Below are 60,803 nucleotides of genomic sequence, written 5' to 3' on the forward strand. Positions count from 1 at the left end.
TCTCTGGATGGCATGCGACAGGGCCTCCCGTTTGCTGTTCAGTGAGGTAGTCACCAACTACTACAAGGATACCACACCAGACAATGACACTGGCTGTTCAAGAGCCGATAAATCCAGTAAAAATAACAAGACTATAAAAGGTGTGATCGACAAGGACCATAAATGGTTAAAATACAAGGAAACAGGGTAAAGGTTACAGTTGTCGGGCAAAAATAGGAGTGTTATGATGTCGGGTGTCGGCTTATTGAGTCACGATATTCTGTTTGTCAAAATGCATTAATCGAAGCCTACGGTATAAAAAGAAATAATTGGATCTTATAAGATTAACACCAACAAATGAATAAATAAGAATGTCCTAAGATGTTCGTTTTTACAACCGGTACAGAAGTTGGTAGGTAGATTTCCGGTCGGTATTAATTTACGAACTTAATAATTATTAATCATTGTCCTTGTACCTTGTATTACTAGCTCGTTAAGTACTGGACATACGTACATTCTCGCACACACCATTGTGTCGCGGGTTGTATAGTTTCTATAACTTGTGGTATAGTAATACACAATATAACAGCAGCCAGTTATTGTTTCAATCGACCATGATTACACTGCCGGAGATGTATCTTTAATCTTGAGAATACGGTCTAGGGAGTCCTGATAAATGTTGGGGGAGTGCTGTGGCTCTTCTTCATAGTGTATAGTTAAATTAATTCGCTGTGCTGTTACACTTGTGGAAATATTTGTTTATGTTTGTTTATTTATTTTCCTAATGAATCTATCGACCCTTATGCTGTGCGTTTCTGTAAACTAACTACACTGCCGTCCATGAAAAACTATATGCTTTGTAGAAAATGTTTTAAAATTTAGTAAATATGAAAACATTGTGTATTGTATATTTTGTCTGTTAGTTTCTGGTAATACTTTCAAAGTCTATCAATAGTCGATACATGCAGTTATTGATGATCAAGAAATCATGTTAAATTGAGAGCGTACTTTCACAGAACAACATACTTTTTGAAGGGATGATTTATAGAGTAACGTTACAGCACATCTCATAAAAAAAACTTAATTGTGCATTTTTGGAATATCTTGGAAAATAGGTCCCTCCCTTGGCTCTACTGGACTTCATCGCTATGGGTTATTTCATGAAAAATTGCCATTGTCGCTGACAAATGAATTATCTTCAAGGAATTGCAAAGTTATAGTTTCTGATTCACTTATAATAATTCAAAATGTCAAAAGGGAGTGTATAGATTTTTTTTATAGTGGCAGTGTAGTAGATTATGCTTAACTTTCGATAGATGTGTTGTAAACTTCTTTCTAGTTGCCCGAAAAGTCTGAATGTCATTTTTATAAGCCCGTCCAAATTTGACGGATGTGTAATGCTTTGGCCTTGTCCGTCAGTCCGACGTGAATATTTGTTTGTTCAGAGATCTCATTTGTCAACCGATCTCGTTGAAACTTGATATATTTTATAATCATGATACAGTTGTGTTTTCCTGGGCTGTAATTTAGATCAACTAGTATTTGCTTTTCAAAATTAATTATTCTTTGTGTTTCAGGATTTGTTTTTAACGGACCTCTGGGAGTAAGAGGACTTTATGTATTTGTAATTATGGTACAGTAATGTTTTCCTGGACCGCATTCTGTTTTGTCGACGTTTTGTAAAAGCTATTGCTCTTTGCTTATTTCAGTGTTAAATCTTACACAGGGATCTAAACCGATCTCGGTGAAATTCTACCTGGATTAGTTACTATCACGTGGAAATCATGGTTTCTCAAACAGTCTTTCATATTATATACATCCATATCACTTTGCCATATGACGGACGTATATTGTTCCGCCCCGTGGTCCTTTTTGATAAAGAGAATACGCCGATTTGTTGACGTTTTGATATCGACCAAATAGTTGATGTCACTAGTGTCGAGAGTATCGTGTGACTCGTCTTTATAATCACAGGTGCCGGACTCGTTTTATAAAATAATAACATATGTTATTATTTTATAAAACGAGTCAGGAACCTGTGTTATAATTGATAATGAGGTTCTTTGTAGTAATCCTTCCTCCCTCTTGTAAAGATTGTCACGGAGTAGTCGTGTCCCCGCCGTTGTTTTATGAGAATATGTTTAAATGCAACACGTTTATCTTTGTTGGATTAAGTTCAAACTGACTAAAGGGCAGTAACTCTCACAAAAAATATCCGCGATTAACAAAAATTATGTCACTCGCGAAACGCGTTTCAGCAGGAAATAAGTACATCAGATATTATTTTTCTTCTTTCATAGATAACACCTTACACGTGATGAACACATTATCCTTTAACATACCTCGTTATATACCTAACACAATATCTGGATGTCGTCCGATATATCTACCACCAGGCCAGTTGGATAACCTGATCGAGAAAATTAAGGTTATCTTGACCTGACATTTTACTTCCCTTTAAAGAATTAAACTCTGTTTCCCAAAAATACATGAATACCGATAGATAGCGAACAACTGTCATAACTTAAGATCAATGGATAATGCGAAACGAATTATGTAAGGGGTCTCGGAAACGTTATAGCGATTTCTGTAGCGGTGCTAAGCTAATCTAGGTTACTTATACGTTGAAGGTTAAATCAAGTTTACCCCCTATGTATCAGTTGCTTTTGGTGACATGCGACAGGGCTTCCATATATTGTTCAGTGAGGTAGTCACCAACTACTACAAGGAAACCCCGACTCACACAAATTACTCTGGCTATTCACGGGTCAATAAACACAGCAAACAACCACTAAACAGACTATCGTTGAATAATCACGGGCCCCCTAAATGTTCTCTCAACATTTACCGCCAAAAAAATAAAAACAAAATGCGGTTAACGTTTTAAAACGGATCACCTAGCTTTCATGGATATATCGCTTATGTATGTCATACATTTTGTAAACACGCGGCCTGTCTTTGTATCTTCAGCAAAATGCATTGTCCTTTTGTTGTTATGTCGGCGAATTCTGATATATGATATATATATTCCTGTTGTCAAAGATATTCTCTTAGCGGAAACTCGGATGAGTCTTATTTATAGACCTTTGTATTTGACGCACAATGCCAATTTGTTTGAAATTTGACGAGTGTTTTTTTCCGAATGGACTTTGAACCTGTATACAAATTGTTTATAAACACGCGATGTGGTCTATATAGAGGAATATTATATTTGAAGTATTTATGTTTAAGATCTTATGGCATGCTGCTAAATATGGACTGGTTTCTGATGCAATCACTATATGGACTATATTTTAATTTCCAGTTATAATCACAAAGTTATACATTTTGTTGTCAGGGTTATGTATATTTCAGAAATATTAAAAGCAGAAACATAAAAGCATTGCGTACACGTCGCTATAGCGAAATATATAAAACGGAAATGCAAAGAGGAAGCACGCTACCACCGAGTTTAAATTTAGGCAGTATAGTTACGGTACAATTAAATGTATACAGTTTTAAAACAGTTATCCACACTACGAACCCTGACTGATTTAAATGGTTTTGAGTGGTAGACTAAAACGGTTATTATAAAGTATGGCATTATGGTGTTATAAGACTTTTATATCATTGTGTCATATGTTTATAGATTATAATGATATAGTGTTTGCTTTCATACAAATAACATTCAATCCGTTTTAGTATATAAGATTGCTACACTCTAAATAATGTTTCATCATGACCATCACGACAATCCGTAGGTTATTACCTCGGCCGACACGAGTTCGAAACCTACGTGGGGCAGTTGCCTGGTACTGACCGTAGGCCGGTGGTTTTTCTCCGGGTACTCCGGCTTTCCCCCACCTCCAAACCTGGCACGTCCTTAAATGACCCTGGCTGTTAATAGGACGTTAAGCAAAAACAAACAAACCAAAGTGTGCTTTGAGTTAAAATTAGATTTCATTTATTCATAAGCTTAGACAGTCATTGTGACAATAACCTCTGAGGACCGAGAAAAGCGAGCCCCATGTATTTGGCAATGTATATACAGCGATGTTTTAGTCTACAGACGATGCCTTCCTTTTATACTAGGATGACATTCTCATATGGACTTTGGACTTTACATGTAAGATGTTCACGCGTTCATGGCTCATTAACACATATACACAGTACACATACGATGTTTCCCGTATAGCCGGTATTATTGTAACACACTAGTAAATATGGAGCATTTCAGTGAAGTGTTCCGGAATGTTAAATCCGTCACCTGGTCCGACATACTATTTTCATAGTACAAAGTATCAGTAAATTGTTGTAAGTTCATTCAAATGAGATCGATATGCTATTTCTAGGTGGCATTATAACAGCCGAATAAAGCGTGATATTACATTGTATAAACTAAATATTACATCGTATAAACTTAATACATTTGTATTACATTGTATAAACTTAATATTACATTGTATAAACTAAATATTACATTGTATAAACTTAATATTATATTGTATAAACTTAATATTACATTGTATAAACTTAATATTACATCGTACAAACTTAATATTACATCTATCAACTTACTATTACATTGTATAAACTTAATATTATATTGTATCAACTTAATATCACGTCATAGATACTTAATATTACATCGTATAAACTTAATATTACATCGTATAAACTTAATATTACATTGTATAAACTTAATATTACATTGTATAAACTGAATATTATATTGTATAAACTTAATATTACATTGTATAAACTTAATATTACATCGTACAAACTTAATATTACATCTATCAACTTACTATTACATTGTATAAACTTAATAACACAACGTAAATATGTAATATAACATTGCATGTACTTATTATTACATTATATAAACTTAATATTGCATTGTTTAAACTTAATATTGCGTCATATTAACTTGATATCACATTGTATCAACTTAATATCATATTGTATAAACTTAATATTGCATTGTATAAATTAAATATTATATTGTATCAACTTAATATTACATCGTGTAAACTTAATATTACATTGCATCCACTTAATATTGTTATATTGTATCAACTTAATATATAGAGGATATCTAACAGTGTCTTCAGTAATACCAAATATATTTCACGAGTGGGGCTAATATTTTGATATTTTTCACGAGTGCTGCGCACTCGTGAAAAATATCAAAATATTAGCCACACGAGTGAAATATATTTGGTATTACTGAAGACACTGTTAGATATTCTGTTTATTACATTTTTTATCAACGAAAAACCTACCCCGTATGCTAACTAGGCCTAATATAAACAAAAAAAGTAGTTCCCCCTGTCCAGGTGCTGACATATATGTCGGGCTTTCTGATTGGTCAATTATTTTGATATTTTCTAATCATTAATTTGATTGGTGAAATCAGCAAAAGTGATATTTTCACTAGTGAAAAATATGATATTTTTATATCACTTTTATAGAATGAATAATTTTTGATATTTCACTGGTAAAAATGTAATAATATATTGTATCAACTTAATATTACAATGTATAATATTACATCGTATAAACTTAATATAACATTGTATAAACTTAATATTACATCTATCAACTTACTATTACATTGTATAAACTTAATAACACAACGTAAATATGTAATATAACATTGCATGTACTTATTATTACATTATATAAACTTAATATTGCATTGTTTAAACTTAATATTGCGTCATATTAACTTGATATCACATTGTATCAACTTAATATCATATTGTATAAACTTAATATTGCATTGTATAAATTAAATATTATATTGTATCAACTTAATATTACATCGTGTAAACTTAATATTACATTGCATCCACTTAATATTGTTATATTGTATCAACTTAATATATAGAGGATATCTAACAGTGTCTTCAGTAATACCAAATATATTTCACGAGTGGGGCTAATATTTTGATATTTTTCACGAGTGCTGCGCACTCGTGAAAAATATCAAAATATTAGCCACACGAGTGAAATATATTTGGTATTACTGAAGACACTGTTAGATATTCTGTTTATTACATTTTTTATCAACGAAAAACCTACCCCGTATGCTAACTAGGCCTAATATAAACAAAAAAAGTAGTTCCCCCTGTCCAGGTGCTGACATATATGTCGGGCTTTCTGATTGGTCAATTATTTTGATATTTTCTAATCATTAATTTGATTGGTGAAATCAGCAAAAGTGATATTTTCACTAGTGAAAAATATGATATTTTTATATCACTTTTATAGAATGAATAATTTTTGATATTTCACTGGTAAAAATGTAATAATATATTGTATCAACTTAATATTACAATGTATAATATTACATCGTATAAACTTAATATAACATTGTATAAACTTAATATTAAATTGTATAAAATTATCATTCTATTGTATAAACTTAATATTACATCGTCTTTTGTATAATGATAAGAGGTACATTGGGGTTTGTCACGGTCCGTTGGTTCCTCTACCAGTTTGTACTCTCGTACATCAATGTGTTTTAATATCGTTGGTTCACTCTGTAAACCCAACGCGTAACATTTAGATACAAAAAATTACAAACCTTTACCTGTTTTACATCCATTGTTCAAACCTATGAAAGCCTGTCGAGTTATCATCCTCTAGTTTATATTACCAGTAAGATGTCTAGCAAGGTTTTAAAACACCACCACGAGACAACACACACCTTATACTTAGTCAGTTATTCCATATAGTTTTCCTTTAGAGATGTGTGCGTTTTTCTTTTATATATTACACATATGACGAACATTGCTTTTATGGCGAAAATTGCTTTTAGGAGAATATTGCTATCATTTCACATGTACATATAACGAATATGTCTCTATGACAAATATTGCTTTTATGACGAATGTAATTTTAATGATTAAATTTTGCTTTTTAGACGACATAATTTCAGTATATGTGCTGTGACATCATTTCGGTATAATATGTGTTGTGACATAATGTCAGTATAATATGTGTTGTGACGTCATTTCAGTATAATGTGTTGTGACGTCATTTCAGTATAATATGTGTTGTGACGTCATATAGTATCATATGTGTTGTGACGTCATTTCAGTATATTATGTGTTGTGACGTCATTTCAGTATAATGTGTTGTGGCGTCATTCCAGTATAATATGTGTTGTGACGTCATTTCAATATAATATATGTTGTGACGTCATTCCAGTATAATATGTGTTGTGACGTCATTTCAGTATAATATATGTTGTGACGTCGTTTCAATATAATATATGTTGTGACGTCATTTCAATATAATATATGTTGTGACGTCATTTCAGTATAATATATGTTGTGACGTCGTTTCAATATAATATATGTTGTGACATCATTTCAGTATAATATATGGTGTGACGTCATTTCAGTTTAATGTGTGTTGTGGCATCTGGAGGGAGAGGTGCAAAAGACCAATAACATAAATAATTTCCTATTTAGCTCACTCTGCCATATAAGTATTGTCTACCATGTTCATATTCGCCACCTTGGTCACGCTAGACAGATCCTGATACCATACAGACATCGGGGTCCGGCTAAGCGTGGATCGCAGACACCTGTGGGGTAATATATCGCTATGTTAAAGTGTACTTTGCCCCGATGTGGTCCGTGTTCAACACAGTGGTGTAATTTCCGGATGGACTTTAACCTGCGTTCTCTGACTGTCATGAATACACGCACTGTAGTATGTCCCATTGATGAATAATGTTTATTAGTCAGTTTGAAAATTCTGAATGGGATGATTATAGCCATGGCGTGTTGAGTGAACTGACCGAGATCTTATAATGATCTATGTATGGCTCCGATCACACTCTGACACGAGGAAGATTAATTACTGATCATACGAGTAGAATTAAACGTTACTATGAATTGCACGTGCTGAATTATAGACTGACGCAATAATGGTTTACCGTGACTCTACAAAATGAATATATTTCATGAATAGAAATAGACATTAAAGTACATATATATTGCACAGTCTCGTGATGTTTGTAAAATAATGAGCGAAAGGTATCCTGTGTTGGCAGGTAATAATAAAACTTTTTTTTCGTTTTCAATAATAAAACATAAAGTGCTTTTAGCCTTCACTTTATAAAATTATTGAAAAGCAGAACCACCGATGTTATTTATTTGAGTCATGCTGAAGTCTATCATCTAGCCAACAGAGGACGCCTCATCGGGTCAATGGATAAATATCAATTATATTGAGAATTAAAAGTGTTTCTGATGACTTTTTTAAACTTTTATATACATGTTGTGATTCTCCTATTTATCAAGTGCTTTTGTCAAAAAATCTATATTGAGTGGCAACACAGAAAATATAGAAAGTCAAAAATATTCCTAGCTCTCTCCTAATCGACAAGAGCTTTTATCTCTGAGGTCCGCTATTCGCTCACTCTTTCAGTAGTTGATAAGATGTTTCCACTTTCTGACGATTTGATGTGTTGTAACGAAAATGAGGTCATGCGATGCGAAGAAGGAAACTAAATTCAAGATGGATAATCACTTCTTAAAACAAAATTTCTGTTTACCGGCATTCATTGAAATATTAGTCGATGAGCAGAAGCTTTCTCCTCGGGAACATGTGGTCCTCTTCCCAATGTTTTTATTTATTTATTTATTTATCTTTTGGGAAACATCTTACCTAACTTGAACATGACTGAGTTCGTCATGGGAACTTCATCGCTGAAAGAGAAGAAGGAACATTTTGGTAACGTTATGACATCTAATATCATTCTTGTTGTACGTGTACAGAGGTATGCATGTAATGCATTCGTTCCCATTTCACTAGCTAATAATACCTGAACGGTGTGTACTGTCATGTAAAGACACTCTACCCACATTGCTCTGGATGACATGCGACGGGCCTCCCGTATGTTGTTCAGTGAGGTAGTCACCAACTACTACAAGGAGACTCCGCCTCAAAATGATCCTGGCTGTTCGTGGGGCGATATACCCAGTAATTAAACAAAACAAAGGCTGATAAGAACAGCCAGAGAAGGAAGGCAAGTAGAAGACATGGATGTACGGTTCGCTGTGGTCTGATCCACAGCAAAATTCAGAATGTATTTGGCGCAATAATTCCTATCACTTCTTTGGCATATACAGAAAAAGAACTTTTTTAAGACGAAAAGGTTTGATATGAATAACTGTTTATTACGAAGTAAATTTAAATTTCCAACTCTAGCTCATCCGTATATATTTAAAAACTTTATAACGAATTTCGGGTGTAACAAATCTTGTGGAATTCGTTATATGTTTTACAGTATTACCTTTATGTTGATTGTCAGAGCTGTAGTTATAGGACCTCAAAACCTGGTGGACTAATCCAGGCAACATCCATACATCTTTCTTGAAGGCTTTAATATTTTATTCAGAAACGTAAACACCCAACATCAGGTATACATATAATTAATCAAACTTATCAGTACTTATCTGATATTTTTTATCAATTTAGATAGAAAATTCCAGCGATACCGTAAAACTGGGTTAAAATGACGATATTGTCCTACCATTTGACAAGCGTGTCCCGGATAATGCGTTATTTGTCCTAATTTAAAGATGCGCTGATAACAGAATTTTTCTAATAACATCAAAATGATTCTGCTTTACAAATTACCTTTATAACCATATTCACAAAGATACTAGATGGTTTGTGGTATATGTTTATTGTAATTTTTGTATTGATACCTTCAAAGTAAGATAGCTTTCTTAAGAGGATTTTTTGTCTTCAAAAAGACAGTACACATATTTTCATACTCTAATTTTCATTTTATCAACGACTAGTTCATTTATGCTTTTTACACTCTGGTTTCAGAGCTATCATCTATGTATGTAAGCTGTTTGTGGTGGTTATATATGCAGGATGGAGCCAGGGGACGAAAGGCGATAAATAGCGATATAGATCCAGGACAAACGTGATATAGACTCGGGACCAACGCGATATGGATCAAGGACAACCGCGATATGGATCAAGGACAACCGCGATATGGATCAAGGACAAACGCGATATGGTTTTGGTTTGTTTTGTTTAACGTCCTATTAACAGCCAGGGTCATTTAAGGACGTGCCATTTTTTGGAGGTGGAGGAAAGCCGGAGTACCTGGAGAAAAACCACCGGCCTACGGTCAATACCTGGAAACTGCCCCACGTAGGTATCGAACTCGCAACCCAGTAGTGGAGGGCTAGTGATAAAGTGTCGGGACACCTTAACCACTCGGCCACCGCGGCCCCAATATGTATCAAGGACAATCACAATATGGATCTAAGACAAACGCGATATGGATCCAGCACAAACGCGATACAGACTCAGGTCAAACGCGATATTGATCCAGGAGAAGAAACGCGATATTGACACAGGACGAAAGCGATATGGAATATTGAGGTGAGTTTGGCTGCTTCTAATGATATTTGATTAATCTGCACAATTTATATTCTTTAATTTAAGTTTTATCTTCAAACACATAACATTCACATCCGGTTGGGGAATCGAACCCTGACCTCCTAAGTGAGAGACATGTGTGTTACGCTGTGCTACCCGACCACACTTAACATATATGACTTCACAAGACAAGATCAAGATTAAATCGCGAAGACTAGTCCTTGTTGTAAGGCATGCCATTTAAACAGGGTTTGTGTAGGTAACCATAAATAGGATGATATCGCGTTCTGTATGTTAATCTACCTGATGTACTAATAGTCAGTACATCGGTATCGGGGACAACACACGTACAGTGACATGCAACATGTGTAACACGAGTGTATCTACATATGTGTTTACTGACATTGTGTATCGGACGGATTTAAGATGAGGGCGCTAGTTTTGTTGATAGCCGAGTTTTACTGTTTCCGTGAGTATTGAACATTCGTTACCTCTCGTTATAGGTCTATTAGAAATATGATATACACTAGTCATAATGTAGATATTATATTTGTTTGTATGTTTTAACTTAGTTATATACAGGATGGTCAGTATAACTGATTCATCATACATACTGACCAGTATTATATGATTGACCACTGTGTGGCTGTGAACGTCACGGATCAAGTACTCCCAACATTGCTGGAACATTGTAACTCTCTCCACCCTTATTAGTTTTCTCCTGGGATAAAAAGAAAAGATTTTTATTTCAAAAATGTTTCAACAATAGATAATTTGACAAGAAAAGAAACAAAGTATTATGTGCTTCCAATTTTAACCCTCTCCACCCTTAATATATTAGTTTTCTACTGAAATTTAATTAGTTGATTTTCATTTCAAAAATGTTTCAACAATAGATAATTTGACAAGAAAAGAAACAAAAGTATTATGTGCTGCCAATTTTAACCCTCTCCACCCTTAATATATTAGTTTTCTACTGAAATTTAATTAGTTGATTTTCATTTCAAAAATGTTTCAACAATAGATAATTTGACAAGAAAAGAAACAAAATTATTATGTGCTTCCAATTTTAACCCTCTCCACCCTTATTAGTTTTCTTCTGAGATTTAATTAGTTGATTTTTATTTAAAAAATGTTTCAACAATAGCTAATTTGACAAGAAAAGAAACAAAAGTATTATGCGATTCCAATTTTAACTGAAGTGAAAACAAAACTGTCTATTTCTGTCCGAATGTATGTATGGCACACGAAACTGGAGTAGGGAGACTACGTTCGTGACCTGCTGTAATAGGATGGGATCTTAATTAGATGTTTATCAAGATGAATCATTGAATTTGTTACTAGGTATGAATCAAGACAACAAACAATGGACCGATCGATCGGTCAATGAATGAATGAATGAATGATATTCAATATTTCTAAAATGTATATTAAAGAATGGTAATTTAATTTCGTTGAGGATGTTCATGATTAAGCGGGATTATGCCATTTTTATAAAGTAATTGAGTCTCGAGCCATGTCATCGCTGATATGATTGTCATATCAATTATGTAGTATTATCAATGGAACACCAATATTTATAATTTTGTAAGTATGTTTAGTGGATGATATTTAAAGGTTTGTACAAACACACAACAACACAACAATATATAATACATTTAAATATGACTGGTAATGGTTAAGAATGTAGACAATAACGTGTAATGCTTTAGATTGATATCAGTACGTTTCACGGTAAATTATTCTCTTTCGCCGTTCATATGCTCAATGACCGATTAGTCACTGAAGTGGAGTTTTTCTGGTACCAGTCAAACATCCAGTACATCGCTCGAACGTAAATAGAAATGTAGGGTGTTTATTTTGGCACGGATTTAGACGGACAAACAACATAATTATACCATGTTCTAGGTGAATGCCATATCATGTCCCTTCATAATCTAACATGTTTTATACATCATATTAACAAGGCTGACCGGTCACTCCTGAACGATAAGTGAAAAAAAAGTATAAGCCTTTAAAAATGGACAGAAATTAAAATCTTTACTTTGCGGTGTTGATATAACAAATTATTTCAATCAAATATATGACGAAGGTCAAGGCCACGGGTTTGAAGTGTGAATTCGCTGATAACTTATAGAACAATGATGGGCAAATGAGTGGCGAAAAACATGTGATACCTTACACCGATTCTTATATTAAATTTTACATTTAATGGAATATAAAACTTTTGTACGTAAAGTTTCTAAGCTAAGATAGGATTCTCCCTACAACCACTAAACACTTACAGAGAACTGTGATATTTTGTAATCCTTTTTTGGAATAAGTACTTTATTGAAAAAGAGTATGTTTTCTCCGAAAAGTCCACATATCGAGAAAATGAACACGGAAAGACATAGTCATTTTTGCAAAAAAAAAATACCCGGACTCTGGCGCAGAGATCCCTCATGTCAATTTTCATGACAATCGTGTCGTTATTTCTTGAGCGTTCGTATCAACTTACATACGTTTTTTACACGTTTTGTTTATTGGTGGGATATGATATAATCGGTCAAGTGGGACAACTGACCACACGTGATATTGGTGTGTGAGATTAGTGGTGTCATTGGTTTTTTACCTTGGCCTAAATGCGGTAGATATCGTTTACGTAAAGGATTCAGAAGCACTTTTAAATGATTTAGCTGGATATATCAAATTACACAGATAGCAATTTAATCTACATGACATTCATATCCTTGGAAGGGAGGAGAGTAAAATGTATTACCCAAATCCGTGTACTTTACGCCTCCGTTACAAATATGTATCCATGGAAACGTAGCAAGATTATATGCTTAATAAAACAGGTGCCACATTTCGTTTTTTTTTCTGTCAGCCACCCGAATTACGTTGAGATCATGGAGGAATAGTCTTTATTTTAGACTCCAGGTTCTCTTAATAGGAAATCCGTCTTTCATTTAATATTTGGAGTTAACGATACACATACGTTTGTCATCTTCGTCTAGAATATCAAACATCCATGTCTTGTCAAATTGATTAGATTATTATCGCATTTCTACTTAGTTAGTCCCATTTTAATTTCCTCGACATGCCTTCGGGATTTCTACACATTTGGTCTTAAGCTCCACTGAAGAGTTCCAGAAGGACGACCCAGCTGTATGATGTCCCTAGAATCACTGACGAGTCCTAGAAGAACGAAACAGCTGTATGATGTCCCTGACATCACTGACGAGTCATAGAAAGACGAAACAGCTGTATGATGTCCCTAATATCGCTGACGAGTCATAGAAGGACGAAACAGATGTATGATGTCCCTGACATCACTGACGAGTCATAGAAAGACGAAACAGATGTATGATGTCCCTATCGTCACTGACGAGTCCTAGAAGGACGAAACAGCTGTGTGACTTCCCTGATGTCACCGAAGAGTTCTAGAAGGACAGAACAACTGTGTGATGTCCCTAGCATTACTGAAGAGTTCTAGAAGGACGGAACAGCTGTGTGTTGCAGATTTATACTCGTCATTTTGCATGCAGTGTACAGGTCACCAATTACACAGATAAAGCTTGTATGGCTCATGTAATCATTTCAGTTGAAAATTCCATATAACTAATGTATTAGCCAACAGGCAATATCTTTCAGTGCTGAGTAGCGTGTTTGCGCCAAGTAAGAGAAAGTTCAGGATATATCAAGGTCTTCATTCTAGATAACATGTTTATTTTGGCTAGACGGACAGTATACACTCACCTCATATCCAAGGTTAATACTAGAACCTTCTACTGATAGGTGGGAATAGATTTGGTAGGGAATCCATTTAGTATGATCACCTTACAGATATAACGCGGTAAATTAAGGGTCAATATTTTACTGAGCCTTGAGCCGAAGGTCAAGGGCAAGGAAGTCAAGTTGATGTCAAAAAATGCAATACCTTTAGTATGCTTAATTTACTGATAAAATACAGGTGTTCACTAAAACACGAATATCCTGCCGGAAGTTTGGTTCGGTTTTATTGTTTAACGTCCAATCGACGTCAACAGTGATATTAGGACGGCCTCCGCTGTGTGCGAGCTGCATGCCAGGGGTGTGTGTTTTGGGAGGCTGCGGTATGTTTGTATTTGCCTCCTCGTGATAGCGAGGGACTGGTGTCGATTTTATAGTGATATCTCACTGAAGCATACTGCCGATGACACCCAGCAGGACACCCCACCCGGTCACATTATACTGACATTGGACAAATCAATTGGCCCACTCCCTTAAATAATGAGCGTTAAGTAGGAGCTGTAGTTACCAGTTTTAGAGATCTGGTACGCCTCGTTCAGGGGATAGAACCCAAAGGCTTCTCACTGTTGCGAACGCTCAACTTATGCCGATGGAGACATTACGAAGAACATACACTTTGGACAGCGATACAATCAATACGCCCAGAATCCTTCCAGAAGCTTTGAAACATTAATTGCACAAACAAATACCTTTTTATGGCATTGAGTATGCCCTCTGTGGGTCAATGTTGTCGGGGAAACAAAAGGACATTTACGACAAAGAATGAAGTGTCACCAATCTCCAGCGAACCGTGGAGAGTATGTTTGTATCAACGTTTCAACCTCCCAGATTATTCATTACTGACGACGATTATCATATGAAGTAACCACAAGCTGAGCACACCTTGCAACAGGCAGCGAGATGACCACTATTTTCAGACTTGCTGACATTGTTGCGCCATATGGTTGCCACGACGATAACGATCATATAAAAAATAGCAGGACACAGTTAACTTTGATGATCTAATAATGCTGCCTACAGCGAACCCATTAGGTTTCACCTTGTATAATTTGTTTTCTTTGAGACCAATTGCTGAGACACTGAACTGAGCATTGCATGAGCTTGGAACGTTTACCTGTGATTCTAAAAGTACTTTTCTGCAGTTTCTTTAATTTGACTTACATCAATTCATTTTAGTTGATGTAAACTATTTTAGCGCATTTCCAGATTTTAAGATTAGCGTAATGATGATTTAGCACACCCAAATTATTTTCCATTGAAATGATATAATAGAAAGTACAATTAGTTTAATCAGAATTTAGCGCAAGACGTCCAACGCGACAAGCGCGAAAACAATACTACCGCCAAAACGTTTACTGTAATCGGCCGAGCGTGACACGACTGACCACCCGTAATGTTCATCTCGAGTATTTTGTGCCTTTACCTTGACCCATTTAGGCATATATCAGGTTCTCCATTACGTAGCTGAGTTTAGTAGCACTATTAAATATATAGGTTCAAGATCAAGTATCCCATGTCAAGCATATATCAATACAATTGTGCAAATAAACGATAAGATTAAAACCATAAAATGCATTGATGTCCAGCCAGAAACTGGATTGTTTGACACGTTCAGGCTAATATATATGTCTAAATGATATTTGCAGTTGTATACTTCATACCAATTTATAGATAATTCAACAAGATAAAACAAACTTATAAGTCAACAAGATGAAAGGATGAATAGCAGCAAGCTAAAGTCCCACCTTTTTGAAATGTCTTCATACACTGTAAATTCTGCAGACTTTTAAAAAGAAACAGTCTAATGCGTTGTATATGAATCATCAAATATTATTCATTCTCTATATAATCAGTTAGCAATGCTTCAAATTACACAAATGCGATTTAGTTTTATGTTTCAAGTAAGAATAATTTCAGCTAACATCCGTTCCATGTCAGTAGTATTTTTTCTTTTTAGCAATTTGATTCTAATTTTTATTGCACAGCTTACATTCTTAATATCATAATAATTTATAAATTGTGCTATGTATATAATATACTATATAACTATTAACTATTCATCAATACTAGTCGTGACCGAATCGTCTAAGGATTTCAAGGATTTATTTGACAGGCTATTGTCCTTTAAGCCAATCAACTGTCTTTGTTTACGTTTCCAAACAAACGCACGCGATAGTGTTATCAGTTTACAATACATTAAAGGTGCGTCTGTGATTATGGCAAGGGAGGGATATATCAGAAATCTGTCAAGGTCTTCTTTTAAGATAGCTATTTATTTTAGCGAGACGGCCAGTGTACACCACATGTTTGCAATATAAAATAGGTGCGTCTGAACCATTTACAGGTGTGATGATGGCAAGGAAGGGATAGCTCAGAAAATCTCAAGGTCTTCATTTATGATAGCTATTTTAGTGTGAAGGCCAATGCACACCTTGTGCTCAAGGTTTGAACCAGGACTGGTTTCCGCTTTATTTCAGGATTTATTTAGGACATGCTAATCACATGTTATCAGTCATGATGTGACTCGGTATTAGTTATTATGATAGACTTATTTTGTTGGTTTAAAAAATGTGCATTGAGCGTATTTCAGGCCATTAAGGATGTACGGCTCGCAGATACTTACAAGACTGAATAGCATATTTATTCATTACTTAATCATATATACAGGAAGTAGGTTTTAAGTTTTATGTGTTAAAAAGAAATAAAAACTGGCTTGATGTCATTTAGACACATTGTACGCCATAACCAAAAAGGAGAGAAAGACTTTTTGCGGGCCTTGGCTAGTTTCATAAAATCTCATATGAAATGAAAAGGAAAAGAAACTTTTATCACATAATTAAGAAAACTCCGTTTTGACAGGTTTTATAGTCAAAATATGCAAGGCTTAGTCAAACGGTGACATCCATTTCTGTTGCGCCATTCACAATTCATGACAACAATGGCAATGCGCTGGTCTTACACAAAATGGAGGATGTATCAAAATAGGAGACACACTCGAATATTTCAAAATACGAGACACACTCGAATATATCAAAATAAGAGACACGCTCGAATATATCAAAATAGGAGACATACTCGAATATATCAAAATAGGAGACAATACTCGAATATATCAAAATAAGAGATACACTCGAATATATCAAAATAAGAGACACACTCGAATATATCAAAATAAGAGACAATCTCGGATTTATCGAAATAAGAGACACGCTCCAATATATCAAAATGATTGATACACTCGAATATGTCAAAAAGGAGAGGGTAAAATTATTTCTACCAAAGGGTTACGTGCACATACAAGTACATACCGTGAACGAAATAAGTGAAATATAGTATGAATCAACGGTAGAAATGGTAAAAAGATAGAAGAAGAAAAATGAAAGTGTTCAATAAGTCGGTGACAAGTTAAGTTGTCAAATCCAAAGAAACAGGAAAGACAAAAGATATACATAAACTATATTATATCAAAATGGTCAGACAAGGACAGGCGAAAACCCGGCAACTTATGCAAAGTGCTGCTTTATATCTAACTATAAAATTCACTTGAAAATAACTGTAAAACAAGTTATCTTCTAATTAGTCCTCTTGTTGGCTTGGATGGAAGGCTTGTTTGAATTATTGATTGATTGGTTGATTTTGTTAAACGGCCCATCTATAACAATGATCATTTTAGGCCAAACAGTATTTGGATGCAAGGCTGCAAAGAAAAAAGCGAGTGCATTATCACTTCACCACCCGACTTCTGTCGTAGGAGCAGGTATCGCTTATCCAGGAATAATGGGAGAACATGCCTAAAACCACAGATAAAGATGTGGTCACCTTGTGGTTCCAACACAGATCTAGCTCTACCTTGTACATACCATCACTACCATTGTAACAGGCGACAGACATCTTTCCAAATCAGAAAATCATTTATGTGATAAGCAACATTTAAGTAAAAGGTTCGCAATTTCCGAAGCAAATGTAAACGTATATTATCAAACCACTTCTAAGTCATTTACGTTATTGTTACCTTGTCTTTGTCTTGTGTATTGGTGCTATGGACCCAGGTTTGGACTCCGGTCTGAATATTGTACCAACATAATTTTTACCATTGCTTTCTCATTGCATATCTTGACCTGTCACGATCACAGGTAATCTTTAACTAATCATTATTTCATATTTTGACAGAGTTATGTCTGTGTCAGATGACACACCATGTTCTGGAGGAAGGGGACATATTTCGTTTTTCCTGTGACGTCAGCGTTAACCCTCTACATTTAATATTTGACCCCGTGTTCTTCGCGGTGACGAAAGGTGACGTCATGACAGGAATTGCTATTAATACAGACGTGGAACCTGAAAGTGGCTTCCAACTCCATCACTTCACAACAGGACCAGAAAATCAAACTACTGTAGTAGAAATTTCAAAACGTGAGTACCGTCTTTTTTCAAATTATCTGAATTAAAGTAACATGATGATAGTATACATTGCAGAATTTTCTGAATACCTATATATATCCTTCTTGATAACGAGTATTCTTCATACATTATGGATATTGTAACACTACACAACTCATGCATCAACCCATTTAGTTACATAAATAAAAAGACCACGTATGGTATTGTATATAATATATATATGAAATTTTGTGAATGGACTAAGAATTGTATAAAATCAGTGAAGTGAGAGATATTTATTTAATAGTTTCGCACCTGTACGGTAACCACAAGATATCCTTCTACTGATCGATCTTCTACAGTAAACAATGATGCAACATGTACAAAGTTCATATAAGTCCAGTGTTAAAAGAACAAACAGTTCTGAAGGGCGGACTATCTGATTTTTACATAGAAACACGTGTAAACTTTCACACATTGCCGTTTACTCTTCCGGAACACCTGGTCTTTACCGATGGTCGCCATGTAAATGATCGATGTTAATTAGGACTATCCTTATCCCAGTTTGTCATACAATGGCGACTACAGGTACCATTCTCACGTACAAAGGAGGACAGAACGGTTATCTAGGAGAAAATAAACACAAACCACTTGATGATAGGTATGTTATAGAATATAAACACAAAGCAATTGATAGGTATATTATAATTAATTTGTTATTTGTTATTATGTTAAGGTATATTGTAATTACAGGTGTTACGGTGGCGGACTCGGGAAACTATACATGTGGCTCAAAGGTTGCATACCACAAAACAGAAACTCTCAAGGTTACGAAAGGTGAGTATGGTAGCTCCTCGGCAGACTGTAATGGGCAGGTAGGGGTCACCTTCAGCTAAGGGTCACCTTCAGCTAGGGGTCACCTTCAGCTAAGGGTCACCTTCAGAATCAAAGCTGGTAATAGCAGCGTAAAAAGGCACGTAGAATATGTGTGTCGTTACAGACAGAGCGAGAAAGCAAGGCTAAAACTACGGAATAATGTACTTCTCAAGTCAAAGGTTTCGAGAGAGTCAGATTGATGAAGACTAGAAGTTTTATGGTCTCATTTAAAAATAATCTATTTCTATATGCGATATAAAGTCAGACGTGATTTTGCTGATTTTTGATATTCTCCATCGTTCCGTTCTTACCACCCTCTCATTTGAGATTGTGGCGTAGCCATGGTTTGTCCTAGATATATATGGCGGATATCGCCGATAAAGCAGAGGACGCTCACTCTTTAGGAGCATTTGGTCCTATTCTCATTGAACTAATTTAGAAATCTCTATGCAAATCTGTATTTTCGTTCAAATATCTTTCACTCGTTCAAATGATGATGATTTTGAATTATTGTTTGATTATTACGTCAGCATTACTTACAGTTTCAATCATTTGTTGTCATCAATATTTTTCGACGATACCAATTAATTAAGCTCTATTTTGTATGCGTTCTATAAACGTAATAAAACTATAAAACATTATGATTGAAGTGATTATTTTAATATCACTTATTCTAGGAGAAATTTGTTAACCTTTTATCGTTTAAGCTGTTAGAGGTTCCATTTTCCGTGTTATCTCGGACACACCCCCTTTGAGCTACCTTTACTCGTGTAACTATACACTGATGATGACGTCAGATAAACACACGTGCATGTAGAAAACGTTTGTGGTCACTTATAACTGTTTACACTACACCGTATCATAATCTGATTACAGGGACTGTTAAGATAACCAATTTAGCTCACGAATCCTTTTTAATGATCCAAATAATTTTGCACGTATTTGGTATTGTCTGAACACAATGAATTTGTTTTATATTCATCTTATTAATTCATATATGTTTTATTAAACTTCAATGGGTAGTGCAATTACGCATTTTCTTATTTAGGTGAAAGTTTATTTCATTGAGCAGATTTTAGCACAATGGGAAATGACAACATGTTTCCCAAATGTGTTGTATTATGAATATGCAAATTTGAATATGATGTTAGTTGGGTGGGTTTATTTCGGAGTTGCCTGTTCTCCACTCCTAACAGGGAGTTTATTGCCACTACGTTGCTAAACGGTATACACAGGATGACATGGTAAATACGCATTGTACTCATTTATAAACATCTCGATATGGTCTGATATCAGGCCAGATAATCACCACATTATCATAGATAACTAACAGATACATGAAAAAGGATCAAGGTTGGGTGAGAAAACAGGAGCCAGATTACCAAAGATAAAACTGTTATCACAAGTTCACCCTGACACATTCAATAACATACGACACACTGTTGATAAAAATACAACTCCATGGAATACACACGGATACCTATCATATAACCGAATTTTAATTAGTTACCGTTTCACGTTTGACTTCTCTATTGTTATGGTAGCGTCAAAATAAATTTCTCACGGAGATGTGATTTTCATTGCACGCAAACTTTCTCACGGGTGAAATGCTATATATATTTCGTAACTCTAAACACGCGATTATTACGATGAGTTTGATGGCGGAATTGATATCGGTTTTAGCGTAGACCTGTTTTTAGGTTAAACTTCAATTAACATGACACATATTTTTACTTTACAGGTGATATCGGTCATGTGTCTTTCACTTTAAGAAACCTCGATAAAGATGTAACAGGATCGGAAGTCACCATTAACAGAGAATCAAGGACGCCCGACCTCTCGTTACAGGAAGTGAACATAACTTCCGGTACATATAGACTTGTTTGTGCCACACGAAGACAAGATATAACCGTATCTTACGTTATATTTATAAATGGTCTTAAAGTTGCTCGTACTTCAACTGTGGACCTGGATCTGAGCTCTGAGGATAGAAATGTCGCCTGTCGCGTTAGCACGACAGAGAAATTTACTGATACCCACACTCTCGGGTTTTCTACCAATGTCCGTAAGTTTTCTGTAATATTTATTTATTTAACTGGTGTAAGATTGTTTTAGGTATCGATTTTCAATGACGAAGTGACCGGCTATACACATGTATAATTATAATAAATGAAAGTAAATGAAATAATCTTTACATAATATTTTCGAAATCCTTTGTGTTACCTCAACGATTGCAACATTGGTATTCCCGTATTAAGAATAACTATCGAGCGGAAAACTGAAAACATTAAAAAAATTAAGATAATTCCCCTTCAATGAAAAGCGAGCATATAATTGCATGTCACCGACAAGCCAATGTCTTCTTTTTTTTTCAAACTTTCTGTTGCCCTTAATTCGTATACACTTGTATATCCGAATTCTTTGACCGAATTTCTATACAATATCTGTTTTCGTAACGATATTGTCAATAACTATAATTATGACTACCAAACCTGGTATATGATTTAATTATTCAGATGAAGGCGTTGCACCAATTGTTTCCTGTCAGCCAAAGGTATGGGTGAAAGGTAAACGGGATCAAGTGGAGTGCCGTGTGGCAGGTGCTGTTTGTGACGACATATCATTGGATACCGAGGAATTGTCGTCAAGACAGAATAACAACGCCATGGTTTTGTCATGTCAGGTATAGTCCATAGAACACGATCCTTGTCGATGTCTGAAAAAAAGACAGACAAGCACTACGTTGCTAACAAGCTAGCTATAAATATTGTCAAACTTTTAAAAGATATTATTCATAACTAGCATTCGTCATGCACACATGACATTAAATCAGACAATTGCGGTGTCAGTTAGACTCTCTGTGTAGCGGCCGGATAGCTCAGTCGGTTGGGGCGCCAGCCACGTATTCTCAAATGAAGATTCGAGGTGTGTGGTTCGAAGCCCCCTACCCGTGCCGGTTTGTGTTTCTCGGGAAGCTGAGAATCGGGCCGGTCTTTGCTGCAGTGGTTGTGTCCTTGGGCAAGACAATTTACCCTAATGATCTGGATGGCATGTGACGGGCCTCCCGTATGTTATTCAGTGAGTTAGTCACCAACTGCTGCAAGGAAATCCCGTCTCAAAATAAACCTTGCTGATCACGGAGCGATAAACCCAGGAAACAGACTAACAAAACAAACTCTTGGTGTAACGCAATGAAGCATATGTCGTTTGGTGATACCTGAACTACTGTGACCTTCTAGAAAGGTCACATCAGTAGCGAGGTATACATCCTTCCTAGTCAGTCTCGGCCACTCGTCCTGGTCCTATCCAATCACCCAGTGAAACAAACTGTAAGGGATGAAAACAATCCCATCCTGCTCGCTTAGGCGATCAAGAAGCATGACAGGGAAGTAAAATGTAATTGTATCAGGCAAGCTACCACAACAAAGCCCTCGATAGTGTCCGGCGACCATTCAGTGTCAATATACCTACACAATAGGAGTCGCTAGACAGAAGTGTCAAGATTCTTTGGTATCTCTTACATTGAGGACAATATTGAGAATGTCAAGCGGTTGTTTAAGGCTCGCAAGATACGTTTCTATTGTACATACTGTAGGTCTGAACTAACTTGGACAGAATGTTGTAAGACAACATTACAACGTCATAACAGACCCAGGCATATCGTTTAATGTGACAAATATGCACAGATTACAAAGGATAAAAAGCGAGATCAAGGTGTCATCATAAGATGTTTGCCAACATTCATTTGGAACCCACATATCATTTTTGTAAGTTGGAGACCGCGAAAAATTCCAGTAGGGTACGTACTCACCAGTAAATAAAATAGGTAATGAAATTTAATATTCAAAACCTGACAAAGAATATGTAATGTCCAATATCAGAGAGCTAGATTCAGATATATGATACGACAATAAAAGCAGTGTAGAAATTTGTCACGTTAATCGTGTTCACATTAATTAATCGCCCCATTCTGGTTTATCTTACTTATGATACTTATTACTCAAATATTCTATAATTCATTAATGGAGATAGTAAAGGCGGTAGTCAAACGCAGCATTTCATCAAATTGTGTCACTGACGAGTCCTAGAATCACCAAACAGGTGTGTGATGCCATTTACATCACTGATGAGTCCTAGAAGGACGAACAGCTGTATGATGTCCCTAAAATCACTGACGAGTCCTAGAAGGACTAACAGTTGTATTTTGCCCCTTACATCACTGACGAGTCCCAGAAGGACGAACAGCTATATTTTGTCCCTTACATCACTGGCGAATCCTAGAATAACCAAACAGCTGTATGATGCCCCTAACATTATTGACAAGTTCTAGAAGGACGTGACAGCTGTATGATGTCCCTAACATCACTGAGGATTATAAGGGACCAACCAACCAATTGTTTTTCCATAGACTTTAGTGTTAACATTTTGGAGTATTTCATTAAAATTCTTGAATTCAATATGACAATTATGGTTTATAACAAAAGTTTAGGGTCTGATATAACACCTAATCAAAAAAAACAATTGGGTCCTTCAGCTCAAATTTTCTCCAGGGTAGCCATTTTGAAAATAGGTGAATTTCGCAGTAAAAATTCTCAAACATCTTAAAAGTTTACCTGTTTATTATTATTACCTGAACTTTAGGAAAAATCAATCGGACTTGCGAAATTTATATCAACATTTCTTATTGATAGTTACCTATCAGGCTACATATCTATTTTCTCACTTCATAACATACTGGCCAATCAGTGGCTGCCAGACATTTTATCCTTGGCTCAACTTTCTATACACAGGGGCTTTTTCAAAAATATATTTTTTCAATTGGTTGGTTGTTCCCTATAAGGGCGTAATGGGCTATGATATAAATTTTACAGGGTTACCAAATGGATGGGTCATTTTAAAACTATCTGTAATATAATTCATTGGCCATTTATAAAAATGCAAAGGATTTTTCTGAATCATGTGGGTCATTCAGGAATATTGTGGGTATTCAGTATTTACACATACAATATAACATTTAAGGTATTACATGTATTCACTAATGTATTTTTGTGATAATCCTTTGGAGCTTATATCTTATTCCTATATATACATATATTTAACTGTTTTGATTATGCTGTTTCATTTGAAAATTAATAACCAAACAAAACAACAGTGGCTATACATATTTATAGTAAACTAAATATTGTAGTACTCTCGACCACCCGTATACAGCTGAATTCTCCTCACGTGCTGCTGTCAAATGACCCACTTCTAGTAATATTATCACAATATTGAGTTTTCTAAAGATAACGATTACCCACAAGCTTACCGTTTGGGGACAACCACTCCTCGAGGATAGGTTACTGACATACTTAACATACAGATGTAGGTACGCAGGTATTGACGTAGGTGTGAAGGTACACTTTAGGTATGTAGGTGTGTAGGTACAGATTTAGGTATGTAGGTGTTTAGGTACATTTAGGTATGTAGGTGTGTAGGTACAGATTTAGGTATGTAGGTATGTAGGTGTGTAGGTACAGACTAAGGTATATAGGTGTGTAGGTACAGATTTAGGTATGTAGGTATGTAGGTGTGTAGGTACAGCTTTAGGTGTGTAGGTAGGCTCTAGGTAGGTAGTGAATTATATTTTGTACAAATCATCGTACAAAGAAGACATGAATAAAGTACAATTTTATGTTTTTATTAATGTAATCGTTTGGTTCAGAAATACCAATGAAATTGAGATATAGGAATAATTGTTATTGAAATAACAATAGATTTGTATAATATTGAAATATCACTGCTATTGTTTACTCCTCAGACGAACCAGACAGGAGAGACAGTGTTTAGTATTCTTCAACTATCAGATGTGAATATGGAAGTATTCTTCATCAAAGTAAAAACTCACCTAGAAGACTTCCGGTTCGAAATCAAATCACGTAAGAAAACATTTTGCAGAACATCTTTTATTGTGATTCTTGAACTAATTGTTGGTCTCTATCTATTTTTTTCATTGTCACTATGATATGCAAATGTGTGATATCGTTTTATCATCTTTATGACAACGTCAAAATAGTCACAAAAATGTGACATCATTCTTTTAACTGAACATCACTGCAAATACTGGTTTAAACATGTTCATGTATAAGAACAATATTGATAAGAAAATAATTTAAGTAATACTATGTTAAAAATTGCATTATTACTTTAAAAAGTATATTATTGCTATTTTTATCCCTTTTAATGTATGTATCCTTTAACTAGTACAGTGAAGTAAGATTACTGATTTTCATGAGAACGTTTTATGTTTGCTGTTTTAGATATAGCGCCTCGCTACACCGCCCTCACCAGTACGGCTGACAGCACGGGATCACAGTACAGTTTCGCCTTTAAAGCTGTTGTCACAACACTGTTGATGCTCCCATTTGCAACCATTCTGGAAATGATAATCATGTAAAACAACCACCTTGTACATTTTACAGAAAGTCACAGTCTTAATGAAGTCTGTTTAGGAACGGTACTGATACGCTGTGACATTGTGATGGACTTCACCCTACCTAAAGGAAGATGGCATGGACTACACACCATCTTCGCTAGCCAAGGCGTCTGATTGGGTATACTCCTCATCTTCTCTAGCCATGGCTTCTGATTGGGTGTACTCCTCATCTTCGCTAGCTAAGGCGTCTGATTGGGTATACTCCTCATCTTCTCTAGCCAAGGCTTCTGATTGGGTGTACTCCTCATCTTCGCTAGCCAAGGCTTCTGATTGGGTGTACTCATCATCTTCTCTAGCCAAGGCTTCTGATTGGGTGTACTCATCATCTTCTCTAGCCAAGGCTTCTGATTGGGTGTACTCATCATCTTCTCTAGCCAAGGCTTCTGATTGGGTGTACTCCTCATCTTCGCTAGCTAAGGCTTCTGATTGGGTATACTCCTCATCTTCTATAGCCAAGGCTTCTGATTGGGTATACTCCTCATCTTCGCTAGCCAAGGCTTCTGATTGGGTATACTTCTCATCTTCTATAGCCATGGCTTCTGATTGTTTATACCCCTCATCTTCACTAGCTAAGGTTTCTGATTGGGTATACTCCTAATTTCTCTAGCCAAGGCTTCTGATTGTGGTATATTCCTCATCCTCGCTAGCCAAGGCTTCTGATTGGATATACTCCTCATCTTCTCTAGCCAAGGCTTCTGATTGGGTATACTCCCCATCTTCTCTAGACAAAATTTCTGTTTATGCTAGACTCCTTGCTTGCCAAGGCTTTTGAATGCATTCCGCTCCAGGAGCAATCAGAGGCTATGGCTAGCGAAGATTGGACTACACCAACCGGACAGGGGGACATCATTGTTACTGTGTTACCGTTGTCTTTAATACGGTTATAGCCAGAAGACTGATAGAGGCAGTGTTACATCATGACTATTCGGTAATGTGATAGAGAACAATGAAATAAGTTCCATCATTGTCTCCGTCAGTAGATATTTAATGGCGGCCGGTCAGCTTTTATAAGCCATCATAATCCAATGGGCTAAATCATTATAAAAAATGTCCAAATAACGTAATGTTGAAGATATATTTTAGATTAAATATTTGCAGCCAAGAAACCAACAGGCCCGTGCCTCTTCAATACGTGTATGAATATTAAGGTAAAAATATTTTCAATTGCAGTTTAATTGTTTTTCAACATCACATTTGTTCTTACTTCTTCCAAACCTTCCGTCTGACCTGTCAATTTAACTGTTTGTTACGTTTGTTTTTGTTATCTTTTCTTTATTTTGTTTGTTGTTATGTGATTCCTTGGCCTGTCCAAACAATGCGGTATTAGCTGTAATATATAACAGTGCTATTACCTGTATAACAATGCAATGTATATGTTTGATTTTATAATTCTGTATGTCGTCCGTGATGGTGACAATCATCGCTCTGTAATACACTCTTAAAGAATAATAAGAATGTCGTAATGGGGATACCAGGAAGACATCTATACATCTATCAATAAACTCGTAATTATTTCACTTGTCATAATCACTCACCCGAAAATTGCTGCATTTAAAAACTTGTGAAATAACACAAAAAAGGAACCATTTTCATTATCATTTTAAGTTAAAATACTTACATTCGAAATAGACCAACCTTTCAGTGTGTCAATTTAACCGTTTTGTCACCCCCAACCTTTCAGTGTGTCAATTTTACGGTGTTTGTTGTGCTTTTAATCCTGTTACATCCTGTCTAAACAACACGGTGTTTGTTGCAAAATACAGTGTAGAGCAATGCAATGTAATTCTATGTTATTTTGTATATTTCTGAATTGTAGAGTTGTGATTATTACAATAATACTCAGCCACATTTTGTTGTATCTATGACACACGATATAACTGCAGCTATACCTGTACATAATACCAAAAATATAGATATAACACATGTAATTATCGCTGTAGGATCATAGCTATGTTACTTTATATATAGATATAATGTCAGTATTGAGTTGCATGTTTACAACTTTTGATAACCTGTAGGTTCAGTATTATCATAGGTATGATAAGGTAAATAGTAAACTACGTGTACACGTGTGATTCTGATAGAAATTATGTTATGTTTCAATACTGTTTTGTAACAATATACATGTATATCATATTGTATATTGCCGTAAACTAACTTGTTTTCGCGACGACTTGATTTCGCGTTTTCATGCATAACGACTTGTTCGCTGTTATTTACTGCGCGATTTATAAGTCATAAACTCCTACTGTACTTGTCAGTGAAACTATTTCGCGGTGATTGATTTTCGCGAATTTTTATCACCGCGATATACGCAAAAATTAATTGCACGTGAAAATAAGTTGTTTTATAGAATGTATTAGTTTCTATTGACGCTGAGTACACAAATCTCGAGTCATAAGTGTTTCCTGTGAATTGTAAATATTGATTATGACAGAAATGATGTTCAGTTTTAGAGACGAATTGTTATGTTTCATTTCGCTTTTTGTTGCAATTTGTTTCATGTGGCACATATCACAATATGTTGAGCATATCACAATTTATAACAATTTTACCTGTGATATGTAATAAAGTATCATAAACCAACCAATCAGAGAACAGGCTTTAATGAGCAAAATGACAGAAATCGGCAGTGTAAACTGTGACGTCATTATTGCTTTAAAGTTTCCAGTTTGTGTATCATCATGTGTCACAATATTTTGAAAGAATATGCACTACATGGAGGTTCATTATTTGATATAATAAAGATAATAATATTTGTATCGTGCTAGATAGCAATGATATGGATGTATCACTCGTGGGATGAATATTTACAAAGACATCAAAGTATTTACCTCAAGTGTATAATATAATTGTAACTTCAATGTTTGCTTCAATGTTTATTTCACTTGAAGCCTTGCAGCTCATAATCATACAATTATAACAACATATAAACAATAGTCAATGATGATGTATACTACATAAGTATATCATCATTACGAAACATGATCGTGTGCATCGTATGCAGCCTTAAATTAAAAAAAAATAAACAAGAAAAATTATGAAGATGGACATCTCTATTATATTAAATCTGTATTACCCAGTTTGTCTCAAACAATGTTTTAATAATAAATGAGTTGTTAATATTTTTGAAAATTCGAGGTTCAATAAAATATATCTAAATTTAAAAACTTGTTCCAGAAAGCTACTTAAGGATTAACTTGAATATATTTTCTTTGTCGTGGAGATACAACACAAAAAAGAGGGAACTCTAAAACGCCACGAATTTCACATATTCAAGTTAATCCTTATAATTACATTTTTAATTTTATTTCCGTTATTTCCTTTTTACATACATTAATTTGTATAATTACACAATAATTGTACATATTCCCTGTGGGTGTCCACTTTTAATTGCCGAACTCTTTTCTCTTAGAAATTACTACGCTGCTGTGTCAGCCAGTTAAAAGAAAGGTTACAAACGGTGACGCCATATTTTTACGTTAATTTGTTTAAGCCAATGAAAACAATTGTTACAAGAAAGATTAAATTATTGTAGTTTACATATCATAATTAATATTACAATGTAAATGAATTCCATTGTATTTGTTGTGACAAATGTACATCTTATAAAACAATACAAATTACTGTGTCATAACAATAGGGTATTTTCCGTCATCCAAATCATTGTTTTCTCGCGCCAGTAAACAAAAGTGATTGAAAAATGTTTTTTTATCTATTAAGTTAGTACATTTATTAAACAGGGTTCTCAAAGTCATTTATTTTCTTCGTCAGCAACACATGTTTGTATAAATGACCGTTCTAAGTAAACTATGGTATAATTCATGCACTCAGTACAAATAAACATAAATCACAAACTCTATTTATTTATAGCCACGTGCTCTATTTACTCGTGAGCTCGTGTTGATTGTTACTAAGGTTACTAAATGCTTGTTATATTCAATAAAAAACGTTAATCCATATGTTTGTTTGGCTCTCATTTCCTCCCTTTGACAGATGACCAGTTATCAATTCCACAGACTCAACAGACTACCTAACATTCGACAAACATTGACACGGGAGACCAAAATACTTCGAAATTCATCTAAAATCATGATGTCCATAGGGTAACATATAAGTGAAATTTTGACCAGCGAAACACGAGGGTCTATATTTTTTGTCTGCACCAAAATCTTAGCGACACCAAACGGTGTTGGAGAATATCACGTTTTCATATAGAACTGCGTTCTGACCCTAAACCAGACATGGTGACAGGGCCAGGGGAGACTGGCTAGGTACGAGTATTCGATCTATTTGGATTATTTGTGTTAACCAGTTTTTTTTATGGAATGACGAAGGTAGGTCCGTCGATAACGACGATCATTGGAAGGCTGACTGTTAGTTTGTATAAGGTTTGGTAGTCGTACGTAATCTCTGCACAGATATAGACTTTGTGCTGCAATGGAAATAAATACTTTTTTATTTGAACATCGAGTGTTGCCAATTTTACGGAATGTTTGTTAATCTAGCATCTTAGAACGTCTGAAAAAGTACTGCATTAGCATAAATATAGTGACATTAGACTGTAAGAAATTCCCATGCCTCTGTGCTAGCATTGACGAACCATTTCGTTTTTTTTTTTTTTTTTGCTTTTTTGACATCAATTTACAAAGTGTGTGTTTACGGTTTTCTTTCGGTGTCCTATCATTATCCAGTGGGTAGTCTGTACTGGACAACTGCCACAGTGTAGTATCGGGGCATGCTATTGTTGTTCAAATCAATTGTCTTATCTTAACGGGTAACCTTATCAGCGTATTGCTGGATACAATAAATGTATCAATTCTTACTTTTTCGTAGGAAAGTCCGATTTTTTTCAGCCTGACGCGACGATGGCGCACAAGCTGACAATGTTGTAAGAGTTGCCCCCCTTGAACCCAAATTCCTCCGCGCGATTGAAATGCAACGTAAGACATATTTCCCCTTCCTAGTTGTATTACATGGGCAATCTCTATCCGACATAACTCCGTGGTACACATTTTCTCAGTTGAATATGATGGTAAGTATCTGGCCAAATCGGATTTATCTCCTTACACTGCTATTATACATCACTTAATCCCTACAAAGAAAGTACATTCAATATTGGGCCTCAAAGTCCTCCGCCATTGATAAACTACACCATATAAAATATATAATCCGCCTGAAAGTTACATTTTCAGAAATAAACCACATACAAAGACACAAGTATCCCTGATCCGATGTTGTTATCATTTCCCAGGTTGTATTGTATTAGAAACTGATAATAATATTCTATATAATATCTATCTGTGTATACTGATAATTAAAAGAACACATCTAATCGTCAACAAAAATTGATAAGACATGCATTCAATAGTATTTGTCATTCAGGCCATGAATCAATTATATGATGAATGTTATTTATTATTTCTAATGTAACCCCTTAAAAATCCCTTTGGCTAAAACTCACTGGCTCAATCTACGACGTAAAAATGTTCGGTAGACTTCCTATAGTAGTGACTGGAATATTGCATTGCCTAGTGTACTTCAAGATGTATGCATTTTCTCGGAGACAATAGCATTCATCAATGTCAAGCTCGGTTCTTGTTTGGTTTTGTTAAAACCCTGTTCGTGCATTTAAATTAATTGGCAGTGTGTCAAGTCGTTGTGTTTTTTTAATATGGTTTCCGTACGTGAAAGCCTTGTAGTGAATATTATAAGTCGTCATGTTGATTATGAAGAGTTATATTGAGGGCTAAAAATATGTATTCTAATGAGAAATATGCAACGTATCGTTACTTTCAATTTCTAGAAGAAAAAATATATAGGTCTTTAAACATAATGCCAAATGGTAATGATGATATGTAAAAGATTTTCTGTGACATTCAAAGTATCCATCTGCATTCTGATACAAAACATGCACTTTATAGTCCATTCTGAAAATGAAGAGGGTCACTTCAATTTACTACACTTGCTTTCGTGGTTAAGACCTCTCACGCGCTTTCATCTGGGTCAAGCAAGAGTGATTTATATAAGTTGTTTCGCATATGTTGTAAAATAAATGACGTTTACATTTTGCAGTTTTTTTTTCAGGGAAGACAACTCGTGAGAACTTACTAGAATTCGCCTATACATGATACAATGTTAACTGAAAACGTGACAAAATAAAATCTGTATTCAGTCAGGTGAAGTTAGAATGATTGAGAGGTGATAATCAATAAAATGTCTACTAAAATAAACAATAAACTCTGAGTTTGCATGAAAAATTCATTTTACAGCAGTTCTGGGATAATGTTTTGAATATATCCATATACAATTAGTCGTACATGAGAACAGGCCCACCAGCCCGTCACATTTAACCTGATGTAGGTACATAATATTTATGGATATGTTTTGTAATATACCTGTCTGGAATAGTGACATAAAATGCACGTTGCTTCATGTACAGTCAAAGTGTTTGAATAATGCGTCCTACTAAATATTACATAAATGGCCACCCACCGGAACAGAATGGTTACGGTGAATGATTTTACAGTGATATGCCCCACTGAACCGCATACTGTACTCTCTGTACAGGTGGTATTATCGTCGGCAAATTCTGCACATGTCAACAATTTTCTATAAAAAACATGTCAAATTAAAATGATATCATGACCTTGTATGTATGTTAAGCCAATGACGAGGATGTTGAAGACTATTAAATGTGACATCATCCGATGACTAAAACGCATCAGAGCTGATCTATTCTGAAACAGTCTACAGTCATATTCTATTTAAAGATGATACATCGTCGATAGTGTATACATACCTCAGCCTAGTACATAAATAAATAAAATGAAAATAAGATGGCGCCAATATTGTAGAAATATATCTAATAAACACCATCAAATACAAATCATAAAAACAGGATCATAAAAATGATTGCTTATAGCGGCGGTGTGACGTTTGGAAGGTAGTAATAGTGTAAATTATGTGACGTTTTGAGGGTGGTAATAGTGTAAAGCATGCTACATTTGGCATTATGTAGAAACAATAAAGCAGAATCTTGTTTTCATTCAATCATACTTACAATCATCAGGGGTGTGGCAACTTTAAAGGTACGAGACGGAGTACAGCCCGCTATCACGATGTAGCCAGCATTTATTACACGTACTCGTTGTGATTTCCTTATCACAATATCGCTGTCTATTATGGTATTGGTTCCCGATGAAGACAGATATTTATTAAGATTTTCGTCGACGAAGAACACTTAAGCTGGGATTATGAAGATTCAATAGCATCGGCAGGCATTTAGAAAATACGAACTTATATTTGTTCTTTCAAAATTTTACAATATCTTGTATAACTATAATAATACTGATGAAATGGCGAGTATATTTCTTGTTATGAGGTATAGCAATGGTCATATGAGGACGATTGTCAAGGATATACCAACAGTCAGGGTCATATGAGGACGGGTGTCAAGGAGACAACAACCAGGGTCATATGAGGACGGTTGTCAGAGAGACACCAACAGTCAGGGTCATATGAGGACGGGTGTCAAGGAGGCACCAACAGCCAGTGTCATATGAGGACGGTTGTCAAAGAGACACCAACAGCCATGGTAATATGAGGACGGTTGTCAAAGAGAAACCATCAGCCAGGGTAATATGAGGACGGGTGTCAAAGAGACACCAACAGCCAGGGTCATATGAGGACGGTTGTCAAAGAGACACCAACAGCCATGGTAATATGAGGACGGTTGTCAAAGAGAAACCATCAGCCAGGGTAATATGAGGACGGGTGTCAAAGAGACACCAACAGCAAGGGTCATATGAGGGCAGGTGTCAAAGAGATACCAACAGCCTGAGTACTATGAGGACGGATGTCAAGGAGACACCAACAGCCAGGGTCATATGAGGACGGTTGTCAAAGAGACACCAACAGCCAGGGTAATATGAGGGCAGGTGTCAAAGAGATACCAACAGCCAGGGTCATATGATGGCAGGTGTCAAAGAGATACCAACAGCCTGAGTACTATGAGGACGGATGTCAAAGAGACACCAACAGCCAGGGTCATATGAGGACGGATGTCAAGGAGACACCAACAGCCAGGGTAATATGAGGACTGGTGTCAAAGAGACACCAACAGCCAGGGTCATATGAGGACGGATGTCAAGGAGACACCAACAGCCAGGGTAATATGAGGACGGGTGTCAAAGAGACACCAACAGCCAGGGTAATATGAGGACGGGTGGCAAGGAGACACCAACAGCCAGGATAATATGAGGACGGGTGTCAAGGAGACACCAACAACCAAGGTAATATGAGGACGGGTGGCAAGGAGACACCAACAGCCAGGGTAATATGAGGACGGGTGTCAAGGAGACTTCTCTGGTTGTTTAGGGATCCCAATCTTGCCCCTGGTACTACTGTTGGCTATCGTACAGCTATTGCCAGTGTGCTTTCTAGTCACGGAAGACCAGAGGTGGGTTCATCCTCCTCTCTACGAAAAGAGGAGACGCAAGAGAATCCGTTTCAGCAGACGTCATCATTTTTGTTGTAAAATAAAGTTCGCTCTGTGATGCTTTGGGCCAAACTTAAGAAAATTCACAGGGGAAATTCTCTTTAATCCAAACCTATTTCAAACTACAGAACGGTCGATACATTGATAGGAACGTGTACATTTTTGTGTATTCTGGACCGGAGTCTTTATTCGTGGGAACGGTTATCATTGGATTAAATTAGAACTTGTCAATTATCCAGCGTCTGGGCTTCTTTTGCACGGACGAACCGGGGTTGTGATCACTGATATGTCATTATATTCCTCTTCAAATAAAACAATGCTACAGGTTTTCTCGTGGCACGTGTTGTTTATCTATATCCTATTTTATACATGTTTCTAACTTAATGAGGGGTTTATCGCCCCGACAAGCGTTGTCGTACAGACCAATTCGTCGTGCACCATCGCGACTAATAGATTATCAAAACTAACTTAACCTGTTCGCTCACCTGGTAAATTGCCTTGTTGACTAAGTTGACTATTAAGTATTACGTTATATCCTAAATATAAACACAACTTTTACACTGCCCTGTTACATACATGTGTGTGTAACGATGGGAACACCTGTTGAATATACAAGTGCTGACCCCTAGGGCATTTGCCTACAATATTAACCGTCTTTTCACGGACGTTAAATCTTCATATGAGTGATATACCACACGTGCCCGTCGTCATCAGTAATTAACGTCCTAGTATCAAACTACTTATGCTATCTACATCCAGTTAATCACAAGTAGATTACGCATATATTAAAATCATGTCACAACTGTGATTTATCAAAACTCCATATAAGGACATATACCACTGAAGCCACACCTATTTATGTGCATGTATGTTAATTGTTTGTCTGGAAGTACATACTTATGGTGTATTGTTTACGTGAATGTTAGAGGATTATTTCAACATCTACGCTTTATAGGGGCTTGGCGGCTGATTCACCAGTATAATGTGGCCGGTTGGAGTGTCCCGCTTGGCGTCTTCGACAGTATGCTTCAGTGGGATAGCACTATAAAGTCGGCATCAATTCCGCACAAGGAGGCCAACACGAGCCATAGGCGTCTGCGTCTGGTTATTATCAACAAGGTGTACATGGGACAATTGAAGATCGGAGGATGCATCGACTGTGGAACAGAAGTGGGCAATCTATCTATGTTCGAGCACACGACGTAATCAACACATGCATCCATATCGTACACGAGGGGGACGTCCTAAAATGACCACAGCTGTTGATAGAACGCTAAAAAATACAAAACAAAACAAAACCAAATCATCTACATGTCCGTTATTAACTTAATAGATGCTTTTGTTTCAGCTATATATTTGCTATATATGCTATGATGCTGTAACACTGAAGTTACATGTTACTAGATGATACATCTACCCTGACCTTAATCAAAATCTTTCATTTGGTTGTTGTCTATCTTCAACAAAAAACAACAGAGCATACAGATATTAAAACGAAACCACAATTCCAACTCAAAATCATCAAAATACGAGAGTAAATATAAATAAACAAATATAGATATGTATGGAAAAACTTGGAAAAGATAAAAAAAAATTAAATTTAAAAAAAAAAAATAAAAAAAAATACCCAGGTGTTTCGGAAGAGTATGCGTCCTCTGCTCCATCGACGACATCCGTTATACAAATCAAGGTAAAAAAGACACATGAGATAGATACATTTATCACACAAATTGATTTTGGTTGAAATGCTATTTTTAGTTTTACATTAGCTTTAATTATACATTATTCACGCTTAGTTGGTCACGCGAAATTGACTTCGTAAAACATTTAATTGAAATGTATGGATTGTGTAGTGCTTTTAAATTCGACTTGACATTTCAAATACATTCCTTCCAAACACCGGATAATTTTTATCAAAGTATGAAAATTAGGAAGAAACGTAAATGAGTAAAAACATTTTTAAACCATTAAACTTCGAGCGGTGATTTGAAATTGGGTTTTCCATATGATAAGATAATAAAAGGAAAATTAAATTTGATGTAATACAGAGTTTACTTCAGGAAGCAAACGTTCGTCTCACGCCAACAATTCTTGATTTAGTCCATCATAGTATCTAGGTTCCTGTCAATTGAAATAAATTGAGTGGATATTGAGAAATTGTTCTTTGATGTTTATAATCATCCTTCATAATCAGGTGCAAAGAACGACAACTGTTTTTTTTTAATTATTATTTTTCGAAATTCTACTTCGTGTTACGCTAGGATGCGTGAGAAAATGACAATATATCGGATTATACTAATATTACATTGTCAGCGACAGGTAGGGCGGGTACGCCACGTCAGACACGGATCAATGACTCAAAAACAGGGTTAGCTATGTCATTTATATGTCGTATAAACTCTGATCTGTCTGATGTGGACGTAATTGATTCAAAACACATCATGAATGACACAGTAATAAGAGTATATAGATCAAAGGGAGGAAAGGAATGACAAAACGATATATATGACATTCATAGCGAAGTAAACAGTACTGAGCAAGTTTTTACGTCATGGTATTTGAGTTAAGGAGGTATGGTATAAATGACATCCAAAACATATATCAAAATAAAAAAATATGTCAAATACAAAAGTCACCATCTCTAATTAACACGTCACTATCAGTCACACTATGACTAGGTGACATTAATTATCAGCTTATGTTAACCATACCGATATATGTCATATTCACACACATAATTATACATCCGTCAGGTGTAATTATATATTAGCCACACTTAAGTCCAATTATCAACATAGAAACGTCTATGATCGACCGAACTAGGTTTTCGCTCCTAATTGAACCATTCTGAAGAAAGATCGCCTACCAGGCATTTGTTTTAGAAATAGGATCCACTACAATTATAAATATTTACAAAATACTTTCACGTGACATCGGCACTTTTTGTTTTGTTTCTAACAATTCCATTACAATGGACGATACATGGTCCAAATACCACAGGAAAAATGAGTGCATACGATCACTAAACAATGCTAGGTATTCATGCTATTTACTACTGGCACGCTAACAATGTGTTATTCTAGTACCTACCTGGATGACTTATAGGCGACACCGGTAGTACTACAGTACTACTTACGTGGTATTTAGTGTGTCCGTGGTATCTAGTGTGTCCGTGGTACCTAGTGTGTCCGTGTTATCTAGTGTGACCGTGGTATCTAGTGTGTCCGTGGTATCTAGTATGTCCGTGGTACCTAGTGTGTCCGTGGTACCTAGTATGTCCGTGTTATCTAGTGTGTCCGTGGTATCTAGTGTGTCCGTGGTATCTAGTATGTCCGTGGTATCTAGTGTGTCCGTGGTATCTAGTGTGTCCGTGGTATCTAGTGTGTCCGTGGTATCTAGTTTGTCCTTGGTATCTAGTGTGTCCGTGGTATCTAGAGTGTCCGTGGTATCTAGTGTGTCCGTGGTATCTAGTGTGTCCGTGGTATCTAGTGTGTCCGTGGTATCTAGAGTGTCCGTGGTATCTAGTGTGTCCGTGGTATCTAGTGTGTCCGTGGTACCTAGTGTGTCCGTGGTATCTAGTTTGTCCTTGGTATCTAGTGTGTCCGTGGTACCTAGTGTATCCGTGGTATCTAGTATGTCCGTGGTATCTAGAGTGTCCGTGGTATCTAGTGTGTCCGTGGTGTCTGGTGTGTCAATGGTATCTAGTGTGTCCGTGGTATCAAGTGTCTCCGTGGTACCTAGTGTGTCCGTGGTATCTAGTGTGTCCGTGGTATCTAGTGTGTCCGTGGTACCTAGTGTGTCCGTGGTATGTAGTGTGTCCGTGTTATCTAGTGTGTCCGTGGTATATAGTGTGTCCGTGGTATCTAGTGTGTCCGTGGTACCTAGTGTGTCCGTGGTACCTAGTATGTCCGTGGTATCTAGTGTGTCCGTGGTATCTAGTGTGTCCATGGTACCTAGTGTGTCCGTGGTATCTAGTGTGTCCGTGGTATCTAGTGTGTCCGTGGTATCTAGTTTGTCCTTGGTATCTAGTGTGTCCGTGGTATCCAGAGTGTCCGTGGTATCTAGTGTGTCCGTGGTATCTAGTATGTCCGTGGTATCTAGTGTGTCCGTGGTATCTAGTGTGTCCGTGGTATCTAGTGTGTCCGTGGTATCTAGTTTGTCCTTGGTATCTAGTGTGTCCGTGGTATCTAGAGTGTCCGTGGTATCTAGTGTGTCCGTGATATATAGTGTGTCCGTGGTGTCAGGTGTGTCCATGGTATCTAGTGTGTCCGTGGTATCTAGTGTGTCCGTGGTATCGAGTGTGTCCGTGGTATCTAGTGTGTCCGTGGTATCTAGTGTGTCCATGGTACCTAGTGTGTCCGTGGTATCTAGTTTGTCCGTGGTATCTAGTGTGGCCGTGGTATCTAGTGTGTCCGTGGTATATAGTGTGTCCGTAGTATCTAGTGTGTCCGTGGTACCTAGTGTGTCCGTGGTATCTAGTTTGTCCGTGGTACCTAGTGTGTCCGTGGGTATCTAGTGTGTCCGTGGTATCTAGTGTGTCCGTGGTATCTAGTGTGTCCGTGGTATCTAGTTTGTCCCGTGGTATCTAGTGTGTCCGTGGAAAAAGGGCCGTGGTTAGCCCGGGAAAAATCTTAGGGGCGCCCCGTGGGGCCTTTTGGCCCCGGGGGAAAAACCCAGGGCCCCCGGGACAGGTTCCGGAAACGGTTCCCAAAGGAATCAAAGGGGGGGGAAAAGGGGCCATAAAAAAACTAGGCCCCTTGGAAATCTAGGGGTTTTCCTTTGACCTAGGGTTGCCGTGGTTTTCCCAGGGGGTTGGGCCGGGTGGTACTAGGGGTGTTTTTTTAAAAAAACCCTAGTGGGCCCCGTGGTATCAAAGTGTGCCCCGGGGGTAATTAGGGGGGTCGTTGTTCCCCTTTTTTTCCCGGGGGAAAATTCCTAGTTTGTCCGGGGGTTTTAAATCTATTTTGGGGCCGGGGGTTATCTAGTTTGGGCCCGGGTATTGGGTTTTGGTGCCGTGGTATTGTGTTGGTCCTTTGGAAAATCTAGTGTGTCCGGTGGCCCCCAAAGTTTTTTCCCCCGTGGGAAAACCTATGTGTGGTCCGGGGGGTTTTCTGGGTGGGTTCCTTTTAACCTTACTTAGGTTTTTCCCCTTCGGTTAAGGGGGGGTAGTGTGGGGGTTTTTTCGTGGAACCAAACAAAGTTTCGGGTACCAGTGGGTCCTTAAAACTGTGTGCGGGACAGTGGGATTTTTGGTCCCTGGTGCCCGGGTATCTAGGGGGTGTCCAGGTACCGTTTTTGTGTCCTTGGTATCTTTTTTGTCCGTGAAATTTAAGGGGGGCCGGGGTGGGTTTCCGGGGCCGGGGGAAGTTGGAAGTGTGAACAAGGGGGCCCCCTTTGGTATTTTGGTAAAACCAACGGGGGGAAACCTAGTGGGGTCCCCCCGGGGGAATCAAGGGTTTTTCCGTGGGTATCTGGGTTGTTTTAAAGGGTTACTTGTGTGTTCCAGGTAACCAAGGGGGCCTGGAAGGAACCATAGAGGGCCCCGGGGAAAACAGTTTTTGGGCCGCCCGGGGTTGTTTCCTGGGTTATCAAGTGTGTTCCCTTGGGGTAAACCTTTTGGTCCGGGGTTGAGGGATGACAAGGGGGGTTTTAACTTTTGGTGTTGCCCGGTGAGTCATTTGGGGCCGTGGTTTCCCAAAAGGGGCCGGGTCCAGGGGGGGGGTAAGGTGGGATTTAGGGGGGTCCGGGTTTTTAAATAAAAAAGGGCCCGTTAAAAAAAGGGGGGTCCCGGGTTTTGGGAATGGGGGGGGGTTTAAAAAAAATTTGGGTGGGTACCGGCCAGTGCCGGGTAAGGTAGTTTTAAATCTGGGGTAAAGGGTCCCCGTGGCCAAATGGGGCCCGGGAAAAAACCCAGGGCGGGGGGGGTACCTAAGGTTGTGGGGACCGCATTGGGAAGGGTTTCCCGAAAATCTCAAAAATTTTTTTCCGGGGTATTTGGTTCTCCGGGTAAACAAGATTTGTCCGGGTTTAGGACGTTAAAAAAGGGATTGGGAAGGGGGGGTCCCTGGATAGGGGAAATTTCCGGTTTTCAAGGGGGTTCCGGGACCCCAGGGGAAAGGGGGAATAAAAAAGGGCCCGGGGGAAAAGAAGCCGGTGATTAGGGGGATTAGGTTGGGGAAAAGGGGCCGGGGTTTTGGGGGGGCCGGGAAACCTTTGGGGGGTCCGTTGGGTATCTTTTTGGGGAAAAAGGGGTTTTAAAATGTGCCGGGTTTGAAGAGTTTCCGGGGAAACGAGTTTTCCGGGGGGGTATCTATTTGGTTTCCGTTTTACCTGTGTTTTTTCCGGGGTTTCTATTTTGCCCAAGTTTTTGGGCCCCCAAAGTTTTTTTTATTTTGTTTTTCCCTGGTTTATGGCCCTTTTTTTTTTCCCTTGGATTCTCCTTTTTTTTTAAAAATTTCCAGGGTTTGCGGGTTTTGGGGGGTTTGGGGGGTACCTGGGGGTGGTCCGGGGTTTATCTATTGTGCCCGTGGTATTAGGGGTCTCCTGGTACCTAGTGTGCCCGGGTACCTTGTGGCCCCGGGGGGTTATTTAGTTTGCCCGTGGTATTATTGTGTCCTTTTGGTATCAAAGTATTTTTTCCATGGTATTTTAGTTGCCCCGTGGACCTTTTTTTGGTCCTGGTACATTTTGGGTCCGTGGATTGGGTGCCCGGGTGGGGTTTTTTTCCGTGGTACTAGTGTGCCCGGGGAAATCTAGTTCCTGGTATCAGGGGTGCCCCGGGTACCTAGTGTGCCTTTGGTTAATGTTTTGGGGTTGGTTTTGTCCGTGGTTTCTATTGGCCCGGGGTATCTAGTGTGTGGGGGTCCTTTGGGTTTTACTTACTTTCCTTTTGTTGTCCGGGGGGTACCTATTTTGGGGTCCGGGTATTAGTTGCCTGGATTAGTGGGGCCGTGGTTTTCTAGTGTGCCCGGTCCCCATTTGGAAACCTTTTTTGCCCGGGTTTTATTGTGTGTCCGGGGTTACCTATTTTTTTCCGTGGTCCCTATTTGCCCCTTTTTAAATTAGTTTTCCGGGGTACCTAGTTTTGCCCGGGGTATTTTTTCCCGGGGGCCGGGGTAATTGGGGGAAATCCCGTGGTACCTAGTGTTTTCCGTGGTATCTAGGGGTTTCGGGGTTTGGAAAAATTAATTTTGTGCTGGGTATCTGTTTGTCCGTGGTATCATTTATTTCTAGGGGTGTCCGGGGTATCTAGTGGGGCCTTGGTATCTAGTGTGCCCGTGGAAACCTAGGGGCCCGGGTGGTACCAAGGGGTCCGTGGTATTTTAGTGTGCCGTTTTTAGTGTGCCCCCGGGGTTATCTGTTTTGTCCGTGGATCTATTTGGGTTCATTTTGGTTTAAGTGGTCCTGGTATTAGGGCCGTGGTATTTTTGGGTTGTGTCCTTGGTTTTTGTTGTCCGGGTTCAAAGCCTTTTTTTTGGGTTTCCCCCCCTTTTTCCTTCCCCCGTTTTTTTTTTCCGGGGGGTTTACAGGGGGTTTCCGGGGTTTTGTGGGGTCCGTGGTATTAGTTTTGTCCATGGAAAATCTATTTTTCCTTTGGAAATTCTAGTGTGTCCGTGGTATCTAGTGGTGTCCGTGGGGGTCCCCTTGGTGCCCGTGGTAATTTTGGGGGTCCTTTAAGGCCCGAAATTTTGGGGGTCCGGGGGGTATTTAGGTGTCCGTGAATCCTGGGGGTGTTGTTTTCCGGTTTTTATTTGGGTCCGGGGTTAAAACCTAGTGTTTTCCGTGGAAATCTAGTATGTCCGTGGTATCTAGTGTGTCCGTGGTACCTAGTGTGTCCGTGGTATCAAGTATGTCCGTGGTATCTAGTATGTCCGTGGTACCTAGTGTGTCCGTGGTATCTAGTGTGTCCGTGGTATCCTAGTGTGTCTGTGGTATCTAGTTTGTCCGTGGTATCTAGTGTGTCCGTGGTATCTAGTATGTCCGTGGTATCTAGTGTGTCCGTGGTATCTAGTGTGTCCGTGGTATCTAGTGTGTCCGTGGTATCTAGTGTGTCCGTGGTATCTAGTGTGTCCGTGGTATCTAGTGTGTCCGTGGTATCTAGTGTGTCCGTGGTACCTAGTGTGTCCGTGGTATCTAGTTTGTCCGTGGTATCTAGTGTGGCCGTGGTATCTAGTGTGTCCGTGGTACCTAGTGTGTCCGTGGTATCTAGTGTGTCCGTGGTATCTAGTGTGTCCGTGGTATCTAGTGTGTCCGTGGTACTAGTGTGTCCGGGGGATCTAGTTTTCCGTGGTATTTTTATTGTCCGTGGTATGAAATGTGTGGATTATTTTGGGGGCCCTTTGGGTCAAGTGGTGTTTAAGTGTTTTGGGGTTGGGGAAACTATGTGTCTTGGTACCCTTTTTTGGCCCGTGGTATCTAGGTTCCGTGGTATTATTTGTTTTCCGGGTGGGAAATCTAGTGTGCCGTGGTTTTCTAGGTCCGGGGTTAGTTGTCCGTGGTATCTAGTGTGTCCGGGGTTTATTTAGTGGCCCCGTGGTATTAGATGTCCGTGGAAACCTGGGTTTTCCCGTGGTACCTAGTTTTCCGTGGTAAAATTCCTGGGTTACCCTTCTCCTTTGGAAACTTTTTCCGGGGCCCTTTTTTCCTTTTTTATTTCCGGGGTATTTTTTTCCGGTGTCCGTGGGTAAATTTTGGGGGTTTGTTTCCCGGGGTTTGTAGTGGCCCCGGGAAATTTATCAGGGGGTGTCAATTGGAAACCTAGGGGGCCCGTGGTATCTAGTGTGGTCCGTGGTATCCTAGTGTCCGTGGTACTAGTGGTCCGTGGTATCTAGTGTGTCCGTGGTATCTAGTGTGTCCGTGGTATCTAGTGTGTCCGTGGTACTAGTGTGTCCGTGGTATCCTAGTGTGTCCGTGGTATCTAGTGTGTCCAGTGGTATCCTAGTGTGTCCATGGTACCTAGTGTGTCCGTGGTATCTAGTGTGTCCGTGGTATCTAGTGTGTCCGTGGTACCTAGTGTGTCCGTGGTACCTAGTGTGTCCGTGGTATCTAGTGTGTCCGTGGTATCTAGTGTGTCCGTGGTACCTAGTGTGTCCGTGGTATCTAGTGTGTCCGTGGTATCCAGTGTGTCCGTGGTATCTAGTGTGTCCGTGGTATCTAGAATGTCCGTGGTACCTAGTGTGTCCATGGTACCTAGTGTGTCCATGGTACCTAGTGTGTGCGTGGTATCTAGTGTGTCCGTGGTATCTAGTGTGTCCGTGGTATCTAGTGTGTCCAGTGGTATCTAGTGTGTCCGTGGTATCTAGTGTGTCCGTGGTATCTAGTGTGTCCGTGGTACCTAGTGTGTCCGTGGTATCTAGTGTGTCCGTGGTATCTAGTGTGTACCGTGGTATCTAGTGTGTCCGTGGCATCTAGTGTGTCCTTGGTATCCTATGGGTCGTTTGTGTCCGTGGTATCTAGTTTTGTCCGTGGTATCTAGTGTGGCCGTGGTATCTAGTGTGTCCGTGGTATCTAGGGTGTCCGTGGTATCAAGTGTGTCCGGGGATCTAGTGTGTCCGTGGTACCTAGTGTGTCCGTGGTACTAGTGTGTCCGTGGTATCTAGTGTGTCCGTGGTATCTAGTGGTGTCCGTGGTACTAGTGTGTCCGTGGTATCTAGTATGTCCGTGGTATCTAGTGTTGTCCGTGGTATCTAGTGTGTCCGTGGTATCTGGTGTGACGGTGGGTACCTAGTGTGTCCGTGGTATCTAAGTGTTTCCGTGGTAATCATAGTGTGTCCGTGGTATCGAGTGTCGGTCGGGATCTAGTTTCGTCCGTGGTATCTAGTGTGTCCAGTGGTAATCAGTATGTCCAGTGGTACTAGTGTGTCGTGTACCTAGTATGTCGTGGTATCTAGTGTGTCCGTGGTAACTCATAGTGATGTCCGTGGTATCCTAGTGTGTCCGTGGTATCCTAGTGTGTCCGTGGTATCTAGTGTGTCCGTGTTATCTAGTGTGTCCGTTGTATCTAGTAGGTGGTCCGTGGTATCTAATGTTGTCAGTGGTAATCTTAGTGTGGTCCGTGGTATCTAGTGTGTCCGCGGTATCTAGGGTGTCCGTGGGTATCTAGTGTGTCCGTGGTATCTAGTGTGTCCGTGGTATCTAGTAGTGTCCGTGGGTATCTAGTGTGTCCAGTGGTATTCTAGTGTGTCCGTGGTATCTAGTGTGTCCCATGGTTACCTAGTGTGTGCGTGGTATCTAGTGGTGTCCGTGGTATGTAGTGTGTCCGTGGTATCTAGTGTGTCCGTGGTATCAGTGTGTCCGGTCCGTATTATCTAGTTCGTGTACTAGGTGTCTTGGTACCTAGTGGCCGTGGTACCTAGTGTGTCCGTGGTATCTAGTGTGTCCGTGGTATCCAGTGTGTCCGTGGTATCTAGTGTGTCCGTGGTATCTAGTGTGTCCGTGGTATCTAGTGTGTCCGTGGTATCTAGTGTGTCCGTGGTATCTAGTGTGTCCATGGTACCTAGTGTGTCCATGGTACCTAGTGTGTGCGTGGTATCTAGTGTGTCCGTGGTATCTAGTGTGTCCGTGGTACCTAGTGTGTGCGTGGTATCTAGTGTGTGCGTGGTATCTAGTGTGTGCGTGGTACCTAGTGTGTCCGTGGTATCTAGTGTGTCCGTGGTATCCAGTGTGTCCGTGGTATCTAGTGTGTCCGTGGTATCTAGAATGTCCGTGGTATCTAGTGTGTCCATGGTGTGGTATCTAGTGTGTCCGTGGTATCTAGTGTGTCCGTGGTATCTAGTGTGTCCGTGGTACTAGTGTGTCCGTGGTACTAGTGTGTCCGTGGTACTTAGTGTGTCCGTGGTACTAGTGTGTCCGTGGTATCTAGTGTGTCCGTGGTATCTAGTTGTCCGTGGTACCTAGTGTGTCCGTGGTATCTAGTGTGTCCGTGGTATCTAGTGTGTCCGTGGTACCTAGTGTGTCCGTGGTATCTAGTGTGTCCGTGGTATCTAGTGTGTCCGTGGTACCTAGTGTGTCCGTGGTATCTAGTGTGTCCGTGGTATCTAGTGTGTCCGTGGTATCTAGTGTGTCCGTGGTATCTAGTGTGTCCGTGGTATCTAGTGTGTCCGTGGTATCTAGTGTGTCCGTGGTATCTAGTGTGTCCGTGGTATCTAGTGTGTCCGTGGTATCTAGTGTGTCCGTGGTATCTAGTGTGTCCGTGGTATCTAGTGTGTCCGTGGTATCTAGTTTGTCCGTGGTATCTAGTGTGTCCGTGGTATCTAGTGTGTCCGTGGTATCTAGTGTGTCCGTGGTATCTAGTGTGTCCGTGGTATCTAGTGTGTCCGTGGTATTTAGTGTGTCCGTGGTATCTAGAGTGTCCTTGGTACCTAGTGTGTCCGTGGTACCTAGTGTGTCCGTGGTACCTAGTATCTCCGTGGTACCTAGTATGTCCGTGGTATCTAGTGTGTCCATGGTACGTAGTGTGTCCGTGGTATCTAGTGTGTCATTGGTACGTAGTGTGTCCGTATTATCTAGTGTGTCATTGGTACCTAGTGGCCGTGGTACCTAGTGTGTCCGTGGTATCTAGTGTGTCCGTGGTATCCAGTGTGTCCGTGGTATCTAGTGTGTCCGTGGTATCTAGTGTGTCCGTGGTATCTAGTGTGTCCGTGGTATCTAGTGTGTCCGTGGTATCTAGTGTGTCCGTGGTATCTAGTGTGTCCGTGGTATCTAGTGTGTCCATGGTACCTAGTGTGTCCATGGTACCTAGTGTGTGCGTGGTATCTAGTGTGTCCGTGGTATCTAGTGAGTCCGTGGTACCCAGTGTGTCCGTGGTATCTAGTGTGTCCGTGGTATCTAGTGTGTCCGTGGTATCTAGTGTGTCCGTGGTATCTAATGTGTCCGTGGTATCTAGTGTGTCCGTGGTATCTAGTGTGTCCGTGGTATCTAGTTTGTCCGTGGTATATAGTGTGTCCGTGGTACCTAGTGTGTCCGTGGTATCAAGTATGTCCGTGGTATCTAGTATGTCCGTGGTACCTAGTGAGTCCGTGGCATCTAGTGTGACTGTGGTATCTAGTGTGACTGTGGTATCTAGTGTGTCCGTGGTATCTAGTGTGTACATGGTATCTAGTGTGTCCGTGGTATCTAGTATGTCCGTGGTACCTAGTGTGTCCGTGGTATCTAGTTTGTCCGTGGTATCTAGTGTGGCCGTGGTATCTAGTGTGTCCTTGGTACCTTGTATGTCCGTGGTATCTAGTTTGTCCGTGGTATATAGTGTGTCCGTGGTATCTAGTGTGTCCGTGGTACCTAGTATGTCCGTGGTATCTAGTTTGTCCGTGGTATCTAGTGTGTCCGTGGTATCTAGTGTGTCCGTGGTATCTAGTGTGTCCGTGGTATCTAGTGTGTCCGTGGTATCTAGTGTGTCCGTGGTATCTAGAGTGTCCGTGGTACCTAGTGTGTCCGTGGTACCTAGTGTGTCCGTGGTACCTAGTATGTCCGTGGTACCTAGTATGTCCGTGGTATCTAGTGTGTCCATGGTACGTAGTGTGTCCGTGGTATCTAGTGTGTCCGTGGTACGTAGTGTGTCCGTATTATCTAGTGTGTCATTGGTACCTAGTGGCCGTGGTACCTAGTGTGTCCGTGGTATCTAGTGTGTCCGTGGTATCCAGTGTGTCCGTGGTATCTAGTGTGTCCGTGGTATCTAGTGTGTCCGTGGTATCTAGTGTGTCCGTGGTATCTAGTGTGTCCGTGGTATCTAGTGTGTCCGTGGTATCTAGTATGTCCGTGGTATCTGGTATGTCCTTGGTATCTAGTGTGTCCGTGGTATCTAGTGTGTCCGTGGTATCTAGTGTGTCCGTGGTATCTAGTATGTCCTTGATATCTAGTGTGTCCGTGGTATCTAGTGTGTCCGTGTTATCTAGTGTGTGCGTGGTATCTAGTGTGTCCGTGGTACCTAGTGAGTCCGTGGTACCCAGTGTGTCCGTGGTATCTAGTGTGTCCGTGGTATCTAGTGTGTCCGTGGTATCCAGTGTGTCCGTGGTATCTAGTGTGTCCATGGTACCTAGTGTGTCCGTGGTATCTAGTGTGTCCGTGGTACCTAGTGTGTCCGTGATATATAGTGTGTCCGTGGTGTCAGGTGTGTCCATGGTATCTAGAGTGTCCGTGCTACGTAGTGTGTCCGTGGTATCTAGTGTGTCCGTGCTACGTAGTGTGTCCGTGGTATCTAGTGTGTCCGTGGTACCTAGTGTCCGTGGTATCTAGTGTGTCCGTGGTACCTAGTGTCCGTGGTACCTAGTGTCCGTGGTACGTAGTGTGTCCGTGGTATCTAGTGTGTCCGTGGTATCTAGTGTGTCCGTGGTATCTAGTGTGTCCGTGGTATCTAGTGTGTCCGTGGTACCTAGTGTCCGTGGTACCTAGTGTGTCCGTGGTATCTAGTGTGTCCGTGGTATCTAGTGTGTCCGTGGTATCTAGTGTGTCCGTGGTACCTAGTGTGTCCGTGGTATCTAGTGTGTCCGTGGTACCTAGTGGGTCTGTGATAACTAGTGTGTCCGTGGTATCTAGTGTGTCCGTGGTATCTAGTGTGTCCGTGGTATCTAGTGTGTCCGTGGTATTTAGTGTGTCCGTGGTATCTAGAGTGTCCGTGGTACCTAGTGTGTCCGTGGTACCTAGTGTGTCCGTGGTACCTAGTATGTCCGTGGTACCTAGTATGTCCGTGGTATCTAGTGTGTCCATGGTACGTAGTGTGTCCGTGGTATCTAGTGTGTCCGTGGTACGTAGTGTGTCCGTATTTTCTAGTGTGTCATTGGTACCTAGTGGCCGTGGTACCTAGTGTGTCCGTGGTATCTAGTGTGTCCGTGGTATCCAGTGTGTCCGTGGTATCTAGTGTGTCCGTGGTATCTAGTGTGTCCGTGGTATCTAGTGTGTCCATGGTATCTAGTGTGTCCGTGGTATCTAGTGTGTCCATGGTACCTAGTGTGTCCATGGTACCTAGTGTGTGCGTGGTATCTAGTGTGTCCATGGTATCTAGGGTCAGTGGTACCCAGTGTGTCCGCGGTATCTAGTGTGTCCGTGGTATCTAGTGTGTCCGTGGTATCTAGTGTGTCCGTGGTATCTAGTGTGTCCGTGGTACCTAGTGTGTCCGTGGTATCTAGTTTCTCCGTGGTATCTAGTGTGTCCGTGGTATCTAGTATGTCCGTGATATCTAGTGTGTCCGTGGTACCTAGTATGTCCGTGGTACCTAGTGTGTCCGTGGTACCTAGTGTGTCCGTGGTATCTAGTGTGTCCGTGGTACCTAGTGTGTCCGTGGTATCTAGTTTGTCCGTGGTATCTAGTGTGTCCGTGGTATCTAGTGTGTCCGTGGTATCTAATGTGTCAGTGGTATTTAGTGTGTCCGTGGTATCTAGTTTGTCCGCGGTATCTAGTGTGTCCGTGGTATCTAGTGTGTCCGTGGTACCTAGTATGTCCGTGGTACCTAGTGTGTCCGTGGTACCTAGTGTGTCCGTGGTATCTAGTGTGTCCGTGTTACCTAGTGTGTCCGTGTTATCTAGTGTGTCCGTGGTATCTAGTGTGTCCGTGGTATCTAGAGTGTCCGTGGTATCTAGTGTGACTGTGGTATCTAGTGTGACTGTGGTATCTAGTGTGTCCGTGGTATCTAGTGTCTACATGGTATCTAGTGTGTCCGTGGTATCTAGTATGTCCGTGGTACCTAGTGTGTCCATGGTATCTAGTGTGTCCGTGGTACCTAGTGTGTCCGTGGTATCTAGTATGTCCATGGTACCCAATGTGTCCATGGTAGCTGTCCCAGTGCTTAAAACCCCGTTTTCTTGTATAAACCAAAGCAATATCACACTGTACTGCTGTCATCGTTCAATGAAGCAGAAAAAAACTGCTCCGTGTTTAAAACATATAATCGTTTTGTATATCGTTACTGCTGATTCCTTACTCGATGATTCCTAATCCTCTATTGTTAGATTGGTCACGTCGATTGATGGCGATGTAAAATGAGAAAAAATCTACAAACTGTAGCCCATTGTTACTAAAAATTCAATTGTGCGATCTACTGTGTCGTGACACGGAGTCATTAGATATAGTAACATGTAACAATGCCGTATCTAATAACGTACTCATCATGTTTGCAAGCATCGCTCGTCGGTTCTTACCGATTTTACTTCGTTACTTATCAAAGAATGATCGGAATACTGCCGAGGCCTTTATTGTACCACGCCTGGCCCGGTCTCATTTTACTTACAATGGACACATCAATATGTATTCCACCTAATCATGCAAATGTATTGCTGATTAGAGTTGAATAGAAGTTGTCCCCCAATAATCACAAACAAAATATGAAGCTAATCCCTATGTCTTCGTAAATATCTGCTCGGTGTTGAACCTATTTTTAAACTTCGAGAAAAATAACGCCATTCTTCAGTTTTCGACCTAAAAATCTACCGTTATTGAACATTATTTTTGTTTTAACCTGTTGAATACCATACTTGTTTGAGTGACAGAAGAAACACGTATTTAATACTTTTCAGCAATGAGAAATGCATTTCATTTTCTTTTTTTTTTGTCGTAGGAGAAAACATCAATGCTCTCACAACTTTTGGCATATTCAAAACGCTCTTGATTTCACGTGGACTTTTTAAACGCGCCATTCACGTCAAGTGCGTACTATGGTGACGTTACTCCATTCATAAACGCAAATCACAAGGTAGAAATTGGCATTTATAGTTGTGTAATGTTAATGGAGATTACAAAAAAGTTATGATGTCTTTTGCGAAGTACAGGTATCCATCAACCACTCGAGAGGTATACAACTTCGGAACTCTTCGAATACCATGTGGTGAAATGAAGTCATAATTAATGATACCGATTTCTGCGCCATCGACTGAAGTGTCAGAAAACAACGATAAGTGTTCAAGTGGTCCCCGTGGTGGGACCATACAATACTTCTGAGTATTAGATATCACGTGATCAGTAGTATTGACACCATGGTATCACCAAACAACATCAGAAAATGCATTAGAACCACTAGTAGGTGAAGAAGTTATTGGCCAGATAGTCATCACATATGTAATTCGATGATGGACTATTGAGGTAAACGTACCATAATTATTACTATTTACGAAAATAATGTTACGGTCGAGTGAATACAGTAATTGACAAAAGCAGCGGGCTTCTCGCATCTCTTAATGTACGGGTAACTGAACACCGGGCCCATCAGTCACGTCAAGTGGACGGCAGGGAACATATGCAATATTGAGGTCGCTTAGGATGTCGAACAGGGTCACATTGACAAGGTCGTTTAGGTGTTTTTCTTAACTTAACAAAAGAATACAGAAGAGAGAGAACGGACTGGAATACTACTTATCCTTCTTAGTTGACGACTGAACGTCGCAAAATGATATTGTAATACAGATGTTCCTTTCATTGTCATTCATATCTAAAAATAATTCATGTTACGATTCAATGTGGGTTCGTTCTATATAAAACATTAACGGGTTAATTAGTTACTGGTTTATCGCCTACATTATTCCACTCACTGCTAGGTTTCGTCTCGCCGACTATAGCCAGTGTTCTGTCGACCTTAGTTACCGGTTTACCACCTACATGACACTGCCATTTGCTAGGTTTCGTTCTCACCGACTATAGCCAGTGTTCTGTCGGCCATAGAAACAGGTTTCTCACCTACATGACATTGCCATTTGCTACGTTTTGTCTTGCCGAATGTAGTCAGTGTTCCAGTTTGTACAGCGGCAGTCTAAATAGGTATATGACACTGCTTCGATGTCTGGGTTTGAAGAAAACAGATAGCATCCTCGATGATCATTGAACATTACGCGGAAAAAATGCGTACTGCAGTAGTAAGCGTCTTCATTGGCGAAACCTGTCATGTTGTGATTATGTTACAATCAAGTAATATCACGTCTACAAAGTGAGAGCCAGGGCAGTGAAACTTCAGAATGTATAAACAGAGATCCTAATATCCCACCAGTAAACTGTCATTTAATGATAATGATAAGATAACATGATTGGTGGTGACTGGACAGTAGATAACATGATTGGTGGTGACTGGACAGTGTGATAATATGATTGATGGTGACTGGACAGTAGATAACATGATTGGTGGTGACTGGAAAGTAGATAATATGATTGGTGGTGACTGGACAGTAGATAACATGATTGGTGGTGACTGGACAGTAGATAACATGATTGGTGGTGACTGGACAGTAGATGACATGATTGGTGGTGACTGGACAGTAGATAACATGATTGGTGGTGACTGGACAGTAGATACTATGATTGGTGGTGACTGGACAGTAGATAATATGATTGGTGGTGACTGGACAGTAGATAACATGATTGGTGGTGACTGAACAGTAGATAATATGATTGGTGGTGACTGGACAGTATATAATATGATTGGTGGTGACTGGACAGTAGATAATATGATTGGTGGTGACTGGACAGTAGATAATATGATTGGTGGTGACTGGAAAGTGGATAACATGATTGGTGGTGACTGGACAGTAGATAATATGATTGGTGGTGACTGGACAGTAGATAATATGATTGGTGGTGACTGGACAGTAGATAACATGATTGGTGGTGACTGGCCAGTATATAATATGATTTGTGGTGACTGGAAAGTGGATAACATGATTGGTGGTGACTGGACAGTATATAATATGATTGGTGGTGACTGGACAGTATATAATTTGATTGGTGGTGACTGGACAGTAGATAATTTGATTGGTGGTGACTGGTCAGTATATAATATGATTTGTGGTGACTGGAAAGTAGATAATATGATCGGTGGTGACTGGACGGTAGATAATATGATCGGTGGTGACTGGACAGTAGATAATATGATTGGTGGTGACTGGACAGTAGATAATATGATTCTTGGTGACTGGACAGTAGATAATATGATTCTTGGTGACTGGACAGTAGATAACATGATTGGTGGTGACTGGACAGTAGATAATATGATTGGTGGTGACTGGACAGTAGATGACATGATTGGTGGTGACTGGACAGTAGATAATATGATTGGTGGTGACTGGACAGTAGATAGCATGATTGGTGGTGACTGGACAGTAGATAATATGATTGGTGGTGACTGGACAGTAGATAGCATGATTGGTGGTGACTGGACAGTAGATAATATGATTGGTGGTGACTGGACAGTAGATGACATGATTGGTGGTGACTGGACAGTAGATAATATGATTGGTGGTGACTGGACAGTAGATAATATGATTCTTGGTGACTGGACATTAGATAATATGATTGGTGGTGACTGGACAGTAGATAATATAATTGGTGGTGACTGGACAATAGATAATATGATTGGTGGTGACTGGACAGTAGATAATATGATTGGTGGTGACTGGAAAGTGGATAATATGATTGGTGGTGACTGGACAGTAGATAATATGATTGGTGGTGACTGGAAAGTGGATAATATGATTGGTGGTGACTGGACAGTAGATAATATGATTGGTGGTGACTGGACAGTAGATACTATGATTGGTGGTGACTGGACAGTAGATAATATGATTCTTGGTGACTGGACAGTAGATAATATGATTGGTGGTGACTGGACAGTAGATAATATGATTGGTGGTGACTGGAAAGTGGATAATATGATTGGTGGTGACTGGACAGTAGATAATATGATTGGTGGTGACTGGAAAGTGGATAATATGATTGGTGGTGACTGGACAGTAGATAATATGATTGGTGGTGACTGGACAGTAGATACTATGATTGGTGGTGACTGGACAGTAGATAATATGATTCTTGGTGACTGGACAGTAGATAATATGATTGGTGGTGACTGGACAGTAGATAATATGATTGGTGGTGACTGGACAGTAGATAATATGATTGGTGGTGACTGGCCAGTATATAATATGATTGGTGGTGACTGGACAGTAGATAATATGATTGGTGGTGACTGGACAGTAGATACTATGATTGGTGGTGACTGGACAGTAGATAATATGATTGGTGGTGACTGGACAGTAGATAATATGATTGGTGGTGACTGGACAGTAGATAACATGATTGGTGGTGACTGGACAGTAGATAACATGATTGGTGGTGACTGGACAGTAGATAATATGATTGGTGGTGACTGGACAGTAGATAATATGATTGGTGGTGACTGGACAGTAGATAACATGATTGGTGGTGACTGGACAGTAGATAACATGATTGGTGGTGACTGGACAGTAGATAATATGATTGGTGGTGACTGGACAGTAGATAATATGATTGGTGGTGACTGGACGGTAGACAATATGATTGGTGGTGACTGGACAGTAGATAATATGATTAGTGGTGACTTGATAATAAGTAAAAAAGAAATTTTACACAAATAATAAAACTCTGTATCGTCCCATTCATCCCGTGAATCATCATATGCGTTGGTGTGTACTAGTTAAACATTTGTATCGTAAACGTTATGACCGCAAATAAGACTTAATGACACCGGCAATTTCTGTTTGATTTACAACCTAAGAAAATTTGTTTTTGCAGACAAAAACTATAAATGACAGGATATATGTTCGTAAATGTCATTCGTCAGTAATAAACTACTTAGTTCAGTCCTTGAAATGTATGGTATGATGTCACACGTCTAGAATGGGGCTGAAATTGTATTTCGATTTATTGTATTTTGATTGGTTCAGATAGATCGAAGTTAGAGTGAACGTCCCTCTACATTTGTCTTTTCCAGATTACTATATTATATTTGACGGACGCGTTAAACTAAGAGTAATAACAAATAAATCATTTCTATTACAAAGCCTTCATGAACTACAGTGATGGAGGATGAAGTGAATACATTAAGCAGTAGTACGATAGCCATGCTGATATGCTTATTGGTGCAGTTCTTTGATGTTTTCCAATAACTTTTTTATTTCTCATCTTATACCTTATATATGAATATTTTATTGTCACGTTTCCTTTATCATATGTAACTTATAAGTACTATATCATGTTCTGTTTACTAGGAATGTCAGGGTGTCATTTTATATTGTGTAGTATAAATATTGGGATAGTGCTGAACAATTTCTAAAATTTCTGTAAGGGGTTTTGCGATGAAGTAAAGTGAACAATTGTATCAAGTTTGCGGAAAAATCTCCAGAAAAGGAAGCGAGACACGAACTGTTAATTCTGGAAGCATAATTGAGTTCGACTTTTGCATTAAACAGCGTGAAATTTCAGTAGTAGTCACAAATTACACCTGGAATCCTACTGGGTTCCATTTTCAACAGGTAATACTTCTAAAGTATAGGGTCAGTTCCTCACTGTTGCCAAGTTCCCTGGTGATCTTATGAATTGCTATGTTCACCTGCTACTACATCGGTCCCGTATCCAGGCTCTATATCGCATGTGCATGACTCATGTCTGAAATAAAATATTAGACTGCACACTTGGAATGGTTAAGTCATGTTTTTAAAAGTTACTATCATCTCTAAACAAATTATGTAAAGTTATCAGTATTAACTCATAAACAAAATGTTTTGATCTAAAGTGACCGAATAGCCAGAGCGAAAGTCCTCACTATCAAGTCAACAAACACTTATCATGGGGCATGTTCTTGTGCTGCCATGCTGGATATTCTCGATGGCGTGAGACTGGCCTCCCGTATGTTGTTCAGCGTGGTAGCCACCAGCTACTACAAGGAGGCCATAGGTGTTAATGGTACGATAAAACTTTAAGATAAATTATACATGTTTATGAAAGATATTGTGTCAAATGATTTTAAATTTAGAGGCGACTGACGTGGAAATCATTTAATCCTGAGTAGGTGTAAGGTGTAAGGGCGCAAAGCTTAAAAATACAAGTACGCGACTGATCTTCATACGATGAAATAGGTGTCATTGTTAGCAAGTAACTATATTGATTGTGTCAATGTTACATGCATTCAAAGTAAATTCAAACAGACAAGAACAGCAGCTTTTAGGAAAATTACACAAGCGTTTTTGAAAGCATTGCCGTTTTTTTTCACCAAATGTTGAACGTGTCACAATGGATACCGTCAAAATATTTTGTTATTATTCATATCCATAATGGGTCGAACATTTCACTGCAAATACTCTTTAAATTGAAATATGAAGTCCTTTGCTCAACCAAAATTTCACAGCTGTATAACCACCTAATTTGGGGAAAACTTTATTGACTCAGTCTGAAGCGTTGAATAACTTTGGACTTTAAATTAAATTGCTTTCCTTGTAGCAATGTAGTTGAGGGAGGATCTAATCAGTGATGTGAAGATAGTTATTAAACGGATGCGCGGTCACGTAGATCATGGGATCACGGATAAATTTGGGTATTAAGTTTTCTGTTTTACGTATGGAGGAGGAGCCAAATAACGGATATTGGTAAAATTATGTAGTTGAGTGTCGAAAATAAAACTAGGTTCGCAACATTTCCCTATTGAGAGTTGGACGAATTAACATACACTAAGAAGCTAATTGAAATAAACTTTTGTGAAGTTCTCCAAATTTCGGATTCGCAAAGAAAATGATTTTAGTATTCAGACAGAGAACATAGTAATAGATTTTCCTCCCAAATTATCAGGGTTTTTTCTGGTACACTTTTCTGTATCCACAAAGCAACAATGGACAAGTTATTTTCTATGGTTATTAGAGATACAATGATAAGTTTATGACTGAAAGAGAAATATCTTTGGCCTCGTAAGTACCCTCTCGCATGCCTACAAATCTGGTACAAACAACTGTTTGTGACAGCTCGGTAAACCTATCTGTGGGTTTACAAGGTAAGCGATCCCCATTGTTAAATGACAATGACCTCTGTGCTGTCTGTTTTCGTGGCTTTCCTTCATCTATTGTTCTGTCAGAAACCAGATATCATTATTGAAGTTCGCGTAAAGGCAGAAAGGCCAAGCAGTAATATTGGTATCCAGAAAAAGTGGACAGTTAGCCTGATTTTGGTTGGACAGAATAAAGAGGACGGGACAAGAAGGAGGTCATTCTTTGAATTCTAGTCACCTCGACGTGAAGATCAGATATAATATTATTATGATAAAAACAATAAAGAACGAAGACAATAAATATGGTGTCATCTCTCATTTCGTCATAAATGTTGTGTCATCTCTCATCTCGTCATTAAGGCCGTGTCATCTCCCATCTCGTCGTTAATGTGGTGCCATCTCTCATCTCGCCATAAATATGGTGTCATCACTCATCTCGTCATAAATGTTGTGTCATCTCCCATTTCGTCATCAATGTGGTGTCATCTCTCATCTCGTCGTTAATGTCGTGTCATCTCTCATCTCGTCGTAAATGTTGTGTCATCTCTCATCTCGCCATAAATGTGGTGTCATCTCCCATCTCGCCATTAATGTGGTGTCATCTCTCATCTCGTCGTTAATGTGGTGTCATCTCTCATCTCGTCGTAAATGTTGTGTCATCTCGCATCTCGCCATAAATGTGGTGTCATCTCTCATCTCGTCTTTAATGTGGTGCCATCTCTCATCTCGCCATAAATATGGTGTCATCACTCATCTCGCCATAAATGTGGTGTCATCTCCCATCTCGCCATAAATGTGGTGTCATCTCTCATCTCGTCATAAATGTGGTGTCGTTAATGTCGTGTCATCTCTCATCTCGTCGTAAATGTTGTGTCATCTTTCATCTCGTCATAAATGTGGTGTCAGCTCTCATCTCGCCATAAATGTTGTGCCATCTCCCATCTCGCCATAAATGTTGTGCCATCTTCCATCTCGTAAATGTTGTGTTATCTCTCATCTCGCCATAAATGTCGTGTCATCTCCCATCTCTCCATAAATGTTGTGTTATCTCTCATCTCGTCGTTAATGTGGTGTCATCTCTCATCTAGTCATTAATGTGGTGTCATCTATAGCAAGTTAACAGAATATAGTTCCACAATAACATCATCTTTTCATTTTATTTCCGCAAAATATTTTTTTAAATTACATCTTAAATTCACATATGGTTGTGATTTGCATGATAGTTTATGAAAAAAATGGACATAACACACACACATGTAATTAGAACAAAACATGTTTGTGCCGAATCGGGGCAGGCCCGACCTCGCTCACTGTCAACAATGTATTCCTGCGCACCAGAATAAAGTTTACCTAAGTGTAAAAGCCATTTTTGTTGTTAAGGCCGAAAAGAGACTAACGATCGGACATGTAAATATTGTTGTGTCATATCTTTCATTTTGCCATAAATGCCATGTCATTTGGTTTTAAATGCCGTGCCTCACCTTGAAGGTTGTAACAGATTGCAGTGAGCGCTTACCCCAACTCGCTGTGATGTAATATATTTATGGGTTATTATCGAACATTATATGTATCGATAATTTATTCATGTCTAGACAGATGGACATAAAACAACAAATCAGATCTTTCTTTGATATCATGGACGCAACACATATATGATGGAGGACTCTAGGCTAGACCGAGGAAAAGTCCGGATCACCACGGGGAAAATAGGGAACAAACCCGTATGGGGACGTCGGAACTTTGACAACCAATTACAAATGGTTTGATGGATAGTCTGTTTCCCATTAAATTTTATTGGTTAGGGAAGTGTGTAGGATATTGAGTAATACACAAATGTCTGTAACAGCTGGTGTGACAGTGTGTCTGTAAAACACATATTAGGGCGATTACACGTGAGTGTGGTATACTGATCAACGCATCTTACATGTACAGTCGAACCCGGTTATATTGAAATGCTCGGGGAAGGAAAAAATACTTCAAATTAACCGGTTTTCAATATAACCGGGATCCAGCCTTTTGCCGACATATTTCAAGACCGCGCTACGTCAAATATCACATCATTGTTCAATATAGTCACACGTGAGAACAGTTTCCGGTACATCCGGGCTACTTTCCAAGAAACTACCTTCTGAAATCGGACATATGCGTCGATGATAGATGGATTTTCACGAGTTGTTTGAGGGTCGTTGTCAATATCACTGTTCTGGTAACGTTGTTATCATTTTCTGTCGAATCCCTAAGAATGGCCTCGTCATTTGTAATTGTCTCGCGTGTAGTTAAATGAGAGTCAATTTCGATTTATATATGTAGCAGAAGCCAGAATAAGCTGTGTCCCTCGAGGTATATTCGTAAACAAATAAAGATTCATGCTCATAACGAACGCATTTAATGATCAAAAGTCACAATATATTTGTATTGTGTAAATCAGCATTTCATTTCTACCTATCTATTGATCGGACGCACGCACCGTAACGGCCGGTAATTATATAATCTAAGCCAATCGTGGCGACTTTCAATTCAAGCGATACATAAACAATGGTTCAGCATTGCCGGGGGCAATAATTTCCTTTCAAATAAAACGATATTTCAAATAAACCGATTTCAAATTCTACCATGTTTGCTATGTAACGCCAGTTTTAATTGGTTAAAAACCATGTATTATTTTCCAATAACCCACGCTCGTGCCAATAATACACGCTCGTGAGTCACGGCTGTTACAATTTTAAATATCTAATATTCACCCGTTTTATAAAAAGTTACTATAGCCGAGTGGGCTAATGGGTTAGTCTTTCAATATATTTTTATCACGACGCGAGTTCGAATCCTACGGAGGCCCCCACTTTTTTTTCTTTTTTTTTTATCCTTTTTTTTAATTTTCAAAATCAATGCCATATGATAGATGCTCTTGATCGTAGTGCTGTATTGCCTGTATATTTCATCAACAAATAATGCAATACTCAAGAAATAAATTACAAGGTTTTCCCGGGGTTTCTTTGCTGTTTTTCTATTAGAAAGAGGTCGATCTCAGAACTAAACAGTACATGGTAGAATAGAAATAATCAACTTTGACTCGTGTATTGTTGCAGGATATACAACTCGGACTCGGATATTTTGCAATTTTAATTAATAACTCAGGCCTGCGGCCTTCGTTATTAATTTAATTGCAAAATATCCTCGTCCTCGTTGTATATCCTGCATTAATACACGAATCATCGTTAATTATTTCTTAAATAACCGATGAAACAATACAAAGACAAAGAAGGCATTTGGACGGGGATTTTATTTCACTTAAATTAAACGATATTTCAATATATCCGATTTCAAATTAAGTGGGTTCGACTGTATATACAAAGGACGGTCGAAAGTTACTACGTATGATCGCATATAGTACACATGTACTCATATAGCACATATATATTATACATATCATAGTAATATGATTATATTCGTCATCATCATCATCATCATCATCATCATCATCATCATCATCATCATCATCATCGTCGTCGTCGTCGTCGTCGTCGTCATGAAATGAATTATAATTGTAATCAATACTGACTTTTTTGAAAGACAAACCAAATTAACTTATATATTTATATATATATTAATATATTTCAATCTGTTCCTTAGAAGATGCCGATTTCAAATATGTAATTAAGGTCAATGAATTGATGATCGATTATTTACACATCAGAGAAAGCTTGCTGTTTTCTTCCTTTAATTATGTAATGAATGTAAGACACCCTTGATATAAATGAATATCCCTCTGAATTATGTATTCTTACCGTTGAAACTTTGTTATAATTGTGATTTTGTATAACGCTTAGTGAAAATTTGATTAGTGACCTTTTCTCTTTAGATCTCCCTCTACAAGCGAACCTCTTCCAATTGATAATGCATTACTTAACGACTGTGTAGTTGAACGTAATAGAGAGGAGAGGTTATACTTACCTGATAGATACATGTGTGTGGCAATAAATACAGAAACTCCATATTTACATTGATACAATGTCAGTACAAGGCAATGACTGTAATGACTGTGTTATCAAATTCATATTTTATCAAAGATACATACAATAAAACATTCTGGAATAAAATCAATATTAAACTCTTAACAGTCTATAAACACCAGAAGGTTACCAAGGCCAGTAAGTGATGGTTCTCGCCTACGCTCACTCGATAATTTATATTGTCGGAGAAAATACAATTTTCTGTACCTTAATTTGAACTGGTTCGTGTCTGTGTCATATATTGCCATCTAGTCGTTGACAGAGAGCTCCGTGCTCTGACACGGCACATGGCTTAGGCCAACCTTGCTAACGCCATTATGGTTTAATTACCAACCCGTCAAAGGGACGCTGATGATTTGATGAAGTTAATGATATGATTAAAAAGAGCATTGGTACTTTATAGAAACAACAGGTCCTAACAAAAAACATTGACTGTCGAGAGAGAAACACATCACAGAAGATTGGCTTGTACGACAATTAATGTTATTTTTGAGGCCAAACAATTTCAGTCCCTACTGTTCCGACCGAACGCCATCCACTCGAGGAGCGAGTAGGGTGACGCTTCGTCATTTGCATACAGGTGTGCAAATTATTGACTTCAAGTTTCATTGTTGAACGTCGTGTGAATTTGATATGTTAAAACAC

The 60,803-nt window shown here is 38.8% G+C and overlaps 2 protein-coding genes across 2 annotated transcripts; one reads left to right on the forward strand and one right to left on the reverse strand.

Moving 5' to 3' along the window:
• Positions 1-10,673: 10,673 nt before the first annotated feature.
• LOC117343863 lies at positions 10,674-29,851 on the forward strand. The gene is made up of 7 exons (XM_033906409.1): positions 10,674-10,855; positions 18,331-18,573; positions 19,294-19,377; positions 21,158-21,481; positions 21,933-22,099; positions 25,217-25,334; positions 25,716-29,851. The coding sequence occupies exons 1-7, from the start codon at positions 10,813-10,815 to the stop codon at positions 25,850-25,852; spliced, it is 1,116 nt and encodes a 371-aa protein (XP_033762300.1). The 5' UTR covers positions 10,674-10,812; the 3' UTR covers positions 25,853-29,851.
• LOC117344126 lies at positions 25,973-26,425 on the reverse strand. The gene has a single exon (XM_033906773.1). The coding sequence runs from the start codon at positions 26,423-26,425 to the stop codon at positions 25,973-25,975; it is 453 nt and encodes a 150-aa protein (XP_033762664.1).
• Positions 29,852-60,803: the final 30,952 nt, after the last annotated feature.

The sequence above is a fragment of the Pecten maximus genome, chromosome 15, assembly GCF_902652985.1.
Source record: "Pecten maximus chromosome 15, xPecMax1.1, whole genome shotgun sequence".
Taxonomy (NCBI): domain Eukaryota; kingdom Metazoa; phylum Mollusca; class Bivalvia; order Pectinida; family Pectinidae; genus Pecten; species Pecten maximus.

Bases quoted from the DNA above. Each gene is read 5' to 3' on its own strand.
- LOC117343863 (XM_033906409.1), top strand. From the start codon at position 10,813: ATGAGGGCGCTAGTTTTGTTGATAGCCGAGTTTTACTGTTTCC. The intron at 10,856-18,330 runs GTGAGTATTGAA...ATATTTTGACAG, and splicing joins AGCCGAGTTTTACTGTTTCC to AGTTATGTCTGTGTCAGATG. The intron at 21,482-21,932 runs GTAAGTTTTCTG...TTAATTATTCAG, and splicing joins CGGGTTTTCTACCAATGTCC to ATGAAGGCGTTGCACCAATT.
- LOC117344126 (XM_033906773.1), bottom strand. From the start codon at position 26,425: ATGGCTATAGAAGATGAGAAGTATACCCAATCAGAAGCCTTGGCTAGC.